At 50.2% G+C, this 72,089-nt stretch overlaps 1 protein-coding gene across 1 annotated transcript; it reads right to left on the reverse strand.

The window, feature by feature from the left end:
- Window positions 1–23,852: 23,852 nt before the first annotated feature.
- Window positions 23,853–35,131, reverse strand: LOC147708248 (uncharacterized). Its single transcript, XM_086925720.1, has 4 exons — window positions 35,101–35,131; window positions 26,857–26,958; window positions 25,620–25,751; window positions 23,853–24,289 (listed from the first exon to the last, which is right to left on the reverse strand). Exons 1-4 carry the CDS (start codon window positions 35,129–35,131, stop codon window positions 23,853–23,855), a joined length of 702 nt encoding a protein of 233 aa, XP_086781846.1.
- Between the last annotated feature and the right edge of the window lie 36,958 nt (window positions 35,132–72,089).

Consider the following 72,089-nt stretch of genomic DNA (forward strand, 5'->3'; position numbering starts at 1 on the left):
GGTGGTTGGTCGGGGGATCAGATTTACCCAATCCAGCTTTCTTTCGCCCATGATGATGTCACTAAAGCCCTCACAGTCTCCAAATCTGGCAAGGCCCCTGGCCCGGACGGGGTACCATTGGATATCTTTAATTATAATCAGGAACTATGGTCCCCTCTCATTACCCGTGTCCTAGGAGCAGCCACATCTACCGGTCTAATTGATTCTTGGTCTACCTCTATTTTGCTCCCCATTTTCAAGAAGGGTGACCGAAACGACCCCGCCTGTTACAGGTCCATTTCCCTCCTAGATTCCCTAGGTAAAGTTGCAGGTCGATTGATACTAGAGCGCCTCCAAGATTGGGCGACCAAAAATAACATCTTGACCGACCTCCAATATGGGTTCCAGGAGGGATTGGGAACTGTGGAACAGGCATTAAACCTTGCCCTCTTAATTGGCAAATATGCTGGAGCTAAAAATGGAAACTTGTACCTAGTGTACGTAGACCTTAGCACAGCTTTTGACTGCGTTTCACACACCAGATTGTGGACAATTCTCACTGACCTAGGGGTTGATCCTCCTCTTGTTGTATTCCTCCGTGAACTTTATTCCGGCGCGACAGCACGTGTCAGATACGGGGTGAACGGTGAACTTTCCCCACCATTTGCCATTAATAAGGAGTCAGACAGGGGTGTGTCCTGGCCCCCTTCCTATTTAATTTATATACAAATGGCCTAGAATTGGCCATGCTGGAAGGGAGCCAGGACCTTCCATCCATTAATCATCGCCCCATTCCCGCACTATTATATGCGGACGATTCGGTAATTTTAGCTAGAACTCCAATTCAACTGCAGAACCAAGTCAACAAATACTGTACATTTATGGCATCGCTGGATTTGAAAGTGAACATTGGAAAAACGTATGTCATGCACACAGGTCCAGGGTTAAAGAAACCAAAATCAATTTATATCGATAAAATTAAGCTGGAATGTACTAAGGTGTATCCTTATCTGGGCATCCTGGTGGATGATAAACTGTGTTGGAAACAGGCCATGAGCAGCAAGAAATTACTTTTCCAAAGAGCCACTTCGGCGTTAGTTTCCTTCTCGAGGAAACTAGGAAAGCCACCCCCAGCAGAACTATAAAAAATCTATGGTGCAGGGGTCTGGGGATATGCCGATATTGACACACTACAACTGGTTGAGAATGGATTCGTAAGATACTTATTGGCAGTACCCCAAAGTGCGCCTACATACGGTTGCCACATTGAGTTGGGTATGGACTACTTAATCGATAACATCAGATCCCAACCCATTCTTTTGTGGCACCGAATTTGGATGAAGACACAGTGTCACCTAACCCGCTCACTTATAATGGACTGTTTGGGCCTGGCAAATTGGTCAAAAATCCCCTGGATCACATATGTGAGAAACTTTTTCAGAGACTTGGACCTTATTTCCTGCTTTCTAGAGCCCTTTGCCTTGATGGACATTACAAGGAAAGATCTAAAAAAGTTATGTTTAAGTCACTTAAGGGAATTGCGCCTATCCAAAGAACTGCATAAACCCTCGAATATCCAGATTTTAACAGTTCAAAATGCACCTGGTATCCAACCTTACCTAACCTTCCACCTAAGCTCATATGAGAAATATCTTTTGACAAGGTTTCGTCTTGATTCCTTCTATCGCATAGTCTCATTCCCAAAACAGCAGGACTGGTCACCTACTATCATGAAGTGTACCTGTGACGGTACATCTGCCCAGTCGACAATTCATGTAGTGCTGTTCTGCAAATATTATGAGTTCCCCCGCAAGCGTTGGATTATTCCATTGTTGCGCATAATGGGATTGAGATCGTGCCGCCCTGCTTACTTGGCGTTGCAATATTTGGAATCTGAATACATTGCAAAGAGTGTAGCAAGCTTTTTAAAATCATGTATAAAATATCGCAGTAATTTTGATTAATGCAGCTTTTAATCTTTTTAATCTTTTTTCAGCATGCCAATGAATTTTATTTTGTAAGAACTATTTACCTAATAACTGTTTTTAAAACCTTACCATGTATTGATGTATTGATTTTCTTATCTGTCGTTCTTAAATTGTTTTTATTTGTACCATCTACCTGTCATATGTACTTTTTATGGTTTCAAAATTAATGTAACCGAATAAAAGTTATTTGACTGACTGACACTGTTCGATAATGGCCTTTTCTGAAGAGTTGCTCTAAACTTTTTGCCCTTTACCTCCTGTTTTTGCTGATTCTTTTAGTTGGCCATAGGACTCTGCACACTTTACCACTGTTAACTAATGCTAAAGTGCATGTGCTCCTCCTCTAACCATTGTGACATTGGTGCATACCTGATTGGTATATTTGATTTACTAGAAAGCCCCTTGCAAAGTTGTATAACATATAGCTAGGGCCTCTAAGTCAAATGCTACAAGGGAGCCTGCAGCACTAAGTTGGGCCACCCATATAAGTCGCCTTTCAAACCTGTTTCAGGCCTGCCATTGCAGCTCCTGTGTGTGCAGTTATTCCCACTTTGACTTGGCATTTAAAAATACTTGCCAATCTTCAAACTCCCCTTTTATTACATATGTCACCCCTAAGGTAGGCTCTAAGTAACCCTAAGAACAGGGTGCCATGTAATAAAAGGGCATGCATGTTTAATCTTTACATGTCCTGTTAGTGTCAAACACCCAAATTAGTTGTTCACTACTGTGAGGACTACTCCTCTCAAAGGCTAGCATTGGGAATTCCTTAATATAATTTTAAGCTATCATTTCTGATCAGGGAGGAGTAGCTTTTCATGTTTCATATCTTTGGAATTGTAATGAGAAAGCCTACTCACAGACAAAGTTGGATTTAATATTACTGTTTTAGAAATGTGGATATGTCTCTACACTCACTGCTCTGTGTGCCTGACAGCCTGTCTACAATACATGTCTGGGTGGGTGAAAGCTACACTTTTTGCAGTCTCTCTAGACAGCCACAACATAGGAAGTATAGGTGTATCTGAGTACCCATCTACATACATCTACATTCTGATGGCCTTGCGTGGGCAGGATGGAAGGAAGGGGATAACACTTCACTTGAATAGGTAGTGTCCTGTCCCCACACAAAGGACTCATTACCCTCCCACAGATAGTCAGGCAGACAGGACCGGGTTGAAGGGATACTTGCGCACTTCAGAGGGCTGTTTTAAACTCACCCCCACATTGAAGGCACTTTTGGGTATAAGTACTGGATCTCTGACCCCTAAAAACAGACACAACTGTACTTGTAACTGAAGCTCTACCAGAGGAACTACTGTGCTGCCTAAAGGACTTAACTGAACTGCTGATCTGAAGGCCTGCTTTTCTGCTTGTTGCCTTGCTGCTTGCTTCTCTCCAACTCTGCTGAAGAAGAGCTGGACTCTGTCTTCACTCAAAGTAACCTTCAAGGGCTTGTTGGCTTCCCTCCTATTGCTTGAGAATCACAGATAACAAAGTCTCTACCCCTGCAACTGTGCCTGGCTCACTGGAAGTCACCCAGATACTTGCAACATGGTTTTGACACATCTCCTGTCAGCGTGTAGCAGAACAGGTGCAGTGACTTGGTTGCAGGAGTAATATTGGTGCATCGCATTGAACCAGTGCTTTCCTCCAGAGACCAATGCATCGTACAGTGTATCGCTACTTCTGCAGCTTGGTGAGATCGATGCATCCCCTCAACTGAATGGCAGAATCTGGCGCATCGCTCAGTACCTACAAACATTGACACATCTCACTGTTGGCAACCAGGAGAGGTGCTTTGTTCACTGGGGCCTGTGTGGGTCCATTGGAATTGGCCTGAACTTTGACTTTGACCCAGTCAAGCACGACCTAAAGTAACCTTTTTAGCACCACTTGCTTCTAAGTGCTTTACTGAATTTATTCTTTACAAATTCATTATATCAACTTCTACCCATTTAGTTTTTGTTATTTTGGTCTTGTTTTGTTCAGAACATAATAAGCTATTTTTTAAAAATCCTGTGTGGAGTCTTTTTGTAGTGTAGTCATTGTGTTACTGTGTGTGTGTTTGCACAAGTGCTTTACACATTGCCTCATTAGATCGGCTTGTCTGCTCTGTGCCAAGCTACCAGATGGTGTGCACAGGTTATCTTTTAGTGTGTATCTAGCTTACCCTGACTAGAGTGGTGGTTCCTGCCTGGCTTGGGTGCATACCTCAGCCAAACAGGAATCTCAGTTCTAACACTTGTGATCAGCGTTGAGGATAGGACTTATGTTTGTGTAATACCATATAGTAACTCATTGTTCATTACAACTCTATGCTTAGACCAATTTGAGCTTTGCTTTATTCTCCCTAATCTGACATCTCTTGATCTTACCAAAGTCCTTTTACGCAAGTCCCATTTTTTCTGTAATGTCTGTGGTCCTAAATGGCAATTTGTAATTCAAACTGACCAATCTGGAGGCATACACATTGGCCCAGCTCAAATGGTCCTGCCAGGAGAGAAGGGTGTTCCCTAAGGGAATTGCCAAGAAGTCAGAGCTTCAGAAAGACTTAAAGCATGGGTAGCAGCCCACCCAGAAGGAGAAGTGGATGAGGAGGTGGAATCTGAGTCTGAGGAAGTATCAGAGTGGGACTTTACAGATGGTCTTGTCATGCAGACTACACTGGGAGCAATGTCTAGACCAGGCAGCAGTGTGTCCTCAAAACACATCTCCACAGAGAAGCTGGCAGACAGGAGGGAGGAGAGGAAACTAAAACTAAAGCTTGTTGAGATTGACAGGGATTAGTCCCTTGCTATATTAGAGAAAGAGCAAGCTCTAGAGAAGAAGTAGCTGGCCATGGAAGAAAGGAAGATGACCCATGAGCTTAGCATCAAAGTGCTGGATATTAGACCCCCCAAGTGGGGTCCAGCAACAACAAAACTGGTAGCAGTATACATGCAGCACCTTCACATGAGTCCAGATTACATATCCCAAATGATATGGGGTCAGTTATTGAGTGACGAATCACATAGACCAGTTCTAACATACACAGACACTCTTATGCCAATATACTTATTAGATAAAGGATAGCTGAGTGGCTGACACCAATTACAATATGTATGTTCATCCATTGTGCATGTTTGTGTGTGCTTATATGTAATCATTTATGTCCACTCTTTGTAGTGATTGGAGTGCTCACTAATGGTGAAAGAGTCCTCATTCCTCGAACAATGCTATCTAGGATTATGGATGACAGACCCGGCTTGAGCCATGGTGGCTTAACATGTAGACCTCTCCCTTAGATACAGGGGATCACTAATCTGTCCCCATTTGCATTATTTTGTTTTTAACCTTGTCCGAGTACCCAAGAAGAGAATACATTGTATAGAGTGGACCTGAGACAATTTTATATTCAGCACAGATCGCACCACAAATAACAAGTCAGAGCTCACTTCTTCAGAAAGTTGAGTCCACCCAGACACAATTGGTGTTCTATGTGAGGACTCAATGTTGGAGCATGCCACTATTGAATTCATTGAAAGGATCCAAAGGTTAGGAAGGGTTTTGGTGGTTTAATTCCCCTTTGATTGTTTGTTTCTTTTGGGAGATGAGAGAACCCACTCTGAATAATTCCGCCTCCCTTGATGGAGAGGTCATGGTATGTACTAAGTCTAAAGGAGCTAACTGTCGGCAGCACTCAGGATGTGCCTTCATACAGTAATCGTGTATCTCACAGTGTAATTTAAAGTTTGAATGTGTATTTATTTTTCGCACAGCACACTTGTCTTGTGGACTAACTGCATCATGCAATAGTACTTCTAGCAAGATCACCAGTGGTGCATTGGTGGGCTTACCGGTCACTTTAAACATAGCATGATTATTCTTCATGTGATAACAACAAATATGTAGCATTGTGGGTGTCAGACTGTATTTTCTTATTCATAATATTCATAATGGCTGGTTCCAAGTGTGGTTTAGCATAATGAAGTTATAGTGGGGTGGCCGAAGTAAATAAAACAATATGAGACTCTTTTGCTAAGTAAATTTGAACTACCACGTTCAAATGTGTCTCTTAGTTGGATAAGTGTAAAAAATACCCATACATTATGCACCTTTAAATTCCATCTTCCTTTGCATGAGTTGGTGTCACCAGGGAGAATATCAGAAATTTTTTAAGAATAATACAGCGATAATATTGAAGTTTATCCACAATCAGTAGGTTTCTAGACATGCAATTTTCAATCTTGCTATTTTTGTTTTGCCACAATATATTTTTATTGAGAATTTTGCCAAAACTCATTTAAACATTTGCTATTACTGTTAGCAATTTTCCAGGGATTTTGTCATTCGTAGCCAAATGTCAAGTCATAAGGGTATCTCTTACATCATTCCTGAGGCACTCAGCAGTAATTACTTGATAGCAGGATGGGAGATCTGAAACATATCTCCATGGTTTCATTCTCTGCTTCCCCCTAGAGTGGTACGCTATTGCCCTCAAAGCAGTGGTCCTTTTCTTTATTATTATCAGGTGCTAACATTATCTAAATTCAATGAAATGCAATAGAAATTCAATGCAAACTAGAAAAAATGTATTTCAGTCTACGTGCAAAGGACAATTTAGTAATGTGTGCTCTGCACCAAACAAAAGCAGGTAAAAGGAGGGTACGCTAGCATAAACGTTTGAGTGATATCACTTAGATCTATTTAGATGGCAATAGTTGTGAAGACCATTGTTTTCCAATTGTCTGTTTCATACAGTACCTGAATTTGTCAATTCCTTTGTGACCTATCTGATTTGAAAGACTGGTATTTTCCCTTGACATCTAGCATTAGCCAATGCAGTAATTTGTGGAATTTGTGTTTTTCATAATATATTTCATAGCCATAAAAGTGTAAAAGAATTAAATCATTCAATCATGAACATAGTTTCTCTACTTGAGTGGATTAGATTAGGCTTCTCCTAATTAGTTTGTTGTAAATTTTTAGCAGAGACTACCTTTCTTTGATATCTGAATTATTGCTTATAGAAATCGGAGGGAATCAAGTGCAAGCAGTAATATTTTTCATAGAAGGAATCAGAGATAACTTATTTGATTTTTTGGGGAGTTTTATATAGTGTGAACTGGACCCAAAGGTATCAGAGTGCTTTACATGAGCGCCAGTTCCATTACAGACAGACACATACATTTTTTGTTATACACGGGAGATCAAGTGATTTGCCCAGAATCACAGGATGTTGGGCGTTCCTGCAAATATGACTCTGGCCAATGGCTTGTGGAACAAACGTTTAAGCGCATTTACAAATCTAGATTTTATTCAAAAGTTGGTAAAGATAATTGCAATGTGCCCTACTAAAGGTCTTTTCATTTGGTTGGTCTATCTTATTTCTTGAGCTGTCTCAGAACTTAGGGGGTCAATAGGATGGCGGACGGAAGGACGTCCGCCGGCATGAAGTAGGCGGAAAATGCCTTTTTTCAGTCCGCTAGCCGCGGTCTGTCCGTCCGCCACATTAGGATAGGAATCACTGTCAAAAGTACGTATGCCACGGAAGAACAAGAACCGCCGCGGAAATACTCCCGACCCCGCGGCGGACGTAACCAACCAGAGACACCGCCGTACGGAATGACGTCTCCAACCGTCCACGTAATTACGATAGCGGATAAGACACAGCAAACCGCAGCGGAAAAACCACAAGCCTGAACACGGCGGATTCACCACAGCGGAGAGCCAAGACATTGCAGAGATACCCACCACAGGCAGATCTCCGTCATGGACCCAGCTCTGAACGCATTTCCGATCCTCTTCGTGCTCCACCACCAACAAGTCATGGACCGTTGTCGACACCGCTGCAGGTACACAAACACAACAATCATTGCCGGAAGGGGAGTACCTGCCGGGGCCGTGACGTGGGGAGGGGGGAGGTGCATGTTGGGGAAACAGCATTTACAATACCACCAATATATCAACAATGCAAGCAGACAACCAGGAATGACACACAGAAACCACTACACACGATTACATTGTTTATTGCACATATTACAAAATACCTCGAAGAGTAGGCAGGAGCATGGGCACTGGATACTACAGAAAAGTTACATCTGAGGTCGCACATGGCAGGGCACAATGCAGTATCATTACAGCAACAGGGCAGTGTTCATAACAGAGCAGGTACATCAGAGGCAGCACATGAGAGGGGCACATAGCATCAACAGTCCATGGCACAGAGCAGGTACATCAGAGGCAGCACATGAGAGGGGCACAGAGCATCAACAGTCCATTGCACAGAGCAGGTACATCTGAGGCAGCACATGAGAGGGGCCAAGTGCATCAACAGTCCATGGCACAGAGCAGGTACATCTGAGGCATCACATGAGAGGGGCATAGAGCATCAACAGTCCATTGCAAAGAGCAGGTACATCAGAGGCAGCACATGAGAGGGGCCAAGTGCAACAAGAGTCCAAGGCACAGAGCAGGTACATCTGAGGCAGCACATGAGAGGGGCCAAGTGCATCAACAGTCCATGGCACAGAGCAGGTACATCAGAGGCAGCACATGAGAGGGGCCAAGTGCATCAACAGTCCATGGCACAGAGCAGGGACATCAGTGGCAGCACATGAGAGGGCACAATGCAGCATCCTAACAACAACAGGGCACTGTACGTAACAGAGCAGGTACATCTGAGGCAGCACATGAGAGGGGCCAAGTGCATCAACAGTCCAAGGCACAGAGCAGGTACATCTGAGGCAGCACATGAGAGGGGCCAAGTGCATTAACAGTCCAAGACACAGAGCAGGTACATCTGAGGCAGCACATGAGAGGGGCCAAGTGCAACAAGAGTCCAAGGCACAGAGCAGGTACATCTGAGGCAGCACATAAGAGGGGCACAGAGCATCAACAGTCCATGGCACAGAGAAGGTACATTAGAGGCAGCACATGAGAGGGGCCAAGTGCAACAAGAGTCCAAGGCACAGAGCAGGTACATCTGAGGCAGCACATGAAAGGGGAATAGAGCATCAACAGTCCATTGCACAGAGCAGGTACATCAGAGGCAGCACATGAGAGGCGCCAAGTGCAACAAGAGTCCAAGGCACAGAGCAGGTACATCTGAGGCAGCACATGAAAGGGGCACAGAGCATCAACAGTCCATGGCACAGAGCAGGTACATCAGAGGCAGCACATGAGAGGGGCCAAGTGCAACAAGAGTCCAAGGCACAGAGCAGGTACATCTGAGGCAGCACATGAGAGGGGCACAGAGCATCAACAGTCCATGGCACAGAGCAGGTACATCAGAGGCAGCACATGAGAGGGGCAAAGTGCAACAAGAGTCCAAGGCACAGAGCAGGTACATCTGAGGCAGCACATGAGAGGGGCCAAGTGCATCAACAGTCCATGGCACAGAGCAGGTACATCAGAGGCAGCACATGAGAGGGGCCAAGCGCATCAACAGTCCATGGCACAGAGCAGGGACATCAGTGGCAGCACACGAGAGGGCACAATGCAGCATCCTAACAACAACAGGGCACTGTACGTAACAGAGCAGGCAGGTACATCTGAGGCAGCACATGAGAGGGGCCAAGTGCATTAACAGTCCAAGGCACAGAGCTGGTACATCTGAGGCAGCACATGAGAGGGGCCAAGTGCAACAAGAGTCCAAGGCACAGAGCAGGAACATCTGAGGCAGCTCATAAGAGGGGCACAGAGCATCAACAGTCCATGGCACAGAGAAGGTACATCAGAGGCAGCACATGAGAGGGGCCAAGTGCAACAAGAGCCCAAGGCACAGAGCAGGTACATCTGAGGCAGCACATGAGAGGGGCACAGAGCATCAACAGTCCATGGCACAGAGCAGGTACATCAGAGGCAGCACTTGAGAGGAGCCAAGTGCTACAAGAGTCCAAGGCACAGAGCAGGTACATCCGAGGCATCACATGAGAGGGGCCAAGTGCATCAACAGTCCATGGCACAGAGCAGGTACATCAGAGGTAGCACAGGAGAGGGCACAATGCAGCATCCTAACAACAACAGGGCACTGTACGTAACAGAGCAGGTACATCTGAGGCAGCACATGAGTGGGGCCAAGTGCAACAAAAATCCAAGGCACAGAGCAGGTACATCTGAGGCAGCACATGAGAGGGGCACAGAGCATCAACAGTCCATGGCACAGAGCAGGTACATCAGAGGCAGCACATGAGAGGGGACAAGTGCATCAACAGTCCATGGCACAGAGCAGGGACATAAGTGGCAGCACATGAGAGGGCACAATGCAGCATCCTAACAACAACAGGGCACTGTACGTAACAGAGCAGGCAGGTACATCTGAGGCAGCACATGAGAGGGGCCAAGTGAATTAACAGTCCAAGACACAGAGCAGGTACATCTGAGGCAGCACATGAGAGGGGCCAAGTGCAACAAGAGTCCAAGGCACAGAGCAGGTACATCTGAGGCAGCACATAAGAGGGGCACAGAGCATCAACAGTCCATGGCACAGAGAAGGTACATCAGAGGCAGCACAAGAGAGGGGCCAAGTGCAACAAGAGTCCAAGGCACAGAGCAGGTACATCTGAGGCAGCACATGAAAGGGGAATAGAGCATCAACAGTCCATTGCACAGAGCAGGTACATCAGAGGCAGCACATGAGAGGCGCCAAGTGCAACAAGAGTCCAAGGCACAGAGCAGGTACATCTGAGGCAGCACATGAAAGGGGCACAGAGCATCAACAGTCCATGGCACAGAGCAGGTACATCAGAGGCAGCACATGAGAGGGGCCAAGTGCAACAAGAGTCCAAGGCACAGAGCAGGTACATCTGAGGCAGCACATGAGAGGGGCACAGAGCATCAACAGTCCATGGCACAGAGCAGGTACATCAGAGGCAGCACATGAGAGGGGCCAAGTGCAACAAGAGTCCAAGGCACAGAGCAGGTACATCTGAGGCAGCACATGAGAGGGGCACAGAGCATCAACAGTCCATGGCACAGAGCAGGTACATCAGAGGCAGCACATGAGAGGGGCCAAGTGCAGCAAGAGTCCAAGGCACAGAGCAGGTACATCTGAGGCAGCACATGAGAGGGGCCAAGTGCATCAACAGTCCATGGCACAGAGCAGGTACATCAGAGGCAGCACATGAGAGGGGCCAAGCGCATCAACAGTCCATGGCACAGAGCAGGGACATCAGTGGCAGCACATGAGAGGGCACAATGCAGCATCCTAACAACAAGAGGGCACTGTACGTAACAGAGCAGGCAGGTACATCTGAGGCAGCACATGAGAGGGGCCAAGTGCATTAACAGTCCAAGGCACAGAGCAGGTACATCTGAGGCAGCACATGAGAGGGGCCAAGTGCAACAAGAGTCCAAGGCACAGAGCAGGTACATCTGAGGCAGCACATAAGAGGGGCACAGAGCATCAACAGTCCATGGCACAGAGAAGGTACATCAGAGGCAGCACTAAGCGTGGGCGGAAAATCCGTTCCGCTTGCGGATTTTGCGGATTTTCGGGAAATCCGCAATCCGCAAGATTTGCGGATTTCCCGCAAAATCCGCAAATTCGCACGCAGCGGATTTTTTTGGCGGCGCGCGGCGTTGGTGATACAATTTTTGCGGCGCGCGGCGTTTATCATCGTTTGCCGAGTTGTTTTTTTCGATAGTTTGCGAGTGCTGCGCCATTTTGGATCTTGCTGTGTGATCCCGCGGGAATTGGCGAGCGCGATTACGTCATCGCGGCTTGCCAGCGATAGCTTGTCAACGCGAGTACGGCGAGATCACGTCTCGCGGTACTTCGCAATTGCGAGATTTGAGATGCGGCGAGCGAAAATATAAATTTGCAATTCTGCGCAAGAAATCCACCAGCAAGCAGCATAAACCTTCTAGAAATGATGATTTTTATGTGAATAACTCCTTAGTTTGACATTTGCCTGCACTTTTTTAGCGAGGAGTCCATTTTGGGGAGGGGGGCAGGGGGGTGGGAGGAAGGAAGTGCCCCATAGTCTTCAACTTCCTGTTCCTGTTCAGCAGGCTCCTCCCAGTGCTTTGTCCATCTCCTGGTCACTTTTCATTTGGATGTGGACCTGGAAGGATTACTTTTTGTGGATGCTGCTGGATCTTTGGATTTGAGGCCTTTTTGACTTTCTTTGGATCACTGTTGGATTAGAAATTTTACAAGTAAGTTTGTTTGGGGCATTACAGTTGCTGCAACTAAAATTTTGGGATTTTCGATTTTTGGGCTGTTTTGGGGCCTTTTGCCCAGTGGTGGGTGAACTGATTCTTTCTGTGGGTTGTCTTGAACTTAAACATCATGGAGGCCATAGATGAATTGGGATTGTGCTGATTTTTCTGTGTTTTTCGATTTTTTTTTTGTTGTAAAATTTTGTGTTTTTCGATTTTTGACCTGTTGTTGGGGCCTTGACCAGGGGTAGTGAGTGGTGCATGGGCCTAGTCTTTCTGTGGGCTGTCTTGAATTTAAACATCATGGAGGCCATGGATGGAATGGGATTGTGCTGATTTTGCAGTGTTTTTCGATTTTTGGGCCTGTACTTGTGGCCTTTTCACCAGGGGTATTTGAGTCTAGCATGGGCCTAGTCTTTCTGTGGGCTGTCTTGAATTTAAACATCATGGAGGCCATGGATGGAATGGGATTGTGCTGATTTTGCAGTGTTTTTCGATTTTTGGGGGTGTTCATGGGGAGGGACATGCCATGTGGCTGGTGGCCATTTTGAGTGCAGCTACAGGCACTGGCCATGTGCTGGCAGGCAAGTGGCCATTTTGAATGCAGGCTTTGTTGTTAGGCCTCCAACCATTTTGCCTACTTTTCAACCTTTATTTATGCCCAGGGGTAGTGAGTCTTGCATGGGCCTAGTATTTCTGTGGGTTGTCTTGAATTTAAACATCATGGAGGCCATGGATTGAATGGGATTGTGCTGATTTTGCAGTGTTTTTCGATTTTTGGGCCTGTACTTGTGGCCTTTTCACCAGGGGTATTTGAGTCTAGCATGGGCCTAGTCTTTCTGTGGGCTGTCTTGAATTTAAACATCATGGAGGCCATGGATGGAATGGGATTGTGCTGATTTTGCAGTGTTTTTCGATTTTTGGGCCTGTACTTGTGGCCTTTTCACCAGGGGTATTTGAGTCTAGCATGGGCCTAGTCTTTCTGTGGGCTGTCTTGAATTTAAACATCATGGAGGCCATGGATGGAATGGGGTTGTGCTGATTTTGCAGTGTTTTTCGATTTTTGGGCCTGTACTTGTGGCCTTTTCACCAGGGGTATTTGAGTCTAGCATGGGCCTAGTCTTTCTGTGGGCTGTCTTGAATTTAAACATCATGGAGGCCATGGATTGAATGGGATTGTGCTGATTTTGCAGTGTTTTTCGATTTTTGGGTGTGTTCATGGGGAGGGACATGCCATGTGGCTGGTGGCCATTTTGAGTGCAGCTACAGGCACTGGCCATGTGCTGGCAGGCAAGTGGCCATTTTGAATGCAGGCTTTGTTGTTAGGCCTCCAACCATTTTGCCTACTTTTCAACCTTTATTTATGCCCAGGGGTAGTGAGTCTTGCATGGGCCTAGTATTTCTGTGGGTTGTCTTGAATTTAAACATCATGGAGGCCATGGATTGAATGGGATTGTGCTGATTTTGCAGTGTTTTTCGATTTTTGGGCCTGTACTTGTGGCCTTTTCACCAGGGGTATTTGAGTCTAGCATGGGCCTAGTCTTTCTGTGGGCTGTCTTGAATTTAAACATCATGGAGGCCATGGATGGAATGGGATTGTGCTGATTTTGCAGTGTTTTTCGATTTTTGGGCCTGTACTTGCGGCCTTTTCACCAGGGGTATTTGAGTCTAGCATGGGCCTAGTCTTTCTGTGGGCTGTCTTGAATTTAAACATCATGGAGGCCATGGATGGAATGGGATTGTGCTGATTTTGCAGTGTTTTTCGATTTTTGGGGGTGTTCATGGGGAGGGACATGCCATGTGGCTGGTGGCCATTTTGAGTGCAGCTACAGGCACTGGCCATGTGCTGGCAGGCAAGTGGCCATTTTGAATGCAGGCTTTGTTGTTAGGCCTCCAACCATTTTGCCTACTTTTCAACCTTTATTTATGCCCAGGGGTAGTGAGTCTTGCATGGGCCTAGTATTTCTGTGGGTTGTCTTGAATTTAAACATCATGGAGGCCATGGATTGAATGGGATTGTGGTGATTTTGCAGTGTTTTTCGATTTTTGGGCCTGTACTTGTGGCCTTTTCACCAGGGGTATTTGAGTCTAGCATGGGCCTAGTCTTTCTGTGGGCTGTCTTGAATTTAAACATCATGGAGGCCATGGATGGAATGGGATTGTGCTGATTTAGCAGTGTTTTTCGATTTTTGGGCCTGTACTTGTGGCCTTTTCACCAGGGGTATTTGAGTCTAGCATGGGCCTAGTCTTTCTGTGGGCTGTCTTGAATTTAAACATCATGGAGGCCATGGATGGAATGGGATTGTGCTGATTTTGCAGTGTTTTTCGATTTTTGGGCCTGTACTTGTGGCCTTTTCACCAGGGGTATTTGAGTCTAGCATGGGCCTAGTCTTTCTGTGGGCTGTCTTGAATTTAAACATCATGGAGGCCATGGATGGAATGGGATTGTGCTGATTTTGCAGTGTTTTTCGATTTTTGGGCCTGTACTTGTGGCCTTTTCACCAGGGGTATTTGAGTCTAGCATGGGCCTAGTCTTTCTGTGGGCTGTCTTGAATTTAAACATCATGGAGGCCATGGATGGAATGGGATTGTGCTGATTTTGCAGTGTTTTTCGATTTTTGGGCCTGTACTTGTGGCCTTTTCACCAGGGGTATTTGAGTCTAGCATGGGCCTAGTCTTTCTGTGGGCTGTCTTGAATTTAAACATCATGGAGGCCATGGATGGAATGGGATTGTGCTGATTTTGCAGTGTTTTTCGATTTTTGGGCCTGTACTTGTGGCCTTTTCACCAGGGGTATTTGAGTCTAGCATGGGCCTAGTCTTTCTGTGGGCTGTCTTGAATTTAAACATCATGGAGGCCATGGATTGAATGGGATTGTGCTGATTTTGCAGTGTTTTTCGATTTTTGGGTGTGTTCATGGGGAGGGACATGCCATGTGGCTGGTGGCCATTTTGAGTGCAGCTACAGGCACTGGCCATGTGCTGGCAGGCAAGTGGCCATTTTGAATGCAGGCTTTGTTGTTAGGCCTCCAACCATTTTGCCTACTTTTCAACCTTTATTTATGCCCAGGGGTACTAGTGAGTCTTGCATGGGCCTAGTCTTTCTGTGGGTTGTCTTGAATTTAAACATTATGGAGGGCATGGATGGATTGGGATTGTGCTGATTTTGCAGTGTTTTTCGATTTTTTTTTGTGCTCTATAACTGAACTGATGTTCCTCTGTCTTCCATTTTTTTTAGGTGCACAAGACTCAAGAGAACCACCAGTGCCAGGAAGAAGTCCTGCAGCGGTGTGTGTGTGCAGCACGTCTGGCCTCAGACAACTCTACAATTCGTGCAACTGCGGCCTGCTCTCTGACCTGCTCTGAAGAAGATGGCCCCGCCCCCAAAGAAAGTTCTCCGTAGCTCCTCTAGCAAGAAAGTTGCTAGTAAGGAGCAGAAGAAGCAAGGTACCAAGGAGGCTGGTGTGCCACCCGCCACGTTTTTTGGGAGCAAAAAAAAAAGTACGCCTGCTGCAGCAGGTTCTGCTGGGGACCAAGCTGGGAGCAGCACCCCTGCTCCATTGGGTTCAGTGCCTCCACCACCACGCCAACTTAAGTCAAAGCCCTTGAGTGCTTCAGAGGCAGTCAGTGTACTTCTCCAATCACCATCGACCAGTGATGTTGGCTCATCGCAAGAAAGTAGCAGCAATGTCCCTGAATCAACACAGCCGCAACAACAACACCATGTGCAAGTACACGCCCAAGTACATGTGGAAGGAGAGGCAGCAAAAGGAGATGCGCAAGCAAAGGTGCATGGAGGTTCACAAGTGCCCACAATAGTTGTTCCTCCCGAAGTAGGGGCACATCAGGAAATCGACAATGAAGCCGAGGTATCATTGGAAGCCACTCCTCCTGATGATCATTCATTGTCTTCCACATCCCTAGCAAGGAAAAGATCAAGGGGGGTGTCTACATCTTCTTCAAGCCCACCTCCTTCTGATGATAACGATCCAGCTTGGGAACCACAACTGCGGTCTGACAGTGAGGCACACCATGATCTGACACCGGAACCTAAGCGTAAAAGGAAGGTCGTCCAAAAACTCAAACCTATGGAGTGTGATGAGGCTCAACAAGAAGTGACAGATACTGCTGGTGATGAAGCCTCTCACGATGACGACGAGCCAGTCATCACAAAGGTCACTGCAGCCCCACCGGGCATGCAGCAAAGAGACATTTTGACCCTATCCCGAGAAGCTGCTGAGCGTGATGATGATGTCGGCGAGGAGGCAATGGAAATGGAATTATTAGATTTGGAGTTAAGTAGTACACCAAAACCTACCGCTTCCATATTTCTTCGCAAGAAGGTACCCACCTCGTCCTCGACCTCAATTCGTGGTGGTGAAAGTGCAAAACGTACTGAAGTTCGGCAATCCACATCCTCCACTTCATCTGTCATTAGCAGCAGGACCACCACCACCAGTATCGCCGCCTCCTCCGGCCCCCGAAGACATTTCAAGTCTCCAGTTTGGGACTTCTTTAGTGTTTGCCCAAAAAAGGAAAACGTAGCCATTTGTAGCCTTTGTAAGCTTCGATTTAGTCGTGGTAAGCTTGGTTCTAACTATGGTACCGGAGGCCAGAGAGGTCATCTTGAGAGAAGGCACGCTGTCGAATGGTTTCCGCACCTAGAGGCGGTCAAGAAAGCCGGAATTGCACGTAATGAAAACGTTGATTTGCCATCTGCTGATGACGAGGAGGTAGAAGAAGACGATTCAAACACTTCACTTACACCCAGTTCCCATGTCAGCAGCACACCCCATGGGAGCCACACTAAGAGTGTGGGAGAGAGTGAGACATCAATGCGGAAAAGTTCATCAGCGAGTGTAACTGGGTCGAAGAGATCATCATCATCCCGTAAATCATTGGTCCAGGGCAACATTAAAAAGATGTTGTTTACAGAAGCGCAATATGAACGCAACCACCCAATGACCCGTCTGTATAACACTAAGCTGGCTAAAATGCTAGCTCTGGACCTTCTCCCTTTTTCTTTTGTAGAAGGGGTTGGTTTTCTAGAATTAGTGACAGCGCTCTGCCCTAAATGGAAGGTTCCTAGCCGGTTCTATTTTGCCCGAGTTGCGGTTCCAGCACTACATGAAGATGTTCTGAAGGTGATTGGGGCAGCTTTGCAGAAGAGTGCTGTTCACACTATACATCTGACAACAGACATGTGGACCAGTGGCGCAGGCGCTGATTACATGTGCATCACTGCACACTGGGTCTCTTTTTCAGGGGCTAAAGCAAAGCTAAACTCAGGTGTTGACACTAACATTGTTTTTAAAGGTGCTCGGAAACATGCAACACTAGCCATGTTTGGTTTGGAGAAACGTCACACAGCAGAAAACATTTTGGATGTCTTTAACACAAAGGTCCTTAACTGTCTGTCCCCACTAAAACGCAAGGTTGGTTATGTTTCCACGGACAATGGCTCCAATATAGTTAAGGCCATGAGGGACGGTTACTATTTCATAGTGCCGTGTTTGGCGCACTGTATAAACCTGGTTGTCCAAAAATTCTTGGGTAATAAACGCAGTGCAGCGTACAGGGTATTGGAGAACTGCCGAAAAATTTGCAAGCATTTCAGGCATTCTTTTAAGGCCCGCAAGCAGCTGAGGAGCATGCTATATCAATGTCAAATGCCAGTGAAAGCACTCATCCAGGAGGTGGTAACACGTTGGAACTCAACCTTCTACATGCTTGAGCGTCTGTATGAGCAGTATACGCAACTCGATCAATATTTCTTGAAAGAGGGTATAGAGGAGCTGAGGATGGGTGGGCCGCAATGGAACATAGTTGAAAGCCTAACACGCATGCTTCGTCCTTTTGAGGTCTTCACGCGTGCAGTCAGCAAGGAGGACTCTAATTTGGGAAAAGCTATCCCATTGTTGTACATGCTGGAGGACCAACTGAAGGAGGTGTGTTCTGTGTTTGGAAAATATGACAAAAAGAAAGACTCTTTGCTTCTGGCTGAGCAATTATTAGAGCTCCTACAAGGTGATGAACGTCTTAAAAAGATCCACTCAGAACAGCATTACATTTGTGCTACTATTCTGGATCCACGCTACAAAAAGGCGCTGGCAGGCAGAGCATTCTTTCCTTTTGGTGATGAAGATGTTACAAAGTACAAACGTTGGCTAGCCTTGTCAGCCAAGAAGTTTGAAACAGAACGGCTGGAAATTGAAGGAAATGGCAGTACATCAGCAGGCCATCCCCAGTCAAAACAATCCACTTCTGCACCTGTGGCTGTGGCACAAGTGACCTCTCAGCCGTTAAAGACACCGGCAACCGGATCATCTGCACGAAAGACAACAGAAACATTGGAGGCTGAAGAGGATTGGCTAGCTCTGCGTGGGTTTGGTTCTCAAAAGGTCAGAGGCACAGCAAGAGCTACGCAAAGTGGAGGAACCTTGGAGGAGGACCTTGAGTCGATGGTGAAGGACTATCTGAATGACTCCACAGAGGTCTATGTTAATTCTGACCCATTGGCGTATTGGCATGGGAAAAAAGAATTGTGGCCACAGCTCACCAACCTGGCTTTAAACTACTTGTCTTGCCCACTCGCAAGTGTGTCTTCTGAACGGGTTTTCAGTGCGGCTGGTGGGATTGTAACTCCCAAACGGAGCCGCCTCTCGCCCAAAAATGTGGAGAGGTTAACAATGATCAAGATGAATCAGCACCTCATACCACCAGATATAAGAGTACGAGAGAGCGTGCCGGATGAAGAGGAGGTGGCCAGCACCATAGATGAGGGAATTTCTACTCTGTCAGGTGGCACTGACCTCACCCTGGCTGAATTCGCAGAGTATGATGACGAAGCCTTATTCTTATTCCTGGACCGTGATACCGACTTCGAGCCCTGAAAATGAGACAACGAATCAATAACTTTCTTTTTCATCCTTATTCACTTTTATTCCTGTGTGTCTGTCTTTCTTTGTTGTGCACAGTTAATATAATTCAAACTTTAATCAGATAATCACAAAAACAAGCCCATCAGCAGAACTGTCTTCACTTGTTTGCTAATTTATTTGAAGGTGCCGCAGTCTGCATTCCTCAGGTTCACAAGTTCAGAAGAACATGCTCCTCTATCCTCCTCCTCCAGACTCCTATTTCCATCAAAGCAGAGGGCTGGTTTACGCCCAATGAAGAAAGACTCAGCACTTGTGGGGGTGTTGTTCTACCTCTTTGCAGGTGAGTTGACGGGTCTGGGGCCATTGCTGGGAAGCACTAAAAGTGGTTTGTGCCAAATCCGAGGCGGAAATTTTTTTGTGTTTTTGATGACTTGCTTGCCTTTGAGGTGCTCTTAGGGGGGGTTCCGTCTGTTTGTGGGTGCGTTTCGTGGTCTGAGAGCATTGCTGGGACACTCTAATCTTGATTGCATTTGCTTTTCAGGAAATCCGTCGTGCCAACCCCGACTTATGGCCTAGCTACGCAGCGCGTTTGGACCGAAGGCCCAGAAATGTTGCAAGTATGAGATTTTGCTTTTGGCCTGTTTGGGGGTGTTATGCTTCTTGGCGGGTGGGTTGACGGGTCTTGGGGCATTCCTGGGAAGGTCTAATACCGGGTAGAAGTGGTTGGGACAAAATCCAGGCCGATTTTTTTTTTGGCTATTTCTGACATTTTGCTCTATGTAGCGTTTTCGGGGGCCTGTTTGGGGGGCTTCCTGGTGTTTGCGGGTGAGTTTCGTGGTCTGGGAGCACTGCTGGGACACTCTAATCTTGATTGCATTTGCTTTTCAGGAAATCCGTCGTGCCAACCCCGACTTATGGCCTAGCTACGCAGCGCGTTTGGACCGAAGGCCCAGAAATGTTGCAAGTATGAGATTTTGCTTTTGGCCTGTTTGGGGGTGTTATGCTTCTTGGCGGGTGGGTTGACGGGTCTTGGGGCATTCCTGGGAAGGTCTAATACCGGGTAGAAGTGGTTGGGACAAAATCCAGGCCGATTTTTTTTTTGGCTATTTCTGACATTTTGCTCTATGTAGCGTTTTCGGGGGCCTGTTTGGGGGGCTTCCTGGTGTTTGCGGGTGAGTTTCGTGGTCTGGGAGCACTGCTGGGACACTCTAATCTTGATTGCATTTGCTTTTCAGGAAATCCGTCGTGCCAACCCCGACTTATGGCCTAGCTACGCAGCGCGTTTGGACCGAAGGCCCAGAAATGTTGCAAGTATGAGATTTTGCTTTTGGCCTGTTTGGGGGTGTTATGCTTCTTGGCGGGTGGGTTGACGGGTCTTGGGGCATTCCTGGGAAGGTCTAATACCGGGTAGAAGTGGTTGGGACAAAATCCAGGCCGATTTTTTTTTTGGCTATTTCTGACATTTTGCTCTATGTAGCGTTTTCGGGGGCCTGTTTGGGGGGCTTCCTGGTGTTTGTGGGTGAGTTTCGTGGTCTGGGAGCACTGCTGGCTATATATACTTTACTTTGCAAGAGGTTTGAAGCAAATCCATGGTGGCAGAGGGGACTTAGGGCCTAGCTGCAGAGCGCGCGCGGAGTGATTTGGGAAATTTGTGAAAAATTGACTAAGTCCCCATTTTTGTACTTTTGCTCTTTGGCTGTTTGGGGGTCTTCTACTCGTCTTCTCCTGGGTTGACGGCTCTGGGGCCATTGCTGGGAAGCTCTAATACCGGATAAAAGTGTTTTGGACCAAATCCCAGGCGGAATTTTTTTTGTGTTTTTGATGACTTGCTTGCCTTTGAGGTGCTCTTAGGGGGGCTTCCTGGTGTTTGCGGGTGAGTTTCGTGGTCTGGGAGCACTGCTGGGACACTCTAATCTTGATTGCATTTGCTTTTCAGGAAATCCGTCGTGCCAACCCCGACTTATGGCCTAGCTACGCAGCGCGTTTGGACCGAAGGCCCAGAAATATTGCAAGTATGAGATTTTGCTTTTGGCCTGTTTGGGGGTGTTACGCTTCTTGGCGGGTGGGTTGCCGGGTCTTGGGGCATTCCTGGGAAGGTCTAATACCGGGTAGAAGTGGTTGGGACAAAATCCGCGCAGAAAAGCCTTTAGTTTTGGCACTTTTTGTAACTTAGGGTTCGTTAGGGTTAGCCCTAGCAGCAGGATTGCATGTGTTTCGGGGTGTTCTAGATTTTTCAAACTGAGTTCTGGGGTCTTAGAGCACTCGTGAGAATGTGTAATTTTGGTTGCAAGTCATTTGAAGAAAATCCATGGTGGGAAAGGGGGGATTTGGCATAGTTAAAGAAAGCCTTTGCCACTATTCTTAACTTAGGGTTCGTTAGGGTTAGCAGTATTTCTATTGCATGTGTTTGAGTGGGGGGGATTTCGAGTCTTGGAGCGATGCTGGCTATGGCTACTTTTGCTTGGTTGCTTGCAAGTGGTTTGAATGCAATCCACGGTGGGTAATGGGTAATTAGGGTACTTCGGCCTACTTTTACTTTCAAAGTAAGTTTTGTCACCAGTTTTCTGCTAGGCCTCGTTTTTTGAGATTTGATTGGGGGTCTTCTACATTTTTGCGACTGGCTTTAGTAAGGGTCTGGGTGGGAGCACTGCTAGGAAGATCTAATTTTGTTCTAAAACACAGTTTACAGTACACCTAGCTTGAGGGGCAAGATCCGCTACATTAATTTGCCCATACTTATTTATCCTTCAAAAGGTGACTCAGAGTACGCACTTTCAAAAACATTGTACTGTCTACTAGGAAAAACAAATTGTGACTTTTTGCACTCCACAGCCTACATACCTTATATTTATTTATCAGTGGTGTTGTAATATTATATCACTTCCTGTTTTTCGTTGAATAATTACAGGCCGGGTTTCAGTCTCTGCAATGGGGAAAAAAGGATGGAGTCAGGCTTCACAGTAGCGAGCCACAATTCAGCATCAGGCAGGCAGTGGACAGGGTGTCTTCTGGTGACCAACATCGATGGACGAAGCGTCGGCTGCAATGGAGGAGTGCCGCTAATAGGAGGATTTTTTTTCTGCGGGCAACTTACTTACCACTTCCAACAGGACCACTACAACCACATAGATACAGTATCCCTTGCCTTTTTCTCTGACTGTGACTGCATTTCTTGCCTCTCTCTCGGCTTCTACATTGATCCCTTAACACATCACTTAGTCCACTCCACTATCACATCTGCACCACACATAGTCATTTGTAAGTGCTCCTACGTAATTCGCAAGTCGCAGCACGCCCCAGCCCGTAGAGGACTGGGATGGCCCCAATGATGAAGCATGTCACCAAGGGGCAACCCTGGTGAGTGAGGGGACACCTAGAAAAAAAGCAATTTCTCCTTTTCTATCTACTATACCTTCTGTCAGGTTACGCAGCCCCTAAGCGCCTACCGTACTATGAAACTACATTTCCCATGAGTAGGCGGGAGACTTGCAGACTATTTAGTGAGACTATATGAGAGTACCCTTGTATGTTAGGACAGCACTTCACTGATGCCTGTCTTGTCTTCTGTTACAGGTATCCTTTCCCTGCTGACCCTACCTTTACCCATCCCACATTTTTTATTTTAGTTTGTTATTTTTCTCCCCCGCCTAATGCCTCGAACACCCTGTGTTTACACTTCTGGGTGTTGGTGACATTTGGAGGTGGAACCATATTTGCATCGACTGGATCACGGGGAGTAAACCTGACACCTTCCAGACCAACCCCATTGAGTGTTGTTGTGAATGGATTTATAGTGACCAGCAAGGCTCTCGGGTATCTGGCTACAGAGACCTTATGTTGAATATAGTTATCAATATTTCCACCCACGCCCTGTACTGTCGCATTCTTTCTTCCACAGTTGTCGAAAGTACTACTTACTTTTAACTGACATGCATGCAGTAGTGTATGCACTTTCAAAGATTGATGGATAGGTTTGTACCCAAAGATTTGTTTATGTTCACAATTGTTCGTCCATGCTGTGCTACTTTTTCTTGTCTCCCAAAACCTTTCCCAAAAACCCCCGTACCCATCCATTTTTCAAACCCTAACCCTCTTCCCCCGGGCTGTGTGGTTTTGATTGATGTGTGACTAAATTACAGCAATAAATCCACACACTTGCTGGGGAGGATAAGGTGATAGCAACAGGCTGGTGAAGAAATCCGAGGATATATTCTTACTCTGCTTGACAAAGACCCATGGCTAATGTCAAAGAACTTCAACCGAATTAGTTATACTTTAACATTTGTTAGGCTACAACGTGGCACTGTTCTAGTGTACTTCTGTCACCTGCTATATTCTGTATTGTACCTTTGTATTGCTCAGGAGGACAAACCAGATTTCATTTTCTTTTTTTTCATAGGCAAGCAACTGCCACTGTGTCACACCACTAGTACCACCGCTATGAGGAAATTTTATCCGCCCAGGATTGCCAACCTTATTTGCTGTTTCCCGTGGAGCCAGCCCTGGGCCTAGCCCTACTTGCAAACAGAAATTACAGGTAAGATAGGCGTTTGGTTGGAGGTAGTATAATGGAGTATTAGGAGAGACGAGAGATTTGATTGACGGTAGTACTACTAAAGTCCTAGGACTATTCAGGAAAACAAACTTACTGTTATGTTAAACCCCCACCCACCAGACTCAAAAGCAGTAAAAAACAGGTATGGTCAGATAAAGTTTCAAAAAGTATATCTTTATAGCCCTAACAAAAGAATCTCCCGCAAGACCCTCCCTAACCCCAACGATTGTCCTTCAAAAGTCCCCAAAAATCACAACTCCCAATTCCCACCCCCCAAAAGTCTCTAAAAAAGGGGCAAGGGACACTATGGCAGGGTGCTGTTGGAATTAGCAGCCAGGGCATCATGCTCCTTGCGGAGGGTGGCAAGTTCGAAGCGGAGGCCCTCCACCACGTTCTTATAATTATGGACCTCCTGCTCCAGGTAGGACAGTCTGAGGGATAAGCGGCGCCGGTGTGCCTTGCAAATCCTGTGAGGGGCAGCTGCTTTCTTTGCTGCTGGGCGGTGGTGTTTGGCTTTGGTAGCCCGGCTCCGTACCGCTGGAGCACTGCGCTGGCTGGCAGCCCGCACGGAGGAGGATGCAGCTGTCCCAGTGGACGTTGTTGTTGTTCCAGACTGTGTCTCCTCCTCCTCCAGGGCCACCAGCCGCCGATATTCAGCAACAGTGGCATCCAGCCTCCGTTGCCGGGCCATTCGAGCCAGCTCCTTCCTCCTTGATGGTGTCTTGGATTTGGAAGGAGCAACTACATGAAAAAAGAAAGACATAGTCTGTAACCAATGCTCCTTAAGATTAACACAAAATGATTGAGCAGAAAGTTGTCACAGTACAAGTAGCAAATTGAAAGCACAGTGCATAACTATTGAGGACAGTATCTATGTAACCTCCGACTTCTTCATCCTTGCTCTAACATTAGTGGGAGTTTAAGGAACAAATTCTACGAGCACTATGGACTTCTATTACAGTCGACTATGACAGTACACCACTCTTATTCTTCTTCTTCTCTCTTGTTTAGGAAAATTGGTACGTTATCTTATGCAAGCCGGCATAATGCCAGCGCAGTGAACTTGCACCCGAGAAAAACAGACGCACACCATGGTGAGTGAGACAGACTTGCGTTACTGTACCGGTCCAGTACATGCAGGTGGTGAAGCTCTTACTTTTCTATTACGGGTGGCACTGAGAATACTCTGTTAAAAGGGCTACTGCTTAATTAATTTAGCTTTCACCCTACAGTGCAAATGAGTATTAGAAAAGGAAAATGAAGAAGCTAAATTATCTGATTATCTATCACTTCACATGGGATGTATTTGATGACATATGGGATGACTTTAGGTGCTTTGCTTATTATTGAGTGAACAGTGATACCCCCACACATGAATGACGTACTACTACTAAACTAAAGTTATTAAGGGAGGTAGGGAGTGTCCACCGTAATAACTGGATATATGCTGTGCTTGCAGTTGCAATACAAACTACTGCTACTATTCATGGTAGTCTTTGGACAACGTTACAACTTCTTTTCCTTGCCTTTCCTACACTGGAACGGACGTGCGGGTGCGGTGTTACATGCTCTTCAAAGTAACACTTAGTTCATCCAGTGACCGTCTACTCTCTCTAGATTCACATATGCTATCTAAGAGTCAGATAGTACCATGAATGATCCAGGCATCCATCCATTCAAAGTATATTGCACACATACAGTTTCTGTCTCACCCACCCAGGCTGTTCTCCTTCCACCCATCCTTGCTTCATCATTCACCCAGCCATGCACCATACCATTTTCTTACCTTCCCAGCCACCTCGGGGACCAAGCAAACACATATCATTCTTCTTTGCCAGTCATCATTACATTTCTCGTGCTTCCACACTTACTTACACCCTTCTTTCGCTTTTCGTTCATCCCATCCATCAAGTTCACCTCAGATCTGATTGGGATTCTTCTCGCCAAAAACTTCACAGCTAAGTCGAAGTACATTTAGAGGAGGCTACTACCTGCTTTTTTTATAATACACCCGTGCAGAAAGCACACTCTGCAGTCTTCAATCTCAATGACTAAGGAATGTATAGCTTACCTCTGCCCGCCACCACCGTTTGAACCCTCACAGGCATGTCCTTTTCCGGCACTTGCACCGCCTCCTCCCCAGAGTTGTCCTCCTCGTCCAATGCCACCACCTCCGCGCTGGCCCCGTCTCCAGATGTTCCACCTACAAAGTACATTTAATAATGTTAGAATACACCACTCACTACTATATAATATTTGGTCTAGGAGGAAGAAAGAAATGTGAAAAAAAGTGTACAATTTAATAATTTTTGACTGTGTACTCTAGAGTAAAAATGTCCCTTTTTCCAGGGAAGGCTGTTGTCTTGCTGCACTTTTTGGCACAACTGATGAATGTTTGCTTTTTACTTTTTAACACGCACCACTTTTTCTCCTAACAGACAGAACCTTGACTTCTAAGAACACGAGCAGGATCAAGTTCAAACCAGGTGAGAGCTCGGCTCGACCACAAGAAATGTGTCCAATTAATCGTCAGCACTAAGCACTTTTCCATTTTCAGTTACACGTTCACTTTTATGACAAACTTGAATTTAATAAATGTGTTTACTTTTAATAAAGCTTTTAAACTTAAATAGACTCTGTGGTTTTTGGTCCTCCAGACTAGAGTGGATGAGCTAAAGGTTTTCGAATTTTTGCAAGCATGAGTCCGTGCCTCTGCCATCGGTGACTTTGGGAGCTAAATGACTCTGCCACACTATCTAGTCAGTAAGGAGATTGGGGGTTCAACTACAAAGTCTGTTATCACTGAGGTATGTGGAAAGTCTAACAGTTACAGCACCTATTATAATTGATAAGCTAAGCGATGCATTATTTAGTGTCCATAGTTCTGTTTGTGCAGATTTGTCCCTGCAACAGTAGTCGAATGGATTGTCCTCCTATCCAAACCAAAAGTAAAGTAGTATCTTATTATTTCTTGGTGGTGGTCATTCACCTTTTTATTGTTGGCAATGGTCAAAGCATAAACATTTAGAATACTTGAAAAGACATTATGGACAATCCCAGAGGACTACACTCAGTGCATAGAGCTATTGCTGACTAGAATGGGAGTCCAATGGAAATGCCAAATGTGCAATCTTAGTTAGCTACACAGACAGACTAATAAGAATAATCTAGTAATACCACACGGAGTCATAGTCGAGGCAGGATAAGAATTTAGATCCTGTCTACAAGAAGATCAAAGACGATTTAGAAAAAATCGAATGAGGAACGCTAGGAAAAAATAAGTACTCTATATTAAAATTAAAACTTACTGGGGCCAGCAAAGGAGCCCTCGACTGCCCGGTCCTGGCCTGCATCGACAACAGCACCCTCCTCCTCCTCCTCCTGTGTCCTCCTCTTGCCCCTGGGGGAAGCTGATGTACAACATGAAAGAAAGAAAAACAGAAAACATGGATGATATTTCTCAACCAAATCAAACATTTAAAAAAGAACTAACAAAGTAACAAAATATTTTTGCGAAATAGCAAATAGGGAACGACTCCACGGGATATATTATTGACCAATCTCATGTGGTCGACTACGTCATTACTTTAGTATTGCTTGATTTGCGGACCGTCGAATTGGAAACTACCCTATGTAACTCACTAAACAAAGTACTAAAAAGGTTTGCCTAGGATTGGCAGGCAGCAGTCCGCAGCACGCAAAGTGACAGCCAAAGTCCATCGTGATTGAAGATCAGCGACAACACTAAAGTTTCCTACTACATTCACCAGTCATTAAAATACTCAAACTATTAATCCACCACCACTATTTCTTCTTATCGCCATGTGTACAAAGGAAGGACTGGACTTGAGTCTGTAGGGGCTGATTTATAAGGCCCTTGCGGCTCTTTTGCTCCATTGTTGCGTGACTTTTGTGACGCAGCGACAGCACAAAAGAGGCGCAATGGTGCGGCGTATATTAACAACGTGACGCATCTGGGAGATGCATCACGTTGTAAAGCCCTGCGCCAATAGGGGTGTTCCGGCGCAAGGGAGGGCGTTCCTGCGCAGGAACGCATCCTAAAAGTGGCTGAGGGAAATCTACAAGATTTCAATCAGTCACTTTGAGGACAATGATGCGTGACTCAAACCCTGCGCCTGCTTGAAGCAGACGTACGGCTTGACGCAGCATTGGGGAGATAGGGCACCCCAGAGAATTGATGGAGCTGCACCATCGTTGCGACGCAACTCCAGCAATGCGCCACCTTTACGGCACAGATGCGTAACGCTTTGGTGACGTTTTGGGCCCATGGCGCGCCGCATTGTAAATACGGCGCACCATGGGTGATGGTGGCGTGACGCACAATTACTGGCGCATCCCTGCAACTTTGCAGGGATGCGCCGGTAATTAAAAATCTGAACCTTAGTGTGTAGCATTGCGCAGTTCTTTCAACTACACTCATACATAATTTCACAGGCCAATGAAATGAACACAAAATCTAAAACAAATAAGCATAGTAGCAACACTACTGAGAAGGAGAGCAGTGTACCTGAAATGCACAGAAGATTTTGAAATAAAATGTACCTACAATGTAATGAGCAGCATTATTGCTCTTGGTAAAAAACAAAAATTTGCAATATAATAACACAGCAGGAGAAAACATAGTAGTAAAGACATAGCTACTACTACTCACCAAGCCCGGGGATCTCAAGGCCAAGGAGGTCGAGCAGATCTCGCTCACGGGTCAGGACATCCGTCCAGCGGTGGGTGGCCTGGTTGTAGGTGCGCCAGACCCGAGAGTGGTGGTAAATGGCCTGGCACACCTTCTCCCACCGCTTCCGGCGCTCCCGGGCCCCGTACCCGGCACTGATCTTGCCGCCTCCCATGATGGTCCTGGGGAGGCGGCGCTGAACATAAAAAATGAGTTGGGCCACCTCCTCCGGGGTAAAGATCTCCCGTGGCATCACTAGCTCCCCCCTCAAACGCCCGCACGGGAGCCGGACACGGGGTGCGGGACCCTTCCCCTTCTCGGGATGCTTCCCGGCTCCCTTCACCATGGTCTGGGCGGAAAGGAATAAAGAAAATAGAATAGGGAAGAGAAGAAAAGAAAAGAGTTTACAAAAGTAGTTTAAAATTAACCAAAAGTAGCAGTAAACACAAAAATATAGGGCTAGAAAAATAGAGGGATAGATAATAAGTAAAATAGATAAAAAAAACTTCAAACAAGCAAAGGATGGCAGAGATTGACAGAGGATACAAAGACCATGCCCAGAACCATAGCAATGAATGAGAAACAAGATGGCCGCGCCCGTTCACGACCGCGCGGGTAAGTTCGCGCGAGATTTTCCTTCCGAACACGCGCGAGACTGTACTGGCAAGCCGCAAACTTTGCGAGATTACACTTCGCGCCCGGAAACGGAAATACGTCAGGCAAACAAGATGGCTGCGCCCTTGAACGACCGCGAGGGTAACTTCGCGTCTTGCGCTACGAGCGGCTCGCAAAAACGCACAAAACCTTGCCAACTAACACGCCGCAAAAAAAACAAATAGCATATTCGCACGAATTTGCGGCTTCCGAATCCGATCTTGCGAGTGTTCGCACCCCGCGAACCCCGCGAAATTGCAGAAAAACGAGTTTTTCAAAAGTGAAAGCACTCGGCAGGGGCAAGAGTTCAAACTCATCATTAGTAACAATTCCCGGTAGTGCTTCCTGACTGGGGCCCCTCCAGAATTCAGTTGCTAGTTGCAACAATTGTATGACCCTGCTCTGACCCTCACAGCAGGCTCATACAATAGCTACAAGTAGGCCACAAAGAAGGTCCTGGGGAAAAAAAATGCACTGCAACAGAAAGCAAAATTACAGATAAGGAAGCAGGTGCCAGACAGTGACACATTAATAAACTAACCCCAAATTAATTCATCTCAGTTGAAGCAGGGCTGGTGTGCTTGCTTTCCCCCCCCATAATCTACAGTAATGATGAACCAGAGGGTGGCATTGATGTAACAGAGGGTTGCAGTGGTGAAACAGAGGGTGCTGGGAACCTGTGATGATGAACCAGACGTAGAAACAACATAATTCGCGACCGTTGCGCGACGAAATGTAAGTTCGCAATTGCGAACTGGTACGAAACCCTCGCGAACTGGCAGAAATCCTTGCGAACACACAAAAAAAAAAAATCCGCAAATTCGCAAGAATTCGCGGATTTTGCGGATTGCGAGTTCGCAAATCCGCAAATTCGCGAACGCGAGATTCGCAAAATTCGCCCATGCTTAGGCAGCACATGAGAGGGGCCAAGTGCAACAAGAGTCCAAGGCACAGAGCAGGTACATCTGAGGCAGCACATGAGAGGGGCACAGAGCATCAACAGTCCATGGCACAGAGCAGGTACATCAGAGGCAGCACTTGAGAGGAGCCAAGTGCTACAAGAGTCCAAGGCACAGAGCAGGTACATCCGAGGCATCACATGAGAGGGGCCAAGTGCATCAACAGTCCATGGCACAGAGCAGGTACATCAGAGGTAGCACAGGAGAGGGCACAATGCAGCATCCTAACAACAACAGGGCACTGTACGTAACAGAGCAGGTACATCTGAGGCAGCACATGAGTGGGGCCAAGTGCAACAAGAGTCCAAGGCACAGAGCAGGTACATCTGAGGCAGCACATAAGAGGGGCACAGAGCATCAACAGTCCATGGCACAGAGAAGGTACATCAGAGGCAGCACATGAGAGGGGCCAAGTGCATTAACAGTCCAAGGCACAGAGCAGGTACATCTGAGGCAGCACATGAGAGGGGCCAAGTGCAACAAGAGTCCAAGGCACAGAGCAGGTACATCTGAGGCAGCACATAAGAGGGGCACAGAGCATCAACAGTCCATGGCACAGAGAAGGTATATCAGAGGCAGCACATGAGAGGGGCCAAGGGCAACAAGAGTCCAAGGCACAGAGCAGGTACATCTGAGGCAGCACATGAGAGGGGCACAGAGCATCAACAGTCCATGGCACAGAGCAGGCACATCAGAGGCAGCACTTGAGAGGAGCCAAGTGCTACAAGAGTCCAAGGCACAGAGCAGGTACATCCGAGGCATCACATGAGAGGGGCCAAGTGCATCAACAGTCCATGGCATAGAGCAGGTACATCAGAGGTAGCACAGGAGAGGGCACAATGCAGCATCCTAACAACAACAGGGCACTGTACGTAACAGAGCAGGTACATCTGAGGCAGCACATGAGTGGGGCCAAGTGCAACAAGAGTCCAAGGCACAGAGCAGGTACATCTGAGGCAGCACATGAGAGGGGCACAGAGCATCAACAGTCCATGGCACAGAGCAGGTACATCAGAGGCAGCACATGAGAGGGGACAAGTGCATCAACAGTCCATGGCACAGAGCAGGTACATCAGAGGCAGCACATGAGAGGGGCCAAGTGCATCAACAGTCCATGGCACAGAGCAGGTACATCAGAGGCAGCACATGAGAGGGGCCAAGTGCAACAAGAGTCCAAGGCACAGAGCAGGTACATCTGAGGCAGCACATGAGGGGGGCACATAGCATCAACAGTCCATGGCACAGAGCAGGTACATCAGAGGCAGCACATGAGAGGGGCCAAGTGCAACAAGAGTCCAAGGCACAGAGCACGTACATCTGAGGCAACACATGAGAGGGGCCAAGTGCATCAACAGTCCATGGCACAGAGCAGGTACATCAGAGGCAGCACATGAGAGGGCACAATGCAGCATCCTAACAACAACAGGGCACTGTACGTAACAGAGAAGGTACATCTGAGGCAGCACATGAGAGGGGCACAGAGCATCAACAGTCCATGGCACAGAGCAGGTACATCAGAGGCAGCACATGAGAGTGGACAAGTGCATCAACAGTCCCTGGCACAGAGCAGGTACATCAGAGGCAGCACATCAGAGGGGCCAAGGGCATCAACAGTCCATGGCACAGAGCAGGGACATCCGTGGCAGCACATGAGAGGGCACATTGCAGCATCCTAACAACAACATGGCACTGCACGTAACAGAGCAGGTACATCTGAGGCAGCACATGAGAGGGGACAAGTGCAACAAGAGTCCATGGCACAGAGCAGGGACATCAGTGGCAGCACATGAGAGGGCACAATGCAGCATCCTAACAGCAACAGGGCACTGTTCGTAACAGAGCAGGTACATCTGAGGCAGCACAAGGACGTGTGCCAAGCGGCCCATCCCATGGACATAAATAATGCAAGGGTGTTTAAAATGGACTATCTACACACCAAGTAAAATGCCATGCGAGTGATGTGAACTGCACCTCACAGCACTGAATCTGGTGGAGTGCTCGACCTAGTAGCCTCGGACACAGTGGCAGGGTCTGATACCGAATTGTGAGACACAGCAATAGCACTAGTGACTGACACATGAGCCATAGACCCAGACACACTGGCAGCACCAGAAACAGGAGTGTGGGACACAGCCACAGCTCTAGTGACTGACACATGAGCCATAGACCCAGACACACTGGCAGCACCAGAAACAGGAGTGTGGGACACAGCCACAGTTCTAGTGACTGACACATGAGCCATAGACCCAGACACACTGCCAGCACCCGAAACAGGAGTGTGGGACACAGCCACTGCTCTAGTGACTGACACATGAACCATAGACCCAGACACACTGCCAGCACCAGAAACTGGAGTGTTGGACACAGCCACAGATGTAGTGACTGACACATGAGTCATAGACCCAGACACACTGCCAGCACCATAAACAGGAGTGTGGGACACAGCCACAGCTCTAGTGACTGACACATGAGCCATAGACCCAGACACACTGCCAGGACATGACCGTGCACAGAGACCAACAAATACCATGTCAGCATCAGAGGCATGAGAGTGGCGGACACACACATTGGTAGTACCTGAAACAGGAGAGGGCACAACTGACACAGTGCTACTACATGAAGCATGACAGCGAACAACAGACACAGTGCCACTATCTGACACATGAGAGTGAACTGCATCTGACCCACTTGGACCACTGAAATGATGAGACACAGGGCTGTATGGGCCGGGAGGCAGTGTGGCTCTGGGAGCTGGGGACAGCTGTACTTGAGCGACATTGGGGTGGGCAGGTGTCACAGGTGTGTGTCTCCATTTCTTTGGGATATGGAAGGGCACCCTGGACATGACTGGACTGGTAAGTGGTGTGGCCTCATCATGAACATCACCCAACAAAGGTGGATCATGTGCTGGTGTGGGTCTGCTCTCTGTGGACGTGCAGGACCCTGCTTGACGTTTGCTGTGGCCCTGCCTTCTGCCCTCTGCATAATGTATAATGGGGGATGCAACAACAGTGTACTCCTTCCTCTGCTTCTGCGGGGTGTGGATGGGAGTAGAGGTATGGGGGGACTCCACCGCTGACACGTGTGTTTTACGTTCCTTCTCCAACATCAGCCTCAGGGCATCCAGGGGTGATGTATGCCTGTCCTTGATGGTGCTCGTGTCCATGGGAGAGCCCTTGTCCCTGGGAGGTGTCTTGCCTGTAGGATGTGTCCTGTCTCTGGAATGTGCCTGAACCGTGGGTGGTGCCCTGTCCCTGGGAGTTGGCTTGTCCTCAGTAGTGCCCGGTACATTGTAGTGTCCCTCTCCTTTGCAGTGTACTTGTCCTTGGGAGTATCCCTGGCCTTTGGAGGTGCCCTTTCCTTTGCAGTGTACTTGTCCTTGGGAGTGTCCCTGGCCTTGGGAGGTGCCCTTTCCTTTGCAGTGTCCTTGTCCTTGGTAGTGTCCCTGGCCTTGGGAGGTGCCCTTTCCTTTGCAGTGTCCTTGTCCTTGGGAGGGTCCCTTGCCTTGGGAGGTGCCCTTGATATGGGAGTACCTTTTGAGGGGGATGCCTGTGTTACATGTGAATCCCTGTCACCCAACACCCCTTGATCATCCTGTGTCTCAACTCCAGGGTAGCTGATGTCGTGGTCTGTGAAATATTTGCCTGTCCTAGGGGATGGTGTCTGTGCCCTCCGTGCCCTGCCTTGGTGCCTGTGGCTGCTTCTAGTGCAATATCCCGAAAATGAGCCCTGCTCAGAATTGTCACTCTCCGCTGACACATCAAGTGGTGTGGATGGGTGAACAGAAGTAGAAGCTTGTGCCTATGAATTTTGAATGGCTGCAGACACTGTGCTGGTCAACGCTTGAACTGTTCTGTGTAGACCAGCAACATCGCCATGCATCCCCTCCATGAATGCTACCACCTGCCCCAACTTCCTATCGTGGTCTAGGAATGCATTGATCATGTTGGTTTGCCCTACACACAGCTGTCTCAGCAGATCAACCGCCTCAGCACAAAGGGCATTTTGTGTCGCAGGGGCAGGGGCAGCGCTGCCTGCCCCGAAGGCCACTCTGCTCCCCTTACTCTGGCGAGCACGAGCAGTACTTGTTGCAGTTGTTGGCAGTGTTGGCCCTGTGTGCTGGGTACCGACTGAAGGTGTAGATTGCCCACTCCCTGTGTCTAGCAACAGTGCTGACTCACCAACACCGTCTGAAGATGAGGACGATGGAGTCTACACATGTGAGTCCTCAGGGACAGTCCTGTCTCCCTTTCCGGGGCTGCTCTCTTCAGTCTCAGTCCGCGTGTGTGTGTTTCCAGATTCCGATGCATTGCCACAACTGAGCTCTGTCGTTTGTGGGTCAGTGCCCTTGGCCAAAGCTGAAAGAGAGAAAAGAGGTATACGTAAGTGCCACACTCATGTACTCAAAATTTCTAAACACAAAACACCTTGACTGTTGACCAACATGTAGCCCCCATCCTGCACAAGAACCACTCCTACCATACATCTTCATGTCAAAGAACCGGGGGTGCCTGTGAAACATGTACTTCTAACTTGCAGGGCAAGTGCCAGCCGACCACCACACATGTGTCGCCATGAGTACACAGACCTCAAGGGCATGTCCTGTGACCCTCCACTACAATGCAACTGGTGTGTCCACCTGGCTGACATGGGTGCCAACGCACACTCCGACAATAGCACCAACATGCTATTGCAGCACAACATACACACCACAGATGTCACTACTGCATGTGGCATCAATACATGCATGCACTCACAAGTCACAGACACATTCAGTGTGCTTACCGCTAGTTTGCTGCTGATCCCCTCTCAAACGGACGGACAGGTCAGGATGCGTCACTGCAATGATACGGAGCATCAGAGGGGTCATGGTACGTTGTGTAAGCCGGGATGTACATGGAATCTGCCCCACTGTCATCTCCGCAACATTCTTGCTGAGCCTGGAGATGTCGTCCCAGAGCTTGTGGCAGTGTGTGTGTCGCCTATTGCACACCCCCACTGCCCGTACATCACATGCTATGGTCCTCCACACGGCCTTGCGAAGGTGCAGCTTGACCTACCATGATGGAAGACAAAATTTGAAAGTCAGTGGTCATATGGACAGCCACACAGATAGGAGCAACACGTATCCTGCAGCAGCCATGCACAGTACAGCACATGTGAAGGTCCCACAGCACACCGACAAGATTGCAGAAGCCAGGAGTCAGTGACCACCTCATGCACACCAACATTTCCCCCACTGCACTTACCACCTGTCCGGGGGCACAGTAGAGCCGTCATAGTTGCGAGAAGAGGTGATGGTTGCAGCCAGCAAGTGGCGGACTGGTCAGTAGCAGCAGGTAGAGGTGATGGTTGCAGGCAGCAGTTGGCGGACTGGTCAGCAGCAGCAGGTAGAGGTGATGGGTGCAGGCAGCAGTTGGCGGACTGGTCAGCAGCAGCAGGGAGAGGTGATGGGTGCAGGCAGCAGTTGGCGGACTGGTCAGCAGCAGCAGGTAGAGGTGATGGGTGCAGGCAGCAGTGGCTGGAAGCAGTGGATGTGTGCTCCAGAGATACACACATATATAGGGCCCTGAGCTGATATCAGTGGCACACGTCTGCTGCAATTGGTTTTCCCGGACTGCCTCTTTCAAAAAGAGCCAATGACTGGCCCTGCTGTGGCGGTGCACGGCTTCCGTTATTTTTTAAAATCGTTTACATGCCTCGCGTAACCTGTTTCCATTGGCTACATGTCCTAGGACCGTCACGGTCACACACCGGCAACCGCATGTGCGCGCTACCGCGATGGTGCATCATTTGAAATTAAGCACTCACTGGCGTTGCAATGGCGGAGCACGCATTCCGCGGGGGCGGGGCAGGATAACACATACATTTGAATGTGCAAGTGAGAATGGCAGTTGGAACCCCCCCCCCCTTACAGTCACATTGCAGCACCCACAGCACACCGCCGGGCCTGGCCGCTCACTGACTGCCGGGTGCAGGCGGTGGGTGACCGGCGGGTGCAGGCGGTGGCTGACCGCCGGGTGCGGGCGGTGGTGAACCTCCATGTGTTCAGATATCAGCCTGCCATGGTTGCCCCTGGCCGCTCACCCACCACCTGCACCCGGCGCTCAGCCACCGCCTCACCCGCTGATCACCCATCCCCTGCACCCACCGGTCACCCACTGCCTGCACCCGCCGGTCATCCACCGCCTGCACCTGGCGGTGGGTGAGCGGCCACGGGCAACCATGCCAGGCTGATATCTGTACACATGGCGGTTCACCACCGCCCGCATCCAGCGGTCAGCCACGGCCTCACCGGCGGATCACCCACCGCCTGCACCCACCAGTCACCCACTGCCTGCACCCGCCGATCACCCACCGCCTGCACCGGGCGGTGGGTGAGCGGCCAGGGGCAACCATGCCAGGCTGATATCTGTACACATGGCGGTTCACCACCGCCCACACCCGGCGGTTAGCCACCGCCTCACCCCCTGTCAGCCACCGCCTGCCCCCGCCGGTCTCCACCGCCTGCACCCGCCGGTCACCAACCGCCTGCACCCGGCGGTGGGTGTGCGGCCAGGCACGTCGGTCTGCAGTGGGTGCTGCTATGTGACTGTAAGGGGGGATAACAACTGGCATTTCTAGTTGTCCATTCAAATGTATGTGTTAGCCTGCCCCGGCCACGCGGAATGTGTGCTCGGCCATTGTGATGCCAGTGAGTGATGTTTTTCAAATGATGCACTGTTTCGGTAGTGCGCACATGCTGTTTGCGGGGTGTGACCGTGATGGTCCTTGCAAACTCAGCAAATGTAATGCACTATTGCACAGTCAGGTATCAACACATGTGTTGGGGGAAGGCGTACCCGGATGTCGTGTGTCCACACAATGCATGTCTCCACACACATGTCATGTTCATAGTTGTACATGTGTGTCAGGACATGTCCGTAAATCGACAGTATTCATCATGTCATGTCAATGGCACGTGTACACCTGTATCAGTTATGTCCATTGTTGACATGTGTGGGCATACTACTGACCTAGCCAGTGTTGAACAAAGGCCCGTAATGTGAGCCCAAGTTGCGTCACATGTGCATGGCTATGTGTTTACGTCTTGGTTTTAGGGTCACACGTTTCTATTGGTACATATCTACTCAGTACATCACGGCTGTGTACCCACATCCAGAAGCTGTCGTGAGTGTGTGGTATGTGTGTGTAAGTTGCATTGATGGTGGTATACATGCTTACTGGGTATGCGTATGTGTGTCGCTTGTTGTATGCCCATGCCTGTCATGTGAGGATGCAGAGCATTGTAGGCGGGGTAATGGGTGCATGATGACAATGAGGGTGTGGTCCATGTTCGTGTTGTGTGTGCACGTCATGGTGTGTCTGTGGCGATGCTTCTTCATACTTGGGCAATCTGTCATGTTATGTTGGCAGTCCTTTCAACATGTCTACACGTGACCTTTGACATTTTAGCACAACGGATGTTGTTTCAGGATGTACATTGTGTGTGTAGGCAGCTGTAGTGCTTTATATTTTGGTCACATCACACATACAATCAGTGTCTGCTACATGTATGATTTGTATTGTGTTGGTCAAGATGTGATAGTGTGGGCCAGATGTGCGTTGTTGGTGATTTGACATCTGCTCCCACCTACTCCCACACAGGAGTGCTCCAAATGTGCATCGACCATACACTGTGCTGGAGAACATGGTTGACGAGGAGGTGATCCGTAAATTTCGGCTGGACAGACGGAGGTTGCAGGACCTTGTAGGCCAATTGTCACCTCATCTTCAGCCACGCAGGGCATATCAGGGATCAATTACACCCACAGCAAAGGTGATGGCGGCACTTCACTTCTTTGCAACTGGCACTTTCCAGTACACAGATGGTCATGGGTGCCTATTGGGAGTTGTAGTGCTGAACCAACCCCCCCACCCCCACTCCACCACCCTCCCTGTGTACATGGGTGCCTGTTGGGAGTTGTAGTGCTGGACCAACCCCCCTCCCCCACACTCCACCACCCTCCCTGTGAACATGGGGGCCTGTTGGGAGTTGTAGTGCTGGACCAACCCCCACCCCTCCCCCCACACTCCACCACCCTCCCTCCCTGTGAACATAGGTGCCTGTTGGGAGTTGTAGTGCTGGACCAACCCCCCATCCTCCCACACACTCCACCACCCTCCCTGTGTACATAGGTGCCTGTTGGGAGTTGTAGTGCTGGACCAACCCCCCCCCCCCACACTCCCCCGCACTCCACCACCCTCCCTGTATACATGGGTGCCTGTTGGGAGTTGTAGTGCTGGACCCCCCCCTCCCCCACACTCTACCACTCTCCCTGTGAACATGGGTGCCTGTTGGAAGTTGTAGTGCTGGACCAACCCCCCCCCCCCCCACACTCCACCACCCTCCCTGTGAACATGGGTGCCTGTTGGGCGTTGTAGTGCTGGACCAACCCCCCCTCCCCCACACTCCACCACCCTCCCAGTGAACATGGGGGCCTGTTGGGAGTTGTAGTGCTGGATCAACCCCACACTCCACCACCCTCCCTGTGAAAATGGGGGCCTGTTGAGAGTTGTAGTGCTGGACCAACCCCCACCCTTCCCCCCCACACTCCACCACCCTCCCTGTGAACATGGGTGCCTGTTGGGAGTTGTAGTGCTGGACCAACCCTCCCCCCACCCTCCCCCACACTCCACCACCCTCCCTGTGTACATGGGTGCCTGTTGGTAGTTGTAGTGCTGGACCAACCCACCCCCACCCTCCCCCACACTCCACCACCCTCCCTGTGTACATGGGTGCCTGTTGGTAGTTGCAGTGCTGGACCAACCCTCCCCCCACCCTCCCCCACACTCCACCACCCTCCCTGTGTACATGGGTGCCTGTTGATAGTTGTAGTGCTGAACCAACCCCCCCACACCCCCACTCCACCACCCTCCCTGTGTACATGGGTGCCTGTTGGGAGTTGTAGTGCTGGACCAACCCCCCCCCCCTCCCCCACACTCCACCACCCTCCCTGTGTACATGGGGACCTGTTGGGAGTTGTAGTGCTGGACCAACCCCCGACCCTCCCCCCACACTCCACCACCCTCCCTCCCTGTGGAGATAGGTGCCTGTTGGGAGTAAGCGTGGGCGGAAAATCCGTTCCGCTCGCGGATTTTGCGGATTTTCGGGAAATCCGCAATCCGCGAGATTTGCGGATTTCCCGCAAAATCCGCAAATTCGCACGCAGCGGATTTTTTTGGCGGCGCGCGGCGTTGGTGATACAATTTTTGCGGCGCGCGGCGTTTATCATCGTTTGCCGAGTTGTTTTTTTCGATAGTTTGCGAGTGCTGCGCCATTTTGGATCTTGCTGTGTGATCCCGCGGGAATTGGCGAGCGCGATTACGTCATCGCGGCTTGCCAGCGATAGTTTGTCAACGCGAGTACGGCGAGATCACGTCTCGCGGTACTTCGCAATTGCGAGATTTGAGATGCGGCGAGCGAAAATATAAATTTGCAATTCTGCACAAGAAATCCACCAGCAAGCAGCATAAACCTTCTAGAAATGATGATTTTTATGTGAATAACTCCTTAGTTTGACATTTGCCTGCACTTTTTTAGCGAGGAGTCCATTTTGGGGAGGGGGGCAGGGGGGTGGGAGGAAGGAAGTGCCCCATAGTCTTCAACTTCCTGTTCCTGTTCAGCAGGCTCCTCCCAGTGCTTTGTCCATCTCCTGGTCACTTTTCATTCGGATGTGGACCTGGAAGGATTACTTTTTGTGGATGCTGCTGGATCTTTGGATTTGAGGCCTTTTTGACTTTCTTTGGATCACTGTTGGATTAGAAATTTTACAAGTAAGTTTGTTTGGGGCATTACAGTTGCTGCAACTAAAATTTTGGGATTTTCGATTTTTGGGCTGTTTTGGGGCCTTTTCCCCAGGGGTACTCAGTGGTGGGTGGACTGTGGTTGTCTTGAACTTAAACATCATGGAGGCCATAGATGAATTGGGATTGTGCTGATTTTTCTGTGTTTTTCGATTTTTTTTTTTTGTAAAATTTTGTGTTTTTCGATTTTTGACCTGTTGTTGGGGCCTTGACCAGGGGTAGTGAGTGGTGCATGGGCCTAGTCTTTCTGTGGGCTGTCTTGAATTTAAACATCATGGAGGCCATGGATGGAATGGGATTGTGCTGATTTTGCAGTGTTTTTCGATTTTTGGGCCTGTACTTGTGGCCTTTTCACCAGGGGTATTTGAGTCTAGCATGGGCCTAGTCTTTCTGTGGGCTGTCTTGAATTTAAACATCATGGAGGCCATGGATGGAATAGGATTGTGCGGATTTTGCAGTGTTTTTCGATTTTTGGGCCTGTACTTGTGGCCTTTTCACCAGGGGTATTTGAGTCTAGCATGGGCCTAGTCTTTCTGTGGGATGTCTTGAATTTAAACATCATGGAGGCCATGGATTGAATGGGATTGTGCTGATTTTGCAGTGTTTTTCGATTTTTGGGGGTGTTCATGGGGAGGGACATGCCATGTGGCTGGTGGCCATTTTGAGTGCAGCTACAGGCACTGGCCATGTGCTGGCAGGCAAGTGGCCATTTTGAATGCAGGCTTTGTTGTTAGGCCTCCAACCATTTTGCCTACTTTTCAACCTTTATTTATGCCCAGGGGTAGTGAGTCTTGCATGGGCCTAGTATTTCTGTGGGTTGTCTTGAATTTAAACATCATGGAGGCCATGGATTGAATGGGATTGTGCTGATTTTGCAGTGTTTTTCGATTTTTGGGCCTGTACTTGTGGCCTTTTCACCAGGGGTATTTCAGTCTAGCATGGGCCTAGTCTTTCTGTGGGCTGTCTTGAATTTAAACATCATGGAGGCCATGGATGGAATAGGATTGTGCTGATTTTGCAGTGTTTTTCGATTTTTGGGCCTGTACTTGTGGCCTTTTCACCAGGGGTATTTGAGTCTAGCATGGGCCTAGTCTTTCTGTGGGCTGTCTTGAATTTAAACATCATGGAGGCCATGGATGGAATAGGATTGTGCTGATTTTGCAGTGTTTTTCGATTTTTGGGCCTGTACTTGTGGCCTTTTCACCAGGGGTATTTGAGTCTAGCATGGGCCTAGTCTTTCTGTGGGCTGTCTTGAATTTAAACATCATGGAGGCCATGGATGGAATAGGATTGTGCTGATTTTGCAGTGTTTTTCGATTTTTGGGCCTGTACTTGTGGCCTTTTCACCAGGGGTATTTGAGTCTAGCATGGGCCTAGTCTTTCTGTGGGTTGTCTTGAATTTAAACATCATGGAGGCCATGGATTGAATGGGATTGTGCTGATTTTGCAGTGTTTTTCGATTTTTGGGGGTGTTCATGGGGAGGGACATGCCATGTGGCTGGTGGCCATTTTGAGTGCAGCTACAGGCACTGGCCATGTGCTGGCAGGCAAGTGGCCATTTTGAATGCAGGCTTTGTTGTTAGGCCTCCAACCATTTTGCCTACTTTTCAACCTTTATTTATGCCCAGGGGTAGTGAGTCTTGCATGGGCCTAGTATTTCTGTGGGTTGTCTTGAATTTAAACATCATGGAGGCCATGGATTGAATGGGATTGTGCTGATTTTGCAGTGTTTTTCGATTTTTGGGCCTGTACTTGTGGCCTTTTCACCAGGGGTATTTCAGTCTAGCATGGGCCTAGTCTTTCTGTGGGCTGTCTTGAATTTAAACATCATGGAGGCCATGGATGGAATGGGATTGTGCTGATTTTGCAGTGTTTTTCGATTTTTGGGGGTGTTCATGGGGAGGGACATGCCATGTGGCTGGTGGCCATTTTGAGTGCAGCTACAGGCACTGGCCATGTGCTGGCAGGCAAGTGGCCATTTTGAATGCAGGCTTTGTTGTTAGGCCTCCAACCATTTTGCCTACTTTTCAACCTTTATTTATGCCCAGGGGTAGTGAGTCTTGCATGGGCCTAGTATTTCTGTGGGTTGTCTTGAATTTAAACATCATGGAGGCCATGGATTGAATGGGATTGTGCTGATTTTGCAGTGTTTTTCGATTTTTGGGCCTGTACTTGTGGCCTTTTCACCAGGGGTATTTCAGTCTAGCATGGGCCTAGTCTTTCTGTGGGCTGTCTTGAATTTAAACATCATGGAGGCCATGGATGGAATAGGATTGTGCTGATTTTGCAGTGTTTTTCGATTTTTGGGCCTGTACTTGTGGCCTTTTCACCAGGGGTATTTGAGTCTAGCATGGGCCTAGTCTTTCTGTGGGCTGTCTTGAATTTAAACATCATGGAGGCCATGGATGGAATAGGATTGTGCTGATTTTGCAGTGTTTTTCGATTTTTGGGCCTGTACTTGTGGCCTTTTCACCAGGGGTATTTGAGTCTAGCATGGGCCTAGTCTTTCTGTGGGTTGTCTTGAATTTAAACATCATGGAGGCCATGGATTGAATGGGATTGTGCTGATTTTGCAGTGTTTTTCGATTTTTGGGGGTGTTCATGGGGAGGGACATGCCATGTGGCTGGTGGCCATTTTGAGTGCAGCTACAGGCACTGGCCATGTGCTGGCAGGCAAGTGGCCATTTTGAATGCAGGCTTTGTTGTTAGGCCTCCAACCATTTTGCCTACTTTTCAACCTTTATTTATGCCCAGGGGTAGTGAGTCTTGCATGGGCCTAGTATTTCTGTGGGTTGTCTTGAATTTAAACATCATGGAGGCCATGGATTGAATGGGATTGTGCTGATTTTGCAGTGTTTTTCGATTTTTGGGCCTGTACTTGTGGCCTTTTCACCAGGGGTATTTCAGTCTAGCATGGGCCTAGTCTTTCTGTGGGCTGTCTTGAATTTAAACATCATGGAGGCCATGGATGGAATAGGATTGTGCTGATTTTGCAGTGTTTTTCGATTTTTGGGCCTGTACTTGTGGCCTTTTCACCAGGGGTATTTGAGTCTAGCATGGGCCTAGTCTTTCTGTGGGCTGTCTTGAATTTAAACATCATGGAGGCCATGGATGGAATAGGATTGTGCTGATTTTGCAGTGTTTTTCGATTTTTGGGCCTGTACTTGTGGCCTTTTCACCAGGGGTATTTGAGTCTAGCATGGGCCTAGTCTTTCTGTGGGTTGTCTTGAATTTAAACATCATGGAGGCCATGGATTGAATGGGATTGTGCTGATTTTGCAGTGTTTTTCGATTTTTGGGGGTGTTCATGGGGAGGGACATGCCATGTGGCTGGTGGCCATTTTGAGTGCAGCTACAGGCACTGGCCATGTGCTGGCAGGCAAGTGGCCATTTTGAATGCAGGCTTTGTTGTTAGGCCTCCAACCATTTTGCCTACTTTTCAACCTTTATTTATGCCCAGGGGTAGTGAGTCTTGCATGGGCCTAGTATTTCTGTGGGTTGTCTTGAATTTAAACATCATGGAGGCCATGGATTGAATGGGATTGTGCTGATTTTGCAGTGTTTTTCGATTTTTGGGCCTGTACTTGTGGCCTTTTCACCAGGGGTATTTCAGTCTAGCATGGGCCTAGTCTTTCTGTGGGCTGTCTTGAATTTAAACATCATGGAGGCCATGGATGGAATGGGATTGTGCTGATTTTGCAGTGTTTTTCGATTTTTGGGGGTGTTCATGGGGAGGGACATGCCATGTGGCTGGTGGCCATTTTGAGTGCAGCTACAGGCACTGGCCATGTGCTGGCAGGCAAGTGGCCATTTTGAATGCAGGCTTTGTTGTTAGGCCTCCAACCATTTTGCCTACTTTTCAACCTTTATTTATGCCCAGGGGTAGTGAGTCTTGCATGGGCCTAGTCTTTCTGTGGGTTGTCTTGAATTTAAACATTATGGAGGGCATGGATGGATTGGGATTGTGCTGATTTTGCAGTGTTTTTCGATTTTTTTGTGCTCTATAACTGAACTGATGTTCCTCTGTCTTCCATTTTTTTTAGGTGCACAAGACTCAAGAGAACCACCAGTGCCAGGAAGAAGTCCTGCAGCGGTGTGTGTGTGCAGCATAACGTCACGCGACGTCACGTCTGGCCTCAGACAACTCTACAATTCGTGCAACTGCGGCCTGCTGTCTGACCTGCTCTGAAGAAGATGGCCCCAAAGAAAGTTCTCCGTAGCTCCTCTAGCAAGAAAGTTGCTAGTAAGGAGCAGAAGAAGCAAGTTACCAAGGAGGCTGGTGTGCCACCCGCCACTTTTTTTGGGAGCAAAAAAAAAAGTACGCCTGCAGCAGCAGGATCTGCTGGGGACCAACCTGAGAGCAGCACCCCTGCTCCATTGGGTTCAGTGCCTCCACCACCACGCCAACTTAAGTCAAAGCCCTTGAGTGCTTCAGAGGCAGTCAGTGTACTTCTCCAATCACCATCGACCAGTGATGTTGGCTCATCGCAAGAAAGTAGCAGCAATGTCCCTGAATCAACACAGGTTGTTGTAACTCATCTGACAAGTGTTGAACAACCACAGCCGCAACAACAACACCATGTGCAAGTACACGCCCAAGTAAATGTGGAAGGAGAGGCAGCAAAAGGAGATGCGCAAGCAAAGGTGCATGGACGTTCACAAGTGCCCACAATAGTTGTTCCTCCCGAAGTAGGGGCACATTTGGAAATCGACAATGAAGCTGAGGTATCATTGGAAGCCACTCCTCCTGATGATCATTCATTGTCTTCCACATCCCTAGAAAGGAAAAGATCAAGGGGGGTGTCTACATCTTCTTCAAGCCCACCTCGTTCTGGTGCAAGTGATCTGTCTTGGGAACCACAACTGCGGTCTGACAGTGAGGCAGAGGCACACCATGATCTGACACCGTTACCTAAGCGTAAAAGGAAGGTCGTCCAAAAACTCAAACCTATGGAGTGTGATGAGGCTCAACAAGAAGTGACAGATACTGCTGGTGATGAAGCCTCTCACGATGACGACGAGCCAGTCATCACAAAGGTCACTGCAGCCCCACCGGGCATGCAGCAAAGAGACATTTTGACCCTATCCCGAGAAGCTGCTGAGCGTGATGATGATGTCGGCGAGGAGGCAATGGAAATGGAATCATTAGATTTGGAGTTAAGTAGTACACCAAAACCTACCGCTTCCATATTTCTTCGCAAGAAGGTACCCACCTCGTCCTCGACCTCAATTTGTGGTGGTGAAAGTGCAAAACGTACTGAAGTTCGGCAATCCACATCCTCCACTTCATCTGTCATTAGCAGCAGGACCACCACCACCAGTATCGCCGCCTCCTCCGGCCCCCGAAGACATTTCAAGTCTCCAGTTTGGGACTTCTTTAGTGTTTGCCCAAAAAAGGAAAACGTAGCCATTTGTAGCCTTTGTAAGCTTCGATTTAGTCGTGGTAAGCTTGGTTCTAACTATGGTACCGGAGGCCAGAGAGGTCATCTTGAGAGAAGGCACCCTGTCGAATGGTTACCGCACCTAGAGGCGGTCAAGAAAGCCGGAATTGGACGTAATGAAAACGTTGATTTGTCATCTGCTGATGACGAGGAGGTAGAAGACGATTCAAACACTTCACTTACACCCAGTTCCCATGTCAGCAGCACACCCCATGGGAGCCACACTAAGAGTGTGGGAGAGAGTGAGACATCAATGCGGAAAAGTTCATCAGCGAGCGTAACTGGGTCGAAGAGATCATCATCATCCCGTAAATCATTGGTCCAGGGCAACATTAAAAAGATGTTGTTTACAGAAGCGCAATATGAACGCAACCACCCAATGACCCGTCTGTATAACACTAAGCTGGCTAAAATGCTAGCTCTGGACCTTCTCCCTTTTTCTTTTGTAGAAGGGGTTGGTTTTCTAGAATTAGTGACAGCGCTCTGCCCTAAATGGAAGGTTCCTAGCCGGTTCTATTTTGCCCGAGTTGCGGTTCCAGCACTACATGAAGATGTTCTGAAGGTGATTGGGGCAGCTTTGCAGAAGAGTGCTGTTCACACTATACATCTGACAACAGACATGTGGACCAGTGGCGCAGGCGCTGATTACATGTGCATCACTGCACACTGGGTCTCTTTTTCAGGGGCTAAAGCAAAGCTAAACTCAGGTGTTGACACTAACATTGTTTTTAAAGGTGCTCGGAAACATGCAACACTAGCCATGTTTGGTTTGGAGAAACGTCACACAGCAGAAAACATTTTGGATGTCTTTAACACAAAGGTCCTTAACTGTCTGTCCCCACTAAAACGCAAGGTTGGTTATGTTTCCACAGACAATGGCTCCAATATAGTTAAGGCCATGAGGGACGGTTACTATTTCAGAGTGCCGTGTTTGGCGCACTGTATAAACCTGGTTGTCCAAAAATTCTTGGGTAATAAACGCAGTGCAGCGTACAGTGTATTGGAGAACTGCCGAAAAATTTGCAAGCATTTCAGGCATTCTTTTAAGGCCCGCAAGCAGCTGAGGAGCATGCTATATCAAAGTCAAATGCCAGTGAAAGCACTCATCCAGGAGGTGGTAACACGTTGGAACTCAACCTTCTACATGCTTGAGCGTCTGTATGAGCAGTATACGCAACTCGATCAATATTTCTTGAAAGAGGGTATAGAGGAGCTGAGGATGGGTGGGCCGCAATGGAACATAGTTGAAAGCCTAACACGCATGCTTCGTCCTTTTGAGGTCTTCACACGTGTAGTCAGCAAGGAGGACTCTAATTTGGGAAAAGCTATCCCATTGTTGTACATGCTGGAGGACCAACTGAAGGAGGTGTGTTCTGTGTTTCGAAAAGATGACAAAAAGAAAGACTCTTTGCTTCTGGCTGAGAAATTATTAGAGCTCCTACAAGGTGATGAACGTCTTCAAAAGATCCACTCAGAACAGCATTACATTTGTGCTACTATTCTGGATCCACGCTACAAAAAGGCGCTGGCAGGCAGAGCATTCTTTCCTTTTGCTGATGAAGATGTTACAAAGTACAAACGTTGGCTAGCCTTGTCAGCCAAGAAGTTTGAAACAGAACGGCTGGAAATTGAAGGAAATGGCAGTACATCAGCAGGCCATCCCCAGTCAAAACAATCCACTTCTGCACCTGTGGCTGTGGCACAAGTGACCTCTCAGCCGTTAAAGACACCGGCAACCGGATCATCTGCACGAAAGACAACAGAAACATTGGAGGCTGAAGAGGATTGGCTAGCTCTGCGTGGGTTTGGTTCTCAAAAGGTCAGAGGCACAGCAAGAGCTACGCAAAGTGGAGGAACCTTGGAGGAGGACCTTGAGTCGATGGTGAAGGACTATCTGAATGACTCCACAGAGGTCTATGTTAATTCTGACCCATTGGCGTATTGGCATGGGAAAAAAGAATTGTGGCCACAGCTCACCAACCTGGCTTTAAACTACTTGTCTTGCCCACTCGCAAGTGTGTCTTCTGAACGGGTTTTCAGTGCGGCTGGTGGGATTGTAACTCCCAAACGGAGCCGCCTCTCGCCCAAAAATGTGGAGAGGTTAACAATGATCAAGATGAATCAGCACCTCATACCACCAGATATAAGAGTACGAGAGAGCGTGCCGGATGAAGAGGAGGTGGCCAGCACCATAGATGAGGGAATTTCTACTCTGTCAGGTGGCACTGACCTCACCCGGGCTGAATTCGCAGAGTATGATGACGAAGCCTTATTCTTATTCCTGGACCGTGATACCGACTTCGAGCCCTGAAAATGAGACAACGAATCAATAACTTTCTTTTTCATCCTTATTCACTTTTATTCCTGTGTGTCTGTCTTTCTTTGTTGTGCACAGTTAATATAATTCAAACTTTAATCAGATAATCACAAAGACAAGCCCATCAGCAGAACTGTCTTCACTTGTTTGCTAATTTATTTGAAGGTGCCGCAGTCTGCATTCCTCAGGTTCACAAGTTCAGAAGAACATGCTCCTCTATCCTCCTCCTCCAGACTCCTATTTCCATCAAAGCAGAGGGCTGGTTTACGCCCAATGAAGAAAGACTCAGCACTTGTGGGGGTGTTGTTCTACCTCTTTGCAGGTGAGTTGACGGGTCTGGGGCCATTGCTGGGAAGCACTAAAAGTGGTTTGTGCCAAATCCGAGGCGGAAATTTTTTTGTGTTTTTGATGACTTGCTTGCCTTTGAGGTGCTCTTAGGGGGGGTTCCGTCTGTTTGTGGGTGAGTTTCGTGGTCTGAGAGCATTGCTGGGACACTCTAATCTTGATTGCATTTGCTTTTCAGGAAATCCGTCGTGCCAACCCCGACTTATGGCCTAGCTACGCAGCGCGTTTGGACCGAAGGCCCAGAAATATTGCAAGTATGAGATTTTGCTTTTGGCCTGTTTGGGGGTGTTATGCTTCTTGGCGGGTGGGTTGCCGGGTCTTGGGGCATTCCTGGGAAGGTCTAATACCGGGTAGAAGTGGTTGGGACAAAATCCAGGCCGATTTTTTTTTGGGCTATTTCAGACATTTTGCTCTATGTAGCGTTTTCGGGGGCCTGTTTGGGGGGCTTCCTGGTGTTTGTGGGTGAGTTTCGTGGTCTGGGAGCACTGCTGGGACACTCTAATCTTGATTGCATTTGCTTTTCAGGAAATCCGTCGTGCCAACCCGACTTATGGCCTAGCTACGCAGCGCGTTTGGACCGAAGGCCCAGAAATATTGCAAGTATGAGATTTTGCTTTTGGCCTGTTTGGGGGTGTTATGCTTCTTGGCGGGTGGGTTGCCGGGTCTTGGGGCATTCCTGGGAAGGTCTAATACCGGGTAGAAGTGGTTGGGACAAAATCCAGGCCGATTTATTTTTTTGGGCTATTTCTGACATTTTGCTCTATGTAGCGTTTTCGGGGGCCTGTTTGGGGGGCTTCCTGGTGTTTGTGGGTGAGTTTCGTGGTCTGGGAGCACTGCTGGGACACTCTAATCTTGATTGCATTTGCTTTTCAGGAAATCCGTCGTGCCAACCCCGACTTATGGCCTAGCTACGCAGCGCGTTTGGACCGAAGGCCCAGAAATATTGCAAGTATGAGATTTTGCTTTTGTCCTGTTTGGGGGTGTTATGCTTCTTGGCGGGTGGGTTGCCGGGTCTTGGGGCATTCCTGGGAAGGTCTAATACCGGGTAGAAGTGGTTGGGACAAAATCCAGGCCGATTTTTTTTGGGGCTATTTCTGACATTTTGCTCTATGTAGCGTTTTCGGGGGCCTGTTTGGGGGGCTTCCTGGTGTTTGTGGGTGAGTTTCGTGGTCTGGGAGCACTGCTGGGACACTCTAATCTTGATTGCATTTGCTTTTCAGGAAATCCGTCGTGCCAACCCCGACTTATGGCCTAGCTACGCAGCGCGTTTGGACCGAAGGCCCAGAAATATTGCAAGTATGAGATTTTGCTTTTGGCCTGTTTGGGGGTGTTATGCTTCTTGGCGGGTGGGTTGCCGGGTCTTGGGGCATTCCTGGGAAGGTCTAATACCGGGTAGAAGTGGTTGGGACAAAATCCAGGCCGATTTTTTTTGGGGCTATTTCTGACATTTTGCTCTATGTAGCGTTTTCGGGGGCCTGTTTGGGGGGCTTCCTGGTGTTTGCGGGTGAGTTTCGTGGTGTGGGAGCACTGCTGGCTATATATACTTTACTTTGCAAGAGGTTTGAAGCAAATCCATGGTGGCTGAGGGGACTTAGGGCCTAGCTGCAGAGCGCGCGCGGAGTGATTTGGGAAATTTGTGAAAAAGTGACTAAGTCCCCATTTTTGTACTTTTGCTCTTTGGCTGTTTGGGGGTCTTCTACTCGTTTTCTCCTGGGTTGACGGCTCTGGGGCCATTGCTGGGAAGCTCTAATACCGGATAAAAGTGTTTTGGACCAAATCCCAGGCGGAATTTTTTTTGTGTTTTTGATGACTTGCTTGCCTTTGAGGTGCTCTTAGGGGGGGTTCCGTCTGTTTGCGGGTGAGTTTCGTGGTCTGGGAGCACTGCTGGGACACTCTAATCTTGATTGCATTTGCTTTTCAGGAAATCCGTCGTGCCAACCCCGACTTATGGCCTGGCTACGCAGCGCGTTTGGACCGAAGGCCCAGAAATATTGCAAGTATGAGATTTTGCTTTTGGCCTGTTTGGGGGTGTTATGCTTCTTGGCGGGTGGGTTGCCGGGTCTTGGGGCATTCCTGGGAAGGTCTAATACCGGGTAGAAGTGGTTGGGACAAAATCCAGGCCGATTTTTTTTTGGGCTATTTCTGACATTTTGCTCTATGTAGCGTTTTCGGGGGCCTGTTTGGGGGGCTTCCTGGTGTTTGTGGGTGAGTTTCGTGGTCTGGGAGCACTGCTGGGACACTCTAATCTTGATTGCATTTGCTTTTCAGGAAATCCGTCGTGCCAACCCCGACTTATGGCCTAGCTACGCAGCGCGTTTGGACCGAAGGCCCAGAAATATTGCAAGTATGAGATTTTGCTTTTGGCCTGTTTGGGGGTGTTATGCTTCTTGGCGGGTGGGTTGCCGGGTCTTGGGGCATTCCTGGGAAGGTCTAATACCGGGTAGAAGTGGTTGGGACAAAATCCAGGCCGATTTTTTTTTGGGCTATTTCTGACATTTTGCTCTATGTAGCGTTTTCGGGGGCCTGTTTGGGGGGCTTCCTGGTGTTTGTGGGTGAGTTTCGTGGTCTGGGAGCACTGCTGGGACACTCTAATCTTGATTGCATTTGCTTTTCAGGAAATCCGTCGTGCCAACCCCGACTTATGGCCTAGCTACGCAGCGCGTTTGGACCGAAGGCCCAGAAATATTGCAAGTATGAGATTTTGCTTTTGGCCTGTTTGGGGGTGTTATGCTTCTTGGCGGGTGGGTTGCCGGGTCTTGGGGCATTCCTGGGAAGGTCTAATACCGGGTAGAAGTGGTTGGGACAAAATCCAGGCCGATTTTTTTTTGGGCTATTTCAGACATTTTGCTCTATGTAGCGTTTTCGGGGGCCTGTTTGGGGGGCTTCCTGGTGTTTGCGGGTGAGTTTCGTGGTGTGGGAGCACTGCTGGCTATATATACTTTACTTTGCAAGAGGTTTGAAGCAAATCCATGGTGGCTGAGGGGACTTAGGGCCTAGCTGCAGAGCGCGCGCGGAGTGATTTGGGAAATTTGTGAAAAAGTGACTAAGTCCCCATTTTTGTACTTTTGCTCTTTGGCTGTTTGGGGGTCTTCTACTCGTTTTCTCCTGGGTTGACGGCTCTGGGGCCATTGCTGGGAAGCTCTAATACCGGATAAAAGTGTTTTGGACCAAATCCCAGGCGGAATTTTTTTTGTGTTTTTGATGACTTGCTTGCCTTTGAGGTGCTCTTAGGGGGGGTTCCGTCTGTTTGCGGGTGAGTTTTGTGGTCTGGGAGCACTGCTGGGACACTCTAATCTTGATTGCATTTGCTTTTCAGGAAATCCGTCGTGCCAACCCCGACTTATGGCCTAGCTACGCAGCGCGTTTGGACCGAAGGCCCAGAAATATTGCAAGTATGAGATTTTGCTTTTGGCCTGTTTGGGGGTGTTACGCTTCTTGGCGGGTGGGTTGCCGGGTCTTGGGGCATTCCTGGGAAGGTCTAATACCGGGTAGAAGTGGTTGGGACAAAATCCGCGCGGAAAAGCCTTTAGTTTTGGCACTTTTTGTAACTTAGGGTTCGTTAGGGTTAGCCCTAGCAGCAGGATTGCATGTGTTTCGGGGTGTTCTAGATTTTTCAAACTGAGTTCTGGGGTCTTAGAGCACTCGTGAGAATGTGTAATTTTGGTTGCAAGTCATTTGAAGAAAATCCATGGTGGGAAAGGGGGGATTTGGCATAGTTAAAGAAAGCCTTTGCCACTATTCTTAACTTAGGGTTCGTTAGGGTTAGCAGTATTTCTATTGCATGTGTTTGAGTGGGGGGGATTTCGAGTCTTGGAGCGATGCTGGCTATGGCTACTTTTGCTTGGTTGCTTGCAAGTGGTTTGAATGCAATCCACGGTGGGTAATGGGTAATTAGGGTACTTGGGCCTACTTTTACTTTCAAAGTAAGTTTTGTCACCAGTTTTCTGCTAGGCCTCGTTTTTTGAGATTTGATTGGGGGTCTTCTACATTTTTGCGACTGGCTTTAGTAAGGGTCTGGGTGGGAGCACTGCTAGGAAGATCTAATTTTGTTCTAAAACACAGTTTACAGTACACCTAGCTTGAGGGGCAAGATCCGATACATTAATTTGCCCATACTTATTTATCCTTCAAAAGGTGACTCAGAGTACGCACTTTCAAAAACATTGTACTGTCTACTAGGAAAAACAAATTGTGACTTTTTGCACTCCACAGCCTACATACCTTATATTTATTTATCAGTGGTGTTGTAATATTATATCACTTCCTGTTTTTCGTTGAATAATTACAGGCCGGGTTTCAGTCTCTGCAATGGGGAAAAAAGGATGGAGTCAGGCTTCACAGTAGCGAGCCACAATTCAGCATCAGGCAGGCAGTGGACAGGGTGTCTTCTGGTGACCAACATCGATGGACGAAGCGTCGGCTGCAATGGAGGAGTGCCGCTAATAGGAGGATTTTTTTTCTGCGGGCAACTTACTTACCACTTCCAACAGGACCACTACAACCACATAGATACAGTATCCCTTGCCTTTTTCTCTGACTGTGACTGCATTTCTTGGCTCTCTCTCTGCTTCTACATTGATCCCTTAACACATCACTTAGTCCACTCCACTATCACATCTGCACCACACATAGTCATTTGTAAGTGCTCCTACGTAATTCGCAAGTCGCAGCACGCCCCAGGCCGTAGAGGACTGGGATGGCCCCAATGATGAAGCGTGTCACCAAGGGGCAACCCTGGTGAGTGAGGGGACACCTAGAAAAAAAGCAATTTCTCCTTTTCTATCTACTATACCTTCTGTCAGGTTACGCAGCCCCTAAGCGCCTACCGTACTATGAAACTACATTTCCCATGAGTAGGCGGGAGACTTGCAGACTATTTAGTGAGACTATATGAGAGTACCCTTGTATGTTAGGACAGCACTTCACTGATGCCTGTCTTGTCTTCTGTTACAGGTATCCTTTCCCTGCTGACCCTACCTTTACCCATCCCACATTTTTTATTTTAGTTTGTTATTTTTCTCCCCCGCCTAATGCCTCGAACACCCTGTGTTTACACTTCTGGGTGTTGGTGACATTTGGAGGTGGAACCATATTTGCATCGACTGGATCACGGGGAGTAAACCTGACACCTTCCAGACCAACCCCATTGAGTGTTGTTGTGAATGGATTTATAGTGACCAGCAAGGCTCTCAGGTATCTGGCTACAGAGACCTTATGTTGAATATAGTTATCAATATTTCCACCCACGCCCTGTACTGTCGCATTCTTTCTTCCACAGTTGTCGAAAGTACTAATTACTTTTAACTGACATGCATGCAGTTACAGTAGTGTATGCACTTTCAAAGATTGATGGATAGGTTTGTACCCAAAGATTTGTTTATGTTCACAATTGTTCGTCCATGCTGTGCTACTTTTTCTTGTCTCCCAAAACCTTTCCCAAAAACCCCCGTACCCATCCATTTTTCAAACCCTAACCCTCTTCCCCCGGGCTGTGTGGTTTTGATTGATGTGTGACTAAATTACAGCAATAAATCCACACACTTGCTGGGGAGGATAAGGTGATAGCAACAGGCTGGTGAAGAAATCCGAGGATATATTCTTACTCTGCTTGACAAAGACCCATGGCTAATGTCAAAGAACTTCAACCGAATTAGTTATACTTTAACATTTGTTAGGCTACAACGTGGCACTGTTCTAGTGTACTTCTGTCACCTGCTATATTCTGTATTGTACCTTTGTATTGCTCAGGAGGACAAACCAGATTTCATTTTCTTTTTTTCATAGGCAAGCAACTGCCACTGTGTCACACCACTAGTACCACCGCTATGAGGAAATTTTATCCGCCCAGGATTGCCAACCTTATTTGCTGTTTCCCGTGGAGCCAGCCCTGGGCCTAGCCCTACTTGCAAACAGAAATTACAGGTAAGATAGGCGTTTGGTTGGAGGTAGTATAATGGAGTATTAGGAGAGACGAGAGATTTGATTGACGGTAGTACTACTAAAGTCCTAGGACTATTCAGGAAAACAAACTTACTGTTATGTTAAACCCCCACCCACCAGACTCAAAAGCAGTAAAAAACAGGTATGGTCAGATAAAGTTTCAAAAAGTATATTTTTATAGCCCTAACAAAAGAATCTCCCGCAAGACCCTCCCTAACCCCAACGATTGTCCTTCAAAAGTCCCCAAAAATCACAACTCCCAATTCCCACCCCCCAAAAGTCTCTAAAAAAGGGGCAAGGGACACTATGGCAGGGTGCTGTTGGAATTAGCAGCCAGGGCATCATGCTCCTTGCGGAGGGTGGCAAGTTCGAAGCGGAGGCCCTCCACCACGTTCTTATAATTATGGACCTCCTGCTCCAGGTAGGACAGTCTGAGGGATAAGCGGCGCCGGTGTGCCTTGCAAATCCTGTGAGGGGCAGCTGCTTTCTTTGCTGCTGGGCGGTGGCGTTTGGCTTTGGTAGCCCGGCTCCGTACCGCTGGAGCACTGCGCTGGCTGGCAGCCCGCACGGAGGAGGAGGCAGCTGTCCCAGTGGACGTTGTTGTTGTTCCAGACTGCGTCTCCTCCTCCTCCAGGGCCACCAGCCGCCGATATTCAGCAACAGTGGCATCCAGCCTCCGTTGCCGGGCCATTCGAGCCTGCTCCTTCCTCCTTGATGGTGTCTTGGATTTGGAAGGAGCAACTACATGAAAAAAGAAAGACATAGTCTGTAACCAATGCTCCTTAAGATTAACACAAAATGATTGAGCAGAAAGTTGTCACAGTACAAGTAGCAAATTGAAAGCACAGTGCATAACTATTGAGGACAGTATCTATGTAACCTCCGACTTCTTCATCCTTGCTCTAACATTAGTGGGAGTTTAAGGAACAAATTCTACGAGCACTATGGACTTCTATTACAGTCGACTATGACAGTACACCACTCTTATTCTTCTTCTTCTCTCTTGTTTAGGAAAATTGGTACGTTATCTTATGCAAGCCGGCATAATGCCAGCGCAGTGAACTTGCACCCGAGAAAAACAGACGCACACCATGGTGAGTGAGACAGACTTGCGTTACTGTACCGGTCCAGTACATGCAGGTGGTGAAGCTCTTACTTTTCTATTACGGGTGGCACTGAGAATACTCTGTTAAAAGGGCTACTGCTTAATTAATTTAGCTTTCACCCTACAGTGCAAATGAGTATTAGAAAAGGAAAATGAAGAAGCTAAATTATCTGATTATCTATCACTTCACATGGGATGTATTTGATGACATATGGGATGACTTTAGGTGCTTTGCTTATTATTGAGTGAACAGTGATACCCCCACACATGAATGACGTACTACTACTAAACTAAAGTTATTAAGGGAGGTAGGGAGTGCCCACCGTAATAACTGGATATATGCTGTGCTTGCAGTTGCAATACAAACTACTGCTACTATTCATGGTAGTCTTTGGACAACGTTACAACTTCTTTTCCTTGCCTTTCCTACACTGGAACGGACGTGCGGGTGCGGTGTTACATGCTCTTCAAAGTAACACTTAGTTCATCCAGTGACCGTCTACTCTCTCTAGATTCACATATGCTATCTAAGAGTCAGATAGTACCATGAATGATCCAGGCATCCATTCATTCAAAGTATATTGCACACATACAGTTTCTGTCTCACCCACCCAGGCTGTTCTCCTTCCACCCATCCTTGCTTCATCATTCACCCAGCCATGCACCATACCATTTTCTTACCTTCCCAGCCACCTCGGGGACCAAGCAAACACATATCATTCTTCTTTGCCAGTCATCATTACATTTCTCGTGCTTCCACACTTACTTACACCCTTCTTTCGCTTTTCGTTCATCCCATCCATCAAGTTCACCTCAGATCTGATTGGGATTCTTCTCGCCAAAAACTTCACAGCTAAGTCGAAGTACATTTAGAGGAGGCTACTACCTGCTTTTTTTATAATACACCCGTGCAGAAAGCACACTCTGCAGTCTTCAATCTCAATGACTAAGGAATGTATAGCTTACCTCTGCCCGCCACCACCGTGTGAACCCTCACAGGCATGTCCTTTTCCGGCACTTGCACCGCCTCCTCCCCAGAGTTGTCCTCCTCGTCCAATGCCACCACCTCCGCGCTGGCCCCGTCTCCAGATGTTCCACCTACAAAGTACATTTAATAATGTTAGAATACACCACTCACTACTATATAATATTTGGTCTAGGAGGAAGAAAGAAATGTGAAAAAAAGTGTACAATTTAATAATTTTTGACTGTGTACTCTAGAGTAAAAATGTCCCTTTTTCCAGGGAAGGCTGTTGTCTTGCTGCACTTTTTGGCACAACTGATGAATGTTTGCTTTTTACTTTTTAACACGCACCACTTTTTCTCCTAACAGACAGAACCTTGACTTCTAAGAACACGAGCAGGATCAAGTTCAAACCAGGTGAGAGCTCGGCTCGACCACAAGAAATGTGTCCAATTAATCGTCAGCACTAAGCACTTTTCCATTTTCAGTTACACGTTCACTTTTATGACAAACTTGAATTTAATAAATGTGTTTACTTTTAATAAAGCTTTTAAACTCAAATAGACTCTGTGGTTTTTGGTCCTCCAGACTAGAGTGGATGAGCTAAAGGTTTTCGAATTTTTGCAAGCATGAGTCCGTGCCTCTGCCATCGGTGACTTTGGGAGCTAAATGACTCTGCCACACTATCTAGTCAGTAAGGAGATTGGGGGTTCAACTACAAAGTCTGTTATCACTGAGGTATGTGGAAAGTCTAACAGTTACAGCACCTATTATAATTGATAAGCTAAGCGATGCATTATTTAGTGTCCATAGTTCTGTTTGTGCAGATTTGTCCCTGCAACAGTAGTCGAATGGATTGTCCTCCTATCCAAACCAAAAGTAAAGTAGTATCTTATTATTTCTTGGTGGTGGTCATTCACCTTTTTATTGTTGGCAATGGTCAAAGCATAAACATTTAGAATACTTGAAAAGACATTATGGACAATCCCAGAGGACTACACTCAGTGCATAGAGCTATTGCTGACTAGAATGGGAGTCCAATGGAAATGCCAAATGTGCAATCTTAGTTAGCTACACAGACAGACTAATAAGAATAATCTAGTAATACCACACGGAGTCATAGTCGAGGCAGGATAAGAATTTAGATCCTGTCTACAAGAAGATCAAAGACGATTTAGAAAAAATCGAATGAGGAACGCTAGGAAAAAATAAGTACTCTATATTAAAATTAAAACTTACTGGGGCCAGCAAAGGAGCCCTCGACTGCCCGGTCCTGGCCTGCATCGACAACAGCACCCTCCTCCTCCTCCTCCTGTGTCCTCCTCTTGCCCCTGGGGGAAGCTGATGTACAACATGAAAGAAAGAAAAACAGAAAACATGGATGATATTTATTTCTCAACCAAATCAAACATTTAAAAAAGAACTAACAAAGTAACAAAATATTTTTGCGAAATAGCAAATAGGGAACGACTCCACGGGATATATTATTGACCAATCTCATGTGGTCGACTACGTCATTACTTTAGTATTGCTTGATTTGCGGACCGTCGAATTGGAAACTACCCTATGTAACTCACTAAACAAAGTACTAAAAAGGTTTGCCTAGGATTGGCAGGCAGCAGTCCGCAGCACGCAAAGTGACAGCCAAAGTCCATCGTGATTGAAGATCAGCGACAACACTAAAGTTTCCTACTACATTCACCAGTCATTAAAATACTCAAACTATTAATCCACCACCACTATTTCTTCTTATCGCCATGTGTACAAAGGAAGGACTGGACTTGAGTCTGTAGGGGCTGATTTATAAGGCCCTTGCGGCTCTTTTGCTCCATTGTTGCGTGACTTTTGTGACGCAGCGACAGCACAAAAGAGGCGCAATGGTGCGGCGTATATTAACAACGTGACGCATCTGGGAGATGCATCACGTTGTAAAGCCCTGCGCCAATAGGGGTGTTCCGGCGCAAGGGAGGGCGTTCCTGCGCAGGAACGCATCCTAAAAGTGGCTGAGGGAAATCTACAAGATTTCAATCAGTCACTTTGAGGACAATGATGCGTGACTCAAACCCTGCGCCTGCTTGAAGCAGACGTACGGCTTGACGCAGCATTGGGGAGATAGGGCACCCCAGAGAATTGATGGAGCTGCACCATCGTTGCGACGCAACTCCAGCAATGCGCCACCTTTACGGCACAGATGCGTAACGCTTTGGTGACGTTTTGGGCCCATGGCGCGCCGCATTGTAATACGGCGCACCATGGGTGATGGTGGCGTGACGCACAATTACTGGCGCATCCCTGCAACTTTGCAGGGATGCGCCGGTAATTAAAAATCTGAACCTTAGTGTGTAGCATTGCGCAGTTCTTTCAACTACACTCATACATAATTTCACAGGCCAATGAAATGAACACAAAATCTAAAACAAATAAGCATAGTAGCAACACTACTGAGAAGGAGAGCAGTGTACCTGAAATGCACAGAAGATTTTGAAATAAAATGTACCTACAATTTAATGAGCAGCATTATTGCTCTTGGTAAAAAACAAAAATTTGCAATATAATAACACAGCAGGAGAAAACATAGTAGTAAAGACATAGCTACTACTACTCACCAAGCCCGGGGATCTCAAGGCCAAGGAGGTCGAGCAGATCTCGCTCACGGGTCAGGACATCCGTCCAGCGGTGGGTGGCCTGGTTGTAGGTGCGCCAGACCCGAGAGTGGTGGTAAATGGCCTGGCACACCTTCTCCCACCGCTTCCGGCGCTCCCGGGCCCCGTACCCGGCACTGATCTTGCCGCCTCCCATGATGGTCCTGGGGAGGCGGCGCTGAACATAAAAAATGAGTTGGGCCACCTCCTCCGGGGTAAAGATCTCCCGTGGCATCACTAGCTCCCCCCTCAAACGCCCGCACGGGAGCCGGACACGGGGTGCGGGACCCTTCCCCTTCTCGGGATGCTTCCCGGCTCCCTTCACCATGGTCTGGGCGGAAAGGAATAAAGAAAATAGAATAGGGAAGAGAAGAAAAGAAAAGAGTTTACAAAAGTAGTTTAAAATTAACCAAAAGTAGCAGTAAACACAAAAATATAGGGCTAGAAAAATAGAGGGATAGATAATAAGTAAAATAGATAAAAAAAAACTTCAAACAAGCAAAGGATGGCAGAGATTGACAGAGGATACAAAGACCATGCCCAGAACCATAGCAATGAATGAGAAACAAGATGGCCGCGCCCGTTCACGACCGCGCGGGTAAGTTCGCGCGAGATTTTCCTTGCGAACACGCGCGAGACTGTACTGGCAAACCGCGGACTTTGCGAGATTACACTTCGCGCCCGGAAACGGAAATACGTCAGGCAAACAAGATGGCTGCGCCCTTGAACGACCGCGAGGGTAACTTCGCGTCTTGCGCTACGAGCGGCTCGCAAAAACGCACAAAACCTTGCCAACTAACACGCCGCAAAAAAAACAAATTGCATATTCGCACGAATTTGCGGCTTCCGAATCCGATCTTGCGCGTGTTCGCACCCCGCGAACCCCGCGAAATTGCAGAAAAACGAGTTTTTCAAAAGTGAAAGCACTCGGCAGGGGCAAGAGTTCAAACTCATCATTAGTAACAATTCCCGGTAGTGCTTCCTGACTGGGGCCCCTCCAGAATTCAGTTGCTAGTTGCAACAATTGTATGACCCTGCTCTGACCCTCACAGCAGGCTCATACAATAGCTACAAGTAGGCCACAAAGAAGGTCCTGGGGAAAAAAAATGCACTGCAACAGAAAGCAAAATTACAGATAAGGAAGCAGGTGCCAGACTGGAATTTTAAAACAGTGACACATTAATAAACTAACCCCAAATTAATTCATCTGAGTTGAAGCAGGGATGGTGTGCTTGCTTTTCCCCCCCATAATCTACAGTAATGATGAACCAGAGGGTGGCATTGATGTAACAGAGGGTTGCAGTGGTGAAACAGAGGGTGCTGGGAACCTGTGATGATGAACCAGACGTAGAAACAACATAATTCGCGACCGTTGCGCGACGAAATGTAAGTTCGCAATTGCGAACTGGTACGAAACCCTCGCGAACTGGCAGAAATCCTTGCGAACACAAAAAAAAAAAAAATCCGCAAATTCGCAAGAATTCGCGGATTTTGCGGATTGCGAGTTCAAAAATCCGCAAATTCGCGAACGCGAGATCCGCAAAATTCGCCCATGCTTAGTTGGGAGTTGTAGTGCTGGACCAACCCCCCATCCTCCCACACACTCCAACACCCTCCCTGTGTACATGGGTGCCTGTTGGGAGTTGTAGTGCTGGACCAACCCCCCCCCACACTCCCCCACACTCCACCACCCTCCCTGTGAACATGGGTGCCTGTTGGGAGTTGTAGTGCTGGACCCCCCCTCCCCCACACTCTACCACCCTCCCTGTGAACATGGGTGCCTGTTGGGAGTTGTAGTGCTGGACCAACCCCCCCCACACTCCACCACCCTCCCTGTGAACATGGGTGCCTGTTGGGAGTTGTAGTGCTGGACCAACCCCCCCTCCCCCACACTCCACCACCCTCCCAGTGAACATGGGGGCCTGTTGGGAGTTGTAGTGCTGGATCAACCCCTCACTCCACCACCCTCCCTGTGAAAATGGGGGCCTGTTGAGAGTTGTAGTGCTGGACCAACCCCCACCCCTTCCTCCCCCACACTCCACCACCCTCCCTGTGAACATGGGTGCCTGTTGGGAGTTGTAGTGCTGGACCAACCCTCTCCCCACCCTCCCCCACACTCCACCACCCTCCCTGTGTACATGGGTGCCTGTTGGTAGTTGTAGTGCTGGACCAACCGACCCCCACCCTCCCCCACACTCCACCACCCTCCCTGTGTACATGGGTGCCTGTTGGGAGTTGTAGTGCTGGACCAACCCTCCCCACCCTCCCCCACGCTCCACCACCCTACCTGTGAACATGGGTGCCTATTGGGAGTTGTAGTGCTGGACCAACCACCCCCACCCTCCCCCCCACTCCACCATCCTCCCTGTGTACATGGGTGCCTGTTGGGAGTTGTAGTGCTGGACCAACCCCCCTCCCCCACACTCCACCACCCTCCCTGTGAACATGGGGGCCTGTAGGGAGTTGTAGTACTGGACCTACCTCCACCCCTTCCCCCACACTCCACCACCCTCCCTCCCTGTGAACATAGGTGCCTGTTGGGAGTTGTAGTGCTGGACCAACCCCCCACCCTCCCACACACTCCACCACCCTCCCTGTGTACATGGGCGCCTGTTGAGAGTTGTAGTGCTGGACCAACCCCCCCACACTCCCCCACACTCCACCACCCTCCCTGTGAACATGGGTGCCTGTTGGGAGTTGTAGTGCTGGATCCCCCCCACACTCCACCACCCTCCCTGTGAACATGGGTGCCTGTTGGGAGTTGTAGTGCTGGACCAACCCCCCCACACTCGACCACCCTCCCTGTGAACATGGGTGCCTGTTGGGAGTTGTAGTGCTGGACCAACCCCCCTCCCCCACACTCCACCACCCTCCCTGTGAACATGGGGGCCTGTTGGGAGTTGTAGTGCTGGATCAACCCCACACTCCATCACCCTCCCTGTGAACATGGGGGCCTGTTGGGAGTTGTAGTGCTGGACCAACCCCTACCCCTTCCCCCACACTCTACCACCCTCCCTGTGAACATGGGTGCCTGTTGGGGGTTGTAGTGCTGGACCAACCCTCCCCCCCCACCCTCCCCCACACTCCACCACCCTCCCTGTGTACATGGGTGCCTGTTGGGAGTTGTAGTGCTGGACCAACTCCCCCCCTCCCCCATACTCCACCACCCTCCCTGTGAACATGGGGTCTGTTGGGAGTTGTAGTGCTGGACCAACCCCCCCACACTCCACCACCCTCCCTGTGAACATGGGTGCCTGTTGGGAGACTTAGTGCTGGACCCCCCCACACTCCACTACCCTCCCTGTGAACATGGGTGCCTGTTGGGAGTTGTAGTGCTGGATCAACCCCACACTCCACCACCCTCCCTGTGAACATGGGGGCCTGTTGAGAGTTGTAGTGCTGGACCAACCCCCGCCCCTTCCCTCACACTCCACCACCCTCCCTGTGAACATGGGTGCCTGTTGGGAGTTGTAGTGCTGGACCAACCCTCCCCCCACCCTCCCCCACACTCCACCACCCTCCCTGTGTACATGGGTGCCTGTTGGGAGTTGTAGTGCTGGACCAACTACCCCCCCCCCTCCCCCATACTCCACCACCCTCCCTGTGAACATGGGGCCTGTTGGGAGTTGTAGTGCTGGACCAACCCCCCCACACTCCACTACCCTCCCTGTGAACATGGGTGCCTGTTGGGAGTTGTAGTGCTGGATCAACCCCACACTCCACCACCCTCCCTGTGTACATGGGTGCCTGTTGGTAGTTGTAGTGCTGGACCAACCGACCCCCACCCTCCCCCACACTCCACCACCCTCCCTGTGTACATGGGTGCCTGTTGGGAGTTGTAGTGCTGGACCAACCCTCCCCACCCTTCCCCACGCTCCACCACCCTACCTGTGAACATGGGTGCCTATTGGGAGTTGTAGTGCTGGACCAACCACCCCCACCCTCCCCCCCACTCCACCATCCTCCCTGTGTACATGGGTGCCTGTTGGGAGTTGTAGTGCTGGACCAACCCCCCTCCCCCACACTCCACCACCCTCCCTGTGAACATGGGGGCCTGTAGGGAGTTGTAGTACTGGACCTACCTCCACCCCTTCCCCCACACTCCACCACCCTCCCTCCCTGTGAACATAGGTGCCTGTTGGGAGTTGTAGTGCTGGACCAACCCCCCACCCTCCCACACACTCCACCACCCTCCCTGTGTACATGGGCGCCTGTTGAGAGTTGTAGTGCTGGACCAACCCCCCCACACTCCCCCACACTCCACCACCCTCCCTGTGAACATGGGTGCCTGTTGGGAGTTGTAGTGCTGGATCCCCCCCACACTCCACCACCCTCCCTGTGAACATGGGTGCCTGTTGGGAGTTGTAGTGCTGGACCAACCCCCCCACACTCGACCACCCTCCCTGTGAACATGGGTGCCTGTTGGGAGTTGTAGTGCTGGACCAACCCCCCTCCCCCACACTCCACCACCCTCCCTGTGAACATGGGGGCCTGTTGGGAGTTGTAGTGCTGGATCAACCCCACACTCCATCACCCTCCCTGTGAACATGGGGGCCTGTTGGGAGTTGTAGTGCTGGACCAACCCCTACCCCTTCCCCCACACTCCACCACCCTCCCTGTGAACATGGGTGCCTGTTGGGGGTTGTAGTGCTGGACCAACCCTCCCCCCCCACCCTCCCCCACACTCCACCACCCTCCCTGTGTACATGGGTGCCTGTTGGGAGTTGTAGTGCTGGACCAACTCCCCCCCCTCCCCCATACTCCACCACCCTCCCTGTGAACATGGGGTCTGTTGGGAGTTGTAGTGCTGGACCAACCCCCCCACACTCCACCACCCTCCCTGTGAACATGGGTGCCTGTTGGGAGACTTAGTGCTGGACCCCCCCACACTCCACTACCCTCCCTGTGAACATGGGTGCCTGTTGGGAGTTGTAGTGCTGGATCAACCCCACACTCCACCACCCTCCCTGTGAACATGGGGGCCTGTTGAGAGTTGTAGTGCTGGACCAACCCCCGCCCCTTCCCTCACACTCCACCACCCTCCCTGTGAACATGGGTGCCTGTTGGGAGTTGTAGTGCTGGACCAACCCTCCCCCCACCCTCCCCCACACTCCACCACCCTCCCTGTGTACATGGGTGCCTGTTGGGAGTTGTAGTGCTGGACCAACTACCCCCCCCTCCCCCATACTCCACCACCCTCCCTGTGAACATGGGGCCTGTTGGGAGTTGTAGTGCTGGACCAACCCCCCCACACTCCACTACCCTCCCTGTGAACATGGGTGCCTGTTGGGAGTTGTAGTGCTGGATCAACCCCACACTCCACCACCCTCCCTGTGTACATGGGTGCCTGTTGGTAGTTGTAGTGCTGGACCAACCGACCCCCACCCTCCCCCACACTCCACCACCCTCCCTGTGTACATGGGTGCCTGTTGGGAGTTGTAGTGCTGGACCAACCCTCCCCACCCTTCCCCACGCTCCACCACCCTACCTGTGAACATGGGTGCCTATTGGGAGTTGTAGTGCTGGACCAACCACCCCCACCCTCCCCCCCACTCCACCATCCTCCCTGTGTACATGGGTGCCTGTTGGGAGTTGTAGTGCTGGACCAACCCCCCTCCCCCACACTCCACCACCCTCCCTGTGAACATGGGGGCCTGTAGGGAGTTGTAGTACTGGACCTACCTCCACCCCTTCCCCCACACTCCACCACCCTCCCTCCCTGTGAACATAGGTGCCTGTTGGGAGTTGTAGTGCTGGACCAACCCCCCACCCTCCCACACACTCCACCACCCTCCCTGTGTACATGGGCGCCTGTTGAGAGTTGTAGTGCTGGACCAACCCCCCCACACTCCCCCACACTCCACCACCCTCCCTGTGAACATGGGTGCCTGTTGGGAGTTGTAGTGCTGGATCCCCCCCACACTCCACCACCCTCCCTGTGAACATGGGTGCCTGTTGGGAGTTGTAGTGCTGGACCAACCCCCCCACACTCGACCACCCTCCCTGTGAACATGGGTGCCTGTTGGGAGTTGTAGTGCTGGACCAACCCCCCTCCCCCACACTCCACCACCCTCCCTGTGAACATGGGGGCCTGTTGGGAGTTGTAGTGCTGGATCAACCCCACACTCCATCACCCTCCCTGTGAACATGGGGGCCTGTTGGGAGTTGTAGTGCTGGACCAACCCCTACCCCTTCCCCCACACTCCACCACCCTCCCTGTGAACATGGGTGCCTGTTGGGGGTTGTAGTGCTGGACCAACCCTCCCCCCCACCCTCCCCCACACTCCACCACCCTCCCTGTGTACATGGGTGCCTGTTGGGAGTTGTAGTGCTGGACCAACTCCCCCCCCCTCCCCCATACTCCACCACCCTCCCTGTGAACATGGGGTCTGTTGGGAGTTGTAGTGCTGGACCAACCCCCCCACACTCCACCACCCTCCCTGTGAACATGGGTGCCTGTTGGGAGTTGTAGTGCTGGACCCCCCCACACTCCACTACCCTCCCTGTGAACATGGGTGCCTGTTGGGAGTTGTAGTGCTGGATCAACCCCACACTCCAACACCCTCCCTGTGAACATGGGGGCCTGTTGAGAGTTGTAGTGCTGGACCAACCCCCGCCCCTTCCCTCACACTCCACCACCCTCCCTGTGAACATGGGTGCCTGTTGGGAGTTGTAGTGCTGGACCAACCCTCCCCCCACCCTCCCCCACACTCCACCACCCTCCCTGTGTACATGGGTGCCTGTTGGGAGTTGTAGTGCTGGACCAACTACCCCCCCCCCTCCCCCATACTCCACCACCCTCCCTGTGAACATGGGGCCTGTTGGGAGTTGTAGTGCTGGACCAACCCCCCCACACTCCACCACCCTCCCTGTGAACATGGGTGCCTGTTGGGAGTTGTAGTGCTGGACCCCCCCCCCACTCCACTACCCTCCCTGTGAACATGGGTGCCTGTTGGGAGTTGTAGTGCTGGACCAACCCCCCCCCTCCCCCACACTTCACCACCCTCCAAGTGAACATGGGGGCCTGGTGAGAGTTGTAGTTCTGGACCAACACCCACCCCTTCCCCCACACTCCACCACCCTCCCTGTGAACATGGGTGCCTGTTGGGAGTTGTAGTGCTGGACCAACCCCCCCTCCCCCATACTCCACCACCTGCCCTGTGAACATAGGTGCCTGTTGGGAGTTGTAGTGCTGGACCAACCCCCCCCCCCCACCCTCCCCCACACTCCCTGTGTACATGGGTGCCTGTTAGGAGTTGTAGTGCTGGACCAACCCCCCCCCACACTCCACCACCCTCCCTGTGAACATAGGTGCCTGTTGGGAGTTTTAGTGCTAGACCCCCCCTTCCCCACACTCCACTACCCTCCCTGTGAACATGGGTGCCTGTTGGGAGTTGTAGTGCTGGACCAACACCCCTCCCCCATACTCCACCACCCTCCCTGTGAACATGGGTGCCTGTTGGGAGTTGTAGTGCTGGACCAACCCCCACTCCTCCCCCACCCTCCACCACCCTCCCTGTGAACATGGGGGCCTGTTGGGAGTTGTGGTGCTGGACCAACCCCCCACCCTCCCACACACTCCACAACCCTCCCTGTGTACATGGGTGCCTGTTGGGAGTTGTAGTGCTGGACCGATCCCCCCACACTCCACCACCCTCCCTGTGAACATGGGTGCCTGTTGGGAGTTGTAGTGTTAGACCCCCCCCCCCCCACTCCACCACCCTCCCTGTGAACATGGGTGCCTGTTTGGAGTTGTAGTGCTGGACCAACCCCCCCCCCCACACTCCACCACCCTCCCTGTGAACATGGGTGCCTGTTTAGAGTTGTAGTGCTGGACCAACCCCCCCCCACACTCCACTACCCTCCCTGTGAACATGGGTGCCTGTTGGGAGCTGTAGTGCTGGACCAATCCCCCCCCCCCCTCCCCCACACTCCACCACCCTCCCTGTGAACATGGGTGCCTGTTGGGAGTTGTAGTGCTGGACCAACCCCCCCCCCCTCCCCCACACTCCACCACCCTCCCTGTGAACATGGGGGCCTGTTGGGAGTTGTAGTGCTGGACCAACCCCACACTCCACCACCCTCCATGTGAACATGGGGGCCTGTTGAGAGTTGTAGTGCTGGACCAACCCCCACCCCTTCCCCCACACTCCCCCACCCTCCCTGTGAACATGGGTGCCTGTTGGGAGTTGTAGTGCTGGACCAACCCCCCCCCTCTCCCATACTCCACCACCCTCCCTGTGAACATGGTGGCCTGTTGGGAGTTGTAGTGCTGGACCGACCCCCACCCCTTCCTTCACACTCCACCACCTGCCCTGTGAGCATAGGTGCCTGTTGGGAGTTGTAGTGCTGGACCAACCCCCCCCCCCCACCCTCCCCCACACTCCACTACCCTCCCTGTGAACATGGGTGCCTGTTGGGAGTTGTAGTGCTGGACCAACCCCCCCTCCCTCCCCCACACTCCACCACCCTCCCTGTGAACATGGGTGCCTGTTGGGAGTTGTAGTGCTGGACCAACCCCATCCTCCCCCACACTTCACCACCCTACCTGTGAACATGGGGGCATGTTGGGACTTGTAGTGCTGGACCAACCCCCCACCCTTCAACACACTCCACCACCCTCCCTGTGTACATGGGTGCCTGTTGGGAGTTGTAGTGCTGGACCAACCACCCCACACTCCCCCACACTCCACCACCCTCCCTGTGAACATGGATGCCTGTTGGGAGTTGTAGTGCTGGACCCCCCTCCCCCACACTCCACCACCCTCCCTGTGAACATGGGTGCCTTTTTGGAGTTGTAGTGCTGGACCAACCCCCCCCACACTCCACCACCCTCCCTGTGAACATGGGTGCCTGTTGGGAGTTGTAGTGCTGGACCAACCCCCCCTCCCCCACAATCCACCACCCTCCCTGTGAACATGGGGGCCTGTTGGGAGTTGTAGTGCTGGATCAACCTCACACTCCAGCACCCTCCCTGTGAACATGGGGGCCTGTTGAGAGTTGTAGTGCTGGACCAACCCCCACCCCTTCCCCCTCACACTCCGCCACCCTCCCTGTGAACATGGGCGCCTGTTGGGAGTTGTAGTGCTGGACCAACCCACCCCCACCCTCTCCCACACTCCACCACCCTCCCTGTGTACATGGGTGCCTGTTGGGAGTTGTAGTGCTGGACCAACCCTCCCCACCCTCCCCCACACTCCACCAACCTTCCTGGGAACATGGGTGCCTATTGGGAGCTGTAGTGCTGGACCAACCCCCCACCCTCCCCCACACTCCACCAACCTCCTGTGAACATGGGTGCCTATTGGGAGTTGTAGTGCTGAACCAACCCCCCCCTAGCCCCCCCCCACTTCACCACCCTCCATGTGTACATGGGTGCCTGTTGGGAGTTGTAGTGCTGGACCAAACCCCCCCTCCCCCACACTCCACCACCCTCCCTGTGAACATGGGTGCCTGTTGGGAGTTGTAGTGCTGGACCCCCCCCCACACTCCACCACCCTCCCTGTGAACATGGGTGCCTGTTGGGAGTTGTAGTGCTGGACCAACCCCCCCCCCCCCCACACTCCACCACCCTCCCTGTGAACATGGGTGCCTGTTGGGAGTTGTAGTGCTGGATCAACCCTCCCCCCACCCTCCCCCACACTCCACCACCCTCCCTGTGTACATGGGTGCCTGTTGGGAGTTGTAGTGCTGGACCCCCCCCCCCCTCCCCCATACTCCACCACCCTCCCTGTGAACATGGGGGCCTGTTGGGAGTTGTAGTACTGTGCCAACCCCCCACACTCCACCACCCTCCCTGTGAACATGGGTGCCTGTTGGGAGTTGTAGTGCTGGACCGCCCCCCTCCCCCACACTCCACTACCCTCCCTGTGAACATGGGTGCCTGTTGGGAGTTGTAGTGCTGGACCAACCCCCACCCCTCCCCCACACTCCACCACCCTCCCTGTGAACATGGGGGCCTGTTGGGAGTTGTAGTGCTGGACCAAACCCCCACCCTCCCACACACTCCACCACCCTCCCTGTGTACATGGGTGCCTGTTGGGAGTTGTAGTGCAGGACCAACCCCCCCACACTCCCCCACACTCCACCACCCTCCCTGTGAACATGGGTGCCTGTTGGGAGTTGTGGTGCTAGACCCCCCCCCACACTCCACCACCCTCCCTGTGAACATGGGTGCCTGTTTGGAGTTGTAGTGCTGGACCTACCCCCCCCACTCCACCACCCTCCCTGTGAACATGGGTGCCTGTTTAGAGTTGTAGTGCCGGACCAACCCCCCCCCCCCCCCCCCCCAACACTCCACTACCCTCCCTGTGAACATGGGTGCCTGTTGGGAGTTGTAGTGCTGGACCAACCCCCCCCCCCACACTCCACCACCCTCCCTGTGAACATGGGTGCCTGTTTGGAGTTGTAGTGCTGGACCAACCCCCCCCCCCCCCCAACACTCCACTACCCTCCCTGTGAACATGGGGGCCTGTTGGGAGTTGTAGTGGTGGACCAACCCCACACTCCACCACCCTCCATGTGAACATGGGGGCCTGTTGAGAGTTGTAGTGCTGGACCAACCCCCACCCCTTCCCCCACACTCCACCACCCTCCCTGTGAACATGGGTGTCTGTTGGGAGTTGTAGTGCTGGACCAACCCCCCTCTCCCATACTCCACCACCCTCCCTGTGAACATGGTGGCCTGTTGGGAGTTGTAGTGCTGGACCGACCCCCACCCCTTCCCTCACACTCCACCACCTGCCCTGTGAACATAGGTGCCTGTTGGGAGTTGTAGTGCTGGACCAACCCCCCCACCCTCCCCCACACTCCACCACCCTCCCTGTGTACATGGGTGCCTGTTGGGAGTTGTAGTGCTGGAACCCCCCTCCCCCACACTCCACTACCCTCCCTGTGAACATGGGTGCCTGTTGGGAGTTGTAGTGCTGGACCAACCCCCCCTCCCCCACACTCCAACACCCTCCCTGTGAACATGGGTGCCTGTTGGGAGTTGTAGTGCTGGACCCCCCCCCTCCCCCACACTCCACTACCCTCCCTGTGAACATGGGTGCCTGTTGGGAGTTGTAGTGCTGGACCAACCCCCACCCCTCCCCCACACTCCACCACCCTCCCTGTGAACATGGGGGCCTGTTGGGAGTTGTAGTGCTGGACCAAACCCCCACCCTCCCACACACTCCACCACCCTCCCTGTGTACATGGGTGCCTGTTGGGAGTTGTAGTGCAGGACCAACCCCCCCACACTCCCCCACACTCCACCACCCTCCCTGTGAACATGGGTGCCTGTTGGGAGTTGTGGTGCTAGACCCCCCCCCCACACTCCACCACCCTCCCTGTGAACATGGGTGCCTGTTTGGAGTTGTAGTGCTGGACCAACCCCCCCCCACTCCACCACCCTCCCTGTGAACATGGGTGCCTGTTTAGAGTTGTAGTGCTGGACCAACCCCCCCCCCCCCCCAACACTCCACTACCCTCCCTGTGAACATGGGTGCCTGTTGGGAGTTGTAGTGCTGGACCAACCCCCCCCCCCCCACACTCCACCACCCTCCCTGTGAACATGGGTGCCTGTTTGGAGTTGTAGTGCTGGACCAACCCCCCCCCCCCCAACACTCCACTACCCTCCCTGTGAACATGGGGGCCTGTTGGGAGTTGTAGTGCTGGACCAACCCCACACTCCACCACCCTCCATGTGAACATGGGGGCCTGTTGAGAGTTGTAGTGCTGGACCAACCCCCACCCCTTCCCCCACACTCCACCACCCTCCCTGTGAACATGGGTGTCTGTTGGGAGTTGTAGTGCTGGACCAACCCCCCTCTCCCATACTCCACCACCCTCCCTGTGAACATGGTGGCCTGTTGGGAGTTGTAGTGCTGGACCGACCCCCACCCCTTCCCTCACACTCCACCACCTGCCCTGTGAACATAGGTGCCTGTTGGGAGTTGTAGTGCTGGACCAACCCCCCCCACCCTCCCCCACACTCCACCACCCTCCCTGTGTACATGGGTGCCTGTTGGGAGTTGTAGTGCTGGAACCCCCCTCCCCCACACTCCACTACCCTCCCTGTGAACATGGGTGCCTGTTGGGAGTTGTAGTGCTGGACCAACCCCCCCTCCCCCACACTCCAACACCCTCCCTGTGAACATGGGTGCCTGTTGGGAGTTGTAGTGCTGGACCAACCCCATCCTCCCCCACACTCCACCACCCTCCCTGTGAACATGGGGGCCTGTTGGGAGTTGTAGTGCTGGACCAACCCCCCACCCTCCCACACACTCCACCACCCTCCCTGTGTACATGGGTGCCTGTTGGGAGTTGTAGTGCTGGACCAACCCCCCCACACTCCCCCACACTCCACCACCCTCCCTGTGAACATGGGTGCCTGTTGGGAGTTGTAGTGCTGGACCCCCCCTCCCCCACACTCCACCACCCTCCCTGTGAACATGGGTGCCTGTTTGGAGTTGTAGTGCTGGACCAACCCCCCCCCCCACACTCCACCACCCTCCCTGTGAACATGGGTGCCTGTTGGGAGTTGTAGTGCTGGACCAACCCCCCCTCCCCCACACTCCACCACCCTCCCTGTGAACATGGGGGCCTGTTGGGAGGTGTAGTGCTGGATCAACCCCACACTCCAGCACCCTCCCTGTGAACATGGAGGCCTGTTGAGAGTTGTAGTGCTGGACCAACCCCCACCCCTTCCCCCCCACACTCCACCACCCTCCCTGTGTACATGGGTGCCTGTTGGGAGTTGTAGTGCTGGACCGACCCATCCCCACCCTCCCCCACATTCCACCACCCTCCCTGTGTACATGGGTGCCTGTTGGGAGTTGTAGTGCTGGACCAACCCTCCCCACCCTCCCCCACACTCCACCACCCTCCCTGTGAACATGGGTGCCTGTTGGGAGTTATAGTGCTGGATCAACCCTCCCCCCACCCTCCCCCACACTCCACCACCCTCCCTGTATACATGGGTGCCTGTTGGGAGTTGTAGTGCTGGACCAACCCCCCCCCCCTCCCCCATACTCCACCACCCTCCCTGTGAACATGGGGGCCTGTTGGGAGTTGTAGTACGTTGCCAACCCCCCCACACTCCACCACCCTCCCTGTGAACATGGGTGCCTGTTGGGAGTTGTAGTGCTGGACCCCCCCTCCCCCACACTCCACTACCCTCCCTGTGAACATGGGTGCCTGTTGGGAGTTGTAGTGCTGGACCAACCCCCACCCCTCCCCCACACTCCACCACCCTCCCTGTGAACATGGGGGCCTGTTGGGAGTTGTAGTGCTGGACCAAACCCCCACCCTCCCACACACTCCACCACCCTCCCTGTGTACATGGGTGCCTGTTGGGAGTTGTAGTGCTGGACCAACCCCCCCACACTACCCCACACTCCACCACCCTCCCTGTGAACATGGGTGCCTGTTGGGAGTTGTAGTGCTAGACCCCCCCCCCACACTCCACCACCCTCCCTGTGAACATGGGTGCCTGTTTGGAGTTGTAGTGCTGGACCAACCCCCCCCCCCACACTCCACCACCCTCCCTGTGAACATGGGTGCCTGTTTAGAGTTGTAGTGCTGGACCAACCCCCCCCCCCGCCCAACACTCCACTACCCTCCCTGTGAACATGGGTGCCTGCTGGGAGCTGTATT

The sequence above is a fragment of the Lissotriton vulgaris genome, chromosome 6 (genome assembly GCF_964263255.1).
Source record: "Lissotriton vulgaris chromosome 6, aLisVul1.2, whole genome shotgun sequence".
In the NCBI taxonomy this organism is placed as follows: Eukaryota; Metazoa; Chordata; class Amphibia; order Caudata; family Salamandridae; genus Lissotriton; species Lissotriton vulgaris.

What these genes read in the sequence shown, in the direction of transcription:
- LOC147708248 (XM_086925720.1), bottom strand. Translation starts at nt 35,131, where the DNA reads ATGACGGCTCTACTGTGCCCCCGGACAGGTG. An exon ending in ACTGTGCCCCCGGACAGGTG is followed by an intron (nt 26,959 to 35,100) that starts GTAAGTGCAGTG and finishes GTTGTACATCAG; the next exon opens with CTTCCCCCAGGGGCAAGAGG. An exon ending in AACGGTGGTGGCGGGCAGAG is followed by an intron (nt 24,290 to 25,619) that starts GTAAGCTATACA and finishes TTTTTCATGTAG; the next exon opens with TTGCTCCTTCCAAATCCAAG.